This window comes from Ixodes scapularis, unplaced genomic scaffold (genome assembly GCF_016920785.2).
Source record: "Ixodes scapularis isolate PalLabHiFi unplaced genomic scaffold, ASM1692078v2 PGA_scaffold6__148_contigs__length_123643588, whole genome shotgun sequence".
Taxonomy (NCBI): Eukaryota; Metazoa; Arthropoda; class Arachnida; order Ixodida; family Ixodidae; genus Ixodes; species Ixodes scapularis.
Genome location: NW_024609881.1, coordinates 66,318,410 through 66,390,498, shown reverse-complemented (window position 1 = coordinate 66,390,498; position 72,089 = coordinate 66,318,410). Strand labels below are relative to the sequence as shown.

General features: G+C 44.7%; 2 protein-coding genes across 2 annotated transcripts; both read left to right on the top strand.

The window, feature by feature from the left end:
- Nucleotides 1-17,256: 17,256 nt before the first annotated feature.
- Nucleotides 17,257-56,389, top strand: LOC115316694 (zinc metalloproteinase-disintegrin-like EoVMP2). Its single transcript, XM_040212293.1, has 14 exons — nucleotides 17,257-17,305; nucleotides 19,688-19,845; nucleotides 20,847-20,939; nucleotides 21,327-21,444; nucleotides 22,462-22,503; nucleotides 22,921-23,048; nucleotides 23,188-23,259; nucleotides 32,432-32,565; nucleotides 44,896-44,951; nucleotides 46,097-46,208; nucleotides 46,447-46,614; nucleotides 53,271-53,403; nucleotides 54,418-54,537; nucleotides 56,342-56,389. The coding sequence occupies exons 1-14, from the start codon at nucleotides 17,257-17,259 to the stop codon at nucleotides 56,387-56,389; spliced, it is 1,431 nt and encodes a 476-aa protein (XP_040068227.1).
- LOC120841369 (ras-related protein Rab-10-like) lies at nucleotides 34,984-35,991 on the top strand. The gene has a single exon (XM_040212250.3). It carries the CDS (start codon nucleotides 35,174-35,176, stop codon nucleotides 35,774-35,776), a length of 603 nt encoding a protein of 200 aa, XP_040068184.1. The 5' UTR covers nucleotides 34,984-35,173; the 3' UTR covers nucleotides 35,777-35,991.
- Nucleotides 56,390-72,089: the final 15,700 nt, after the last annotated feature.

Sequence of the window (72,089 nt, the reverse complement as noted above, 5' to 3'; positions counted from 1 at the left end):
CAAATGTCCGACCTTATCATGGCGCATGATAAGGTCGGTCAACCTGATCTTAAGTTTTTCTTGTGTCCATATGTCCGACCTTATCACGGCGCAAACACATTAAAATGTCGTGCAGTGCGAGACGTACTACGATTCGAGTGCTTTGTCGTCCACTGCGGATCAGTTTTCGTACAAGGTTCCCGTTGTCAATTTCGAGCAGATTGTTTTTCATGTTTCTTAGTAGCTTAAGACGTTGGCATTCCGGATCAGACGTCTGGAAACTCCTGAAGTGGGTGTCCTGACTCAGCACAATGGCCAAGCACTTCAGTGTGCATAAAGCCGCCTCGTTGTTGGTGTGGCTTTCCAGGGCTGTGTCCGGCATGTCAAGTCGTGACGTCGCTTTTGCTGCTCCGTCGAGTTTTCCAGATCGGTGTACAAGATCGAATTCATATTCCGCTAAGTCGTGTGTCTACCTGGCGAATCTGCGGTTGGTTGTACCCTGTTTCACGAGGTACGTAAGGCTCATGTTGCCCCTGACAACCGTAAATAAAGGTTCTGCACAAACAAAAATGGCGAATTTTCCGGTGACGGCCCAGTGAAGAGCCACACATCCGAGAGTGTTTGAATTGAGCTCCGAGTCGTGTTCATTGAGACTGCGGTTTGCATACTCGATTACTTGTTCTCCCTCTTCTTGAAATTGAGCAAGAAGGGCTCCGAAACCAGTGTGACTGGCGTCGACATAAGTTATTTTTGGGCATCCGTACCTGAAGTTCCCGATTATTGCAAGACTTGTCAATCTTCTCTTCACGTCATTGACGATCTTGTTGTGAATTTCAGTCCAGATAAAATCAGTGTCACGACCCAGCAAGGTACGTTGAGGAAACGTGACGGCAGAGATGGCAGAGAAGCCGAAAAGATGTAGTAGAACGTTGATTTCCCTTTTGAGAAGCTCGTTATCAGCACGAGAGCATATATACGGGTAAGATGTGCCTGGTATATTTTCTCTTACATCAATCGAGTGTTCAGAATGGGGGCATAGCCCTATTTTGTTCTCGCCATCGACAAAGGCTGAGTGATATGTCAGTAGAATGTGACGAAGCTGGTTCTGTCGATCGACCGATACATCTTGAGTCATTTCTTTGACGGCCACTTCGATGTGCTTGAGAAGTTCGGTGTTTGGGGCACTGGGTCGCGTTTCTAGTTTCACAAATCTATCGCCGTGCTTTGTTGCACTCACAGGAATTGTGGCAATAAAAACTTCGCGTTGACAGAACAATGCAATGAGTGTTTCACCCGCTAGCTCACTTCATATGCTTTGACTACAACGTCCAAGCATGTTTTGTTGAGGCAGATGAAATACCGTAACGTCGTTGCTGGGGTGAAAGGTAATATACACGTTGGCAAGTCGTCTCCAATCTGATCCAAGAAGGATGTCGACAGGGGCAGGTAGTTCTATGACGAACACCTCAGGTAGCCAAACTTGAGTAGTGCCTACTGTGATTGTCATAGCTGTGACTTTTTCGGGTCTTACTCGTGTTCCAATAACGTTTATATCAGATCTATTAGGATGAACTATGATGTTTGAGTTGGGCGGAATAACTGTAGAGCGAATGATCGAGACGTTTGCGCCCGTGTCTATGCACACTTTCACATTTGTTTCTGAACTAATTATGCCACGAACAATGGGTAGGTCGTCCCCGCTTTAACGTAGGAAGCAATGAACGTTTTTTGAAATGGTGGTACGGCTTCAGCGTTCGTCATAGCTTTGCTCAAAACGTCTTGTAGAGGACGCCGTCGGACCGTGTGCGCTGCGTCTTTCTTCCGCCCCAAGAGTGGCGGGTGTCTTCGGAATGCGACATTCTTTTGAGAAGTGTCCCGGCTTGCCACAGTTGTCGCTTTTAATTGTGTTGCGCTGTGGATTATCTTCGAAGCTTGCAGCTGTCCTCCGGTACAGATCTTGGTGTTCCTCTAACGAGAAAAAAAAGTCAAAGTAGAGGCTAGCTGGTGGATGTCAACCATTTCGTCGTTTACCCTGAGACTGTTTTTTTTTTTTTTTTGAGGAGCTGAAGTAACAGAAAACCTGTCTGTTTTTTTCTGTTACTTCTGCTCTTCAAAAAAAACCAGTCTCAGGGTAAACGACGAAATGGTGTTCCTCGTTTGCGTAGTTGCTCTTTTTGAGTGGCCGTCGGCTATCCATGCACATTTCTCTGACAATAAGTTTCAGCACCGACCTCCGATTGTGGGACGACAGAGGGTTCGCCCATTTGTCATCGGCAATGCCAAGCAAGATCAATGAGATTCTGTCGTCAGGCACTGATTCATACGGGGACTTTTCTACCATGGCATTCGTGGCGTAAATGTATTGCACAAGAGTTTCGCTGGGCAGGAGCTTCCGTTAGGCCTGATACTCGATGAAGTCTTACATCTTCATCTTCCTCTTGAAGCGTTCGAGGACTGCTTGCTTCCACGTTTCCCAATCACGGATCGATTTACCATATACAGTCTGCCAGTCCTTAGCAGGTCCTTTGAGTCGAGTCAACGCATTCAGTATGGTGAGGGATGACGTCCAATGTGCAATAGTGGCGACGCGATCGACCTCTTCAAGCAAATGAGAAACGTTAGTCTCTATATCACCGTTGTAAATTTCTATGGCGGATGGCGTGTCAATCGCAGAGTGGACTTCGAGGAGACGTGGGTTTGTCAATAAGCACCCCAGGATCCGTTGTTTAGTCCCTGCGATGATGGCGAGAAGCTCGTTGATGGTAGGGATCGCAGGCTTTCGGCTGGTCGCCACCTGGACTCTCGTGACTGTTGCGTCTGTGACTGTTGCATGCTGAAGATGTTGCGGCACTGAACCCATGGTCGGGCGTTGTTTTTGACCTTGGCGTGACTACTCTTTGATCGTAGTCATATCAGTATAGAGCTTCTCGCAGCCGATTTGAAGCTGTTCATAGCGCTCCGCGAGATCGTTTGTAGAGTCGGCCATGTCTTGCGTCAATTTAGCAGGCGTTCAAAAAATGCGTGTTTGGGTCGTGTGCCTCAGCTAGCGTGTACCTGTGACTCTCGTCGGTGTCGACTGCGCCATGTTAGGATTATAAAAAAACTGATTTAATCAGAAAGCGTTACGAATCGTTCGGTATTGTCCGCGCTCGTGTATCCGAATCCCGCTCGTCCCTCTTCCCTTTTTTTTTATTACTCGCACTGCTAATAGTCAGTGTTTCAACATCATGATTAATACGCACCAGCTCGCATGCAAATACACAATTTTTTTTTAAACTTTCCACTGCCTAAACATCTAACCACAAATTACTTGTATTCGCAAAAAGGTTTTGTACACATAAAGCAGCAGACGTTATGGCGTTTCGGAGTCACGTGCGCCATGTTACGAATACTTGCTAATCCTCTAAGCCGCCCCGCCGAGAGCTGGTAATTCTCCTACCGTTCCGTCAAGAAAATAATATTGCGTCAAACGACAAGTTCGATCTTGTGTCTTGAAAGCATGGTAGAAGTTTGAAGGTGTCACCTTCTTGTACTAACAACGCCAAGGTTGACAGACTGATATTGGGAATAATTTTGTTTCAACGACGTCAATAGGAGCAACGCCGGACTGTCAAATTTGACGCTGTTGGTTTAAGGATGCAGCGATTTCAAGCATCCACCATGCTTTTCACGATCATCAAAAAACTAATCGAACTCATCGATCGACGCCATCTCTTTTTCACGCCGGAGCGATGGGACAGTCCGTAGGAATGGAACACTTTGTCCTTGGCTCCTTGTAGAGTACGGTAAACAGCAACCGTCAGTGACGAGACCCACACAACCCCAAGCCCGGTGACATGTGCACCTCTACCTGGAGAAAATCCTTGTCGTGTGAGTGCACCACAAGAGAAATATGGCACCGTCAACTTTGACGCTTTTGGTGTAAGGACGCGGCGAGTTCAAGCTTCCCACAAGGCTTTTGCACACGCCAAAGAACTTGTCGTTCTACGCCATCTTCCTTTATTGCCGGAACCTTGGGGCAATCCTCGCCTCTTGGCGGAGGATGAGCAAGCATGCGTGATAAGGCGCATCTGACCTCGAAGCACAATGACGTTTGCTTCTGTCTGTGAAGGAAATCTCGGTGGAATAAGGACACCATTAGAAGCTTCACAATTAGAGATACACATTGGCGTGGGAAATCCGGTCCTCGCATGCAGTGCTGCATAAAACGAACTTCCATCTTGCAAAGATGTAGCGTGACCTTCCCCCAAACCAACAGGATTTACACGCCGACATTGTTCAGAAACAAGTTGGCTTTCATTCGGGGACGTTAGGCAGATAACTCGACAGGCTGGGTGGTGATCGGGAATAGAGACTTCACCACACAATTCGACGGTAGCACAAGGAATATCACAAGAAGTATAAAAGTGATTAGCCAGGGAATAGCACAAAAAGTGTAAAAATTAACAGCTTCGTGTCGGCGTTAAATTAAGGAAGCACTGTGTTTCCGAGGGTGTATATAAGTTTTCATTGACAAAACCTTGAAAAAAAGTTAAGAAGTCTTAAAACGAGACATTAGGTTTTAGAGTGCTTGCAGAAGGGGCAGTTGGAACAGTCAGAAATTCTGAGCTAGACTTCTCTGCGCATCAATGATACCTTGTTTGCCTCAAGTGCCCTAGTATACCGTGTAAGGCTTTCAAAGGGTAATGTTTAAAGTCTTATTGTCATACGACAATTTTAGTCGAATTTTTTTTTACCTCAATGCAGGCAGAAAATTGTGGTAAAAATTTTAATTTATACAAAAAAAAAATTAAAGGCGTTTACAACTCTCTTTAATGCCGAATTACAGCGCAGATCTTGAGGAGTGGGATCAGAGCGTACGGAGGTTAGGGTATACCCCTCCTCCTCCTCCATACACTCTCCTCCCATTTAGCGTGAAAGTTTACGTAAATTTCCCGATAAATTTAGCGAAAGTTTCCCCGCTAGATTTAGCGAGGAAAGTGAATTGAAGTTGAGGTCTCATGACGTCAAGTTCTCCGCAAAATTTAGCGAAAAAAGTTTTCTGCTAAATTTCACGTGACATCATAATCATTTACTTGAAGTCACATGTGGCGTCACTTGTGACGTCACGAGTGTAAAATTTTACCGCTAAATTTGGCAGGAACCTTTACGGCTGAATTTAGCGAAAACATTTTTCCGGGTTGAGGCTTTACGTGTGACGTCACGTCACGATGGTAAAATATTTCCGGTAAATTTGCTGGAAAAGTTTTCCGCCAAATGTAGCGGGAAAATTTTTCTGATGAGTTTAGCGGAAAAATGTTCGTGCTAAATTTAGCGGGAAAATTTCCTTGTTAGATTCAGCGGAAAAATCTTCCCGTTAAATTTAGCGGAAAAACTTTATCCTCGTGACGCAACACGTGACGTCATTATAGGGAACGTCCCATAATTCAACGCGTGGTTACGCCGATGTTGACGGCGATTGCGACGCAGTTCAACCCGGAAACAAACGTCCAAAAACAGCGCCGGAAAAAAAAAAGACATGTTTGAGAGTAATTTTTGCAACCAACGACAGCGCATACAGGAAGCTTGGAGAATTCGTTTCGCTTTAAAGTTATTGTTTATTGCAGCTGCCAAGGCGGAAACTGACATTTTTTCTACATGTCGGAGGTTTGACCGCTCGCTGTGCATTCTCTTCTCGCACTGCTGCACGAGAATTCTTCTGTGACGCTTGAAAAATAGATTTTATGACGATTAATAATAATAGTAATACTAATATTAATAATAATAATATAACCTAACTTATTCACGAATGCATCGATCTCGAAGATGATCATCGAGTCAGGGGAAAGTCGGCAGGGGCTTGTGGGATGTGACTCAGCAAAGGATCAGCATTAAAAAAATTAAAAAAGCTAGTATTCTAGAATAATTTTGAAAGTCGAACTTACTCAATTTTATAAGTTTTGGTAAAGTTTCATAAGTTCTTACATGCGACTCACATAAGTGGGTCACACAGTTCGAGTATTCCTGGTTCCCACCAGTGCCAGGAAGCTGGTGTAAAGTAAGAAACATTCCTACCCAATGTCGTTGCACAGCTCCTTTAATCAATATAATTTTTTAGAACATAAATTTTGGAATTTACCCATGTACCTCCGAATCACCTACTGTCGCTATACTGGAAACAACGAAGGGGGCACTCATGACGTCTAATTTTCTATCCAAGGGCAGATGACGCTTCCTACTCCACGGCATTGCGCGTTGTGGTAAGTGCCTGTCGTTTTGCAAATTCCGTCTAGTTTAAGCTGTTTACGGCATGCGATGGAGGGTAGGGAGAACTGATGAAAGGCTCAAACGTGCAATACCAGCACACACACAAAAATCAGCAGAGTTACATCTTATTGGCTTTCGAAAAAAAAGTGTCTCGCACCCACAAAAAATACCCAAGATAAGAACAAAAGAAAGTTTGGAGGAGCCCAATCTACGTTTCTGAATCTCAATAGATCCAGCCGGCGCTTGCTTCCTTGTTCGAGGGAGTACCTGCGCTCGCTTGAGCACGTGTTCACCTATTTTCACTCATGGACCTTCCGAAGCGGCGATTTTCGAAAGTTTTCTACTCCGGTAAACTATTCCGTTGACAAGCTTCTCTCAAAGATTGAAAAATGTATTTGAGATAATGAGCACAAGGTGCTCAAAAATGTAATTAAGAAAACGTGGTAAATACTTTTAAGTATATTTTCAAGATATTGAATTCCTTACAAAAGTAATTAAAATACAGTGCCTTCAGTAGAGTATTAGAGATAGGCAGAAGTCTCTGCGAAACCTTCTCAATTTCAACGCCTAGACCTTAGAAATATTCTATCTGCAGAAGAAAATTAGCTACGACTTTCGGATATAGATGAATGCTCCTCTCAAGAATATGGCTTTAACATATATTTTTACATAACTATAAAACCTGTGACCCGGACCATCATTGTACGACCTGGCGTGGAAACACCCTCTGGCCGACGTAGTCCTCGAATGCGGTTTTGACCTTTCCTCCCGGCCACTTTAATGCTGCCCTAAAGTAAATGAATATGCGGTTAATTCCAGTTTAAAGTTTTTCGCTCTTTTTTGTGAGTGGAATCGCATTTTTTAAATTGAAACAAGGAGAAATTCCCGGAAGGCGTTCGGCGGAAACCGCTTTTGTACTTCCGCGCCTCCCAGTGGCTGGTCACGTGACATAATCATGTCTCGTTTACCATGGCGTTTACATGTGGCTTTTTTTGTTACGTCATCGTACATACCAGTGCTCATGCCTTGCCGCAGGAGGAATGTACACAACAAGCAAAGGCCTCCGCAACTGCCGCTCATGTGGCGTCAGTTCAAGCCATGTTTAGTAACCACCGCGATAAGCAAACCGCTGGTGTATTTTTTTACACGTTTGAATAGGCCCTTTTCAAAAGGTAGTCTACCCATCATGTGCCCAGCCAAATTCGGCGATCTTATGGCGGCACTACGCAGCTTCTCGTCACTAGAAAAAGCGAACGTCTTCAAAGGAATACTCTAGGAAAGGAAGGAATCGTTGCAAACAAGGTGGTCCCTCTAAGTCGCCTTTGAGTCACGAAGTTGGGGGTGGTTCAAGTTAGGCGACATTGTTCTCCTATCACGGTAATTTAGCGAAGAAATCGGAGCTATTCGTTCTGCTACCAGATGGCTCTTGCGTTTTAAAGGTGCCACCTATGAAATGAATGCCACTTCCCGAGTACGTCACTATTTTCTTCGTTTTTATATTCTAAATGTTGTAGATTGTGGTTGTAAAGGGCGCTGAAGCTTTTTTTTCTTTTTGAAACGGTTTTGGACAGACATTCTTAGAGTATCTACTCTTCATTTCTCAGCTGTACGTATGTTGCTTCACGGTAAAATGTATTCGACTGCACTGATTATTTTTAGCTTTGCTACAGCTTTTGCCGGTAATGTATAGATCCTATTTATCCAGAAGCATCTGTATGCCTTGACTAAGTTACGTATAATCGAACTTTTGATTTCAATAGGAGAATTCTCCAAGGTTCTGGACAAGGTCAACGGCTATCATGCAGTTACGGTGTGCGATGTTGTGGGCGAAAAAGAATTTCAATTACGCCTTGCAACACAGCCTAAAAAGGCGTAGGGTTTAAATGGGGTTGGGCAATTTTACTGCAGCGATTTTATTCATATGTTCTTTCACAATCGCTGAGCAATAAGAAGAGCAGGGTGTGGCTTAATATTATAATTTTGATTTTTGTTTTCTAATTGGTTGTTTAGCGCCCTTATCGGCAAATCTCGCAATCTCATTAGTTGGAAAGCGATAACGAGGTGCTCTTGAGTCAACAAGCCCTTAATTTCTGAAGTTGTAAGTGATTGAAGGAGCGGCCTCATAGAATTTAGTGGTGCAATATCTTCTTTAACAAAACGTGCTCATTCGGTCCGTTTATTATGCGGGTAGTTTACTACACTAAAAATTATTTCTTTAGAGACAAAGCAAAATAAAATTGCTACTAGGATAACACAAGCCAAGTGTCAATTTGTTTATATTTGTGACATGAAGGTTGCGACGGAAATTTCGGTATCGTTCTGTTGATGTGCTAATTTTAGCCCTCTAGAGATTTGTCAGTCACTTAAAATGAAGATCGGCGATCAGTTCACGATTTCCAATTTTCCTCAGCTTAATCCTCTCCTCCTTTCTATCCTGTCCATCGTTGCCCGTTTCCTCCTACCCCAGGGTGAGGAGGATGTTCTGCCTAGCAGAATATCGCTTCTGGTCGTCGGCCTTTAATCAGCATCCACATGCACAGTGCGGACTCCAAACTATGGTGCCGTGAACGCATCTCCGTCTGGTGCCGCGATCGCGTCCTAAAATGTAATCCCTCGATTCGCGTCTGATGACAACGTAGAATTGCCATGCTGCCACCGGCCGCAATCCTTGCGATGTCACAACACTGGTGGTACGGGCAAAAGTACGAGCGTTCGCTTGTACGCTTTGCTGGCACTTCTAGCGCCTACCACCGGGATCACGACATCAGACAGCATGACACTTCGGCTCCTGTGACGTCGTTGGTTGCCAAGTTTGGAACACTTTTGATCTATACGTTAAACTTGTATCAGCCAAGGGGCCTCAAAAACAAATAGAAAGCAAAACCAAGCTCAGCATAACGGAAACAGATGTTTTCTTATTCGCCAGGGTGTACGTCGACTCTACATAAAGGTCATGCGCTTTGTTGCTCCCGCTACACGAAGGAATTAACAGAGGGAGTAAATATAGCATACTGATGCAGAACTCAAGTTGCATTGTACGTGCACAAAATGCGCAGTTATGTAATGCTTGTGTTTCGCCGAGTTACGAACTGCCAGCATTCCGTTACGGTTTTTGGACAGTGAAGGAAATTCCTCTTCGCGTTGTTTCTAGCCTCTCGTTTGTTCCGTTCAGAAGGTATTCAGTCTTCGTTAATAGATGTGGGTGACGGCCTCTAAACGTTGTGTCATCCATCATCGTAAAGTCAAATTAGATAACCGAAAAGTGAAAGCAAGTTACGAGTATCTATAAGATTTTTATATGAACAGGTGCGAAAAACGTTAAGATAATAATGATTATTGATATAAAGGCTGGTAACAAGTTAGCCTAGACCCTTTAGTTCTTTCGAGTTTATTGTGTGGTATAGGGGCACCCTAAGGGCAAATTGAAGTAAAGCGATCTCGCTTCTTTCTTTCATGATGCGCGAATTGAGGATGTATTCATCCGCTTGGCGCACATGAAAGCATGAATTGCTTAAAGAAACCCGATCAGAATTTCTGGAAAATCCCAGGACACATCGCGGAGGGGGTGTTGTAGGCCTGTTCAGGTGCGCGTCCGTGACGACTCGAACGCTTTATATATCCTTTTAGTGGCACGATTAATTTTCTCTTATCATTACGAACACAAAGGGAGATGATCACATAGCCTGTTTTGCTTTCCTTTGACTTCTCTGGGTTTTGAAATCACAAAATGTTGATCCGACGTCAATTTTGTCCTCGATTCCTGGATAATTTCATGTGCCGAACATCGGAAAGTCATAATGCGTCCACGAGACGGTGGGAGTGCCAAAGTTTTCCGGAAGGATCTATTGGAAGATTTAGGGGGGGGGGGGGGGGGGGGCACATGAATCATTGGTTTATTGGCTGTCGTGTGCTTTTACTATTTTACATCACCGAAGTATTGACATTGTTCGGGGGTTATTTTATTCTAAATTTATAGGCTGTGTTAATTGATTTTTGCTTGTGAATTGAAACTTTACATGCGGGTCTAGGCGCGATTTATTTTCTAAGAATAACACCGTGACATGTGATCACAGATTTTTTTTCATTTTCTTTTTGTCACCAAGGATATGTTTGTTGCGGGTACGGCACGGTCAGATGACACTAGCGGTTACGTTCTAGGTGTCGTGTATCCTGCTCTGATAGAAATTAGAAGCGGAAATCAGAGAGGCGCTGTTCAGCTGGCTGAAGACTATGTCATAGAATTGGAGGAATCCAGTGTTTTAGGGGACAGTCTGTTTTTTACCTAGACTGGGAATGAAGAGGTGAATCACGAATTGGTGAGGAATGTTCATCTTTCTTAGAAAGGTATGAACCTTCCTCAGGTTTTCAAACTGAGCTATATATTAGAAAACAAGTATATGCCGTCTTTTCAGCCGGGCAGCATTAAAAACAAAAAAAAAAGAAATTTGGACTCTCAAAGCTGGGGTGGTTAAATGATGTGGATGTCGCTTAAAAGTTATTTTATACAAAAGTTATTTTATATTTAGTGGCATGTCCAACGATCGAAGGACTTTGGTTTCGTCCCGGTGTCTGATATTGCGCGGCGGTATTCGTTTTTGCGCGATTCGCTGTCTGGAATATTATGGACGAGAGCGAACTTTAAGAGGCGGCGTGTGCCTGAGTGCCCGTCCGTGTTTTAAGCTGTGGTGCACCGGAGCAGTTCGTAAACCGTGCTTCGTCGATCGCGAGCTTCCCAGTGAATCAACGTTCACCGCTGACCTGCCTGGTTTGGTGCCACCACCATCATCATCGAGCGTGCTCGTCATCATGGGCGACACTCAGCTGAGTGAGTTGCCTGCTGGGAGAGTTTCTCCCGGGAGCCCGTCCGCCCCCGCCGATTCAAGCCCCCCGGAGTTCGAGCCTTGAGGGAGGGGAGATGTTGATACCCTCTCCCCGGCCCCCTGTTCCTCCGTTACCTTCCCGTTTCCCACCGCCGTCCTGTCGTGGAATGTCCGATCCCTCCGGGAGGGACGGGTAAAGCGCTCCCTCGTTGACGTCAAAGGGTCGGCTCGCGGCAAGGTTTCCGATTGGACGGTTGGAGGGACAAAGCCAGGAAAGTGTAAAAAGGGGAAGTGAGACAAATGGTGGCTCTCTCTTGCTGCCGACTTGGAGGTAAACAAGTCACGGAGTGGAGCGGGGACTGCGAGGTACACAGGCGCGGGGAATGCGGGCACTACGCCGAGTGGCGCACTCGAAAAATGGACCGGACAGCGACCTTGGGCGACGACATCCCCATGACGCGGTGTGGACGACTACCCCTGGGACTAGGGGCAGCTGCCATGGCAGCAGACATCCCCAAGGCCTCAGTGTTGACCATTCCCCGATTCTTGACCGGGGCTCTCAGGTAGACTGTATTTTTCTAGATTTTTCTAAAGCCTTCGACAAGGTCCCTCACTCCCTCCTTATTCAAAAACTTATGAAACTTAATTTAGACCCTAACGTCATTGCATGGCTACGCCTTTTTCTTACTAATCGATCGCAGTTTGTAACTGTCAATGATGTGGATTCCCAGCCTTCACCAGTCACTTCAGGTGTTCCCCGGGGCTCTGCCCTGGGGCCCCTCTTATTTCTTATCTATATTAACGACCTACCTAAAAATGTATGTTCCTCTGCCAGTCTGTTTGCAGAAGATTGTGTTATTTATCGTGAAATTACTAAGGATTCTGACATGTCTCTCCTTCAGTCTGACGCTAACTCTATCTTTGAATGGTGTAGCTTGTGGTGCATGAAATTAAATACTGCTAAATGTAAATACATGCGTGTGTCTCGTCTTAACTCAACACGTCCTGTTTACTCCATTGATAACGTTCCTCTTGAGTATGTGCCATCCTTCAAGTATCTGGGAGTGCACATAACATCTAATTTATCCTGGAAAACTCATGTTGAACATATCGCTAACAATGCTAATCGCATGCTTGGATACCTTAAACGAAACTATTTCCTCGCGCCTATGTCATTGAAACTCATTCTTTACAAAACCCTTGTTCGGAGTAAGCTGGAATATGCTGCGTCTATCTGGGACCCCGGTCTTGCATCGCTCATTTCTGAAATAGAATCCGTCCAGAATCGTGCGTCCCGCTTTATTTTTTTAATTACCATCGTACCGCCAGCGTAACCGTAATGAAATCCAGCTTATCCTTGCCTAATCTTTCTATCCGCAGAAAAGTGTCCCGCTTGTGTTTGTTCCACAAACTATATCATCATAATTCATCTTTCAAGCAAAGAATTCTAACACAACCCCATTATCTTTCAGCACGGAACAATCATAGATTCAAGGTTGGCATTCCATCCTGCAGGACTAACGCATATCATAATTCCTTTATTCCCAGCACCTCTTTGTATTGGAATCACCTTCCCATGGATGTTGCCGAAATCCTGGACATTAAGAGTTTTAGAAATGCCTTAACTAACATGTATTGCCTCTCGGAACTATAGTCCTTCTGCCGTTTTGCAGTTGTGTGTTGTTTCTATGTGTTTTTTTAAACCCACTCCCCTCTGTAACGCCTTTGCCCTGAGGGTAAAATAAATAAATAAATAAATAAATAAATAAGTGAGTTAATAAACCCTTTTCCCGAGAGCGAAGTATTGCGGTGTCATGTTGATTCAGAGACAGGGTCTGTGGTAATCGGAGTTAGATGCCCGCAACACATATCGAATGTGTCTCTGCCCGTAATATTGCACGCCTCAAGGGTACGTCCTCGGTCGACGTGAAGGTGGCCCGCTACTCTGCTGATGCGGACGTGGCCTCTCTGTGCCGACACAGACTTCGTACACCTGCGACTCGTCTCGAGCGTGCTGTTTCTCCGAGAGCTAGCACCTGTGCCTGCAATCTCCGGTCGCAATCCACAAAGGTCTCTGTTGGCATGAGGCTAGGCAAAACTCGAGGACTGCCATCCATGCGCCATAGCGTTGGAATGGCTACAGGGAGGACCGTCACAACAACCATGCCACCGTATCGTTTTTTTTTTTTTCAACCGCAACAGAATATGTGTTCCAGAAGGATTCAGCTAGTTCACTGCTCTCGAAAATTCTAAAGGCAACTGCCTGCACGATCTTCAACGAAGTCACCTACAACAAATTTACGTATTGGTCTTTCATACAGTAGCCTGGGTAAAGTTTTACGTTCAAGGCCACACCTAGAGATACAAGAATACCAGCTCATTCCACCGTGACGTCATGTGATCACTGTTGACAGGGGCGCCCTTATTGAACAGGAGCATGATGACGTTTTGACGGAATATAGGATGACATGAAATTTATTTAGAGGTCGAAGTCTTTTCGCATCACTCATGAGAGAGACAGAATGTCAGGGAAGGGACAGCGGTCAATCCTTGACGGAAAGTTTTTGAGCCCATTGAAGACTTCTTGCCGCTTGGAACTGTACAGCGAGGCGACGTCGCTTGGCACTTTAAGGCGACGGGCCAAACCTGCGAGAAAGTAATTTCGTGATCAAAAACTTCTACTTCAAACTTCAAGCTTAATCTCAGTTGGCGTCTCAAACAAATTTGTAAAATGTGTTGCAGTATCAGTATTTCAATATTTTTATTTCTGCCCTCACTGAAATGTATTCCTGTATTTGTATTTCGAAAAACTTTTTGCTTGTTTCGAATATGTATTTCCGATACGTATCGCGATACATTTTTACAGCTATAATTGAGTATCAGTATTTTTCCTCCTCTTTTCATATATCCCATTATTTTTATTTCCAAATACATCTTCGAGTATGGACCTTATTTTTTATCGACATGATTTACTGACATTCGCGTTCCGAGCGGCGCTGTCATGTTACTGAGAACTATAATAGTTGCATGTCGCTCCTACGTATACCTGTGGGATAAAACGCCGTCACAGGATCAACGCGAACTTCAATCAGCTTTATTAAGCCAACACATGACGAAAGTATGGTCCTGCTTGAGGAGGCTCGGCGTGAAAGCGACGGAGTCTTGGACTCCGGCAGGGACATGTACCGATATATCAGTACACCACTGGAGCAAAAAGGTCCCTTTGGATGAAAAGCTGAATGGATGTACCGGAAAGATCGCGGCGTGCTAAGCGTGGTATGACAGAAGCTTTTTTTTTAAGTGGTCCCTGCCGAGTATTGAAAACTGCAGTGCGTCAGCCTAGAACAGTTTCAGCAACTCCAGTCGATAGTGGAACTAAGAGCCGCGCCACAAACCGAACTGAACACAGTGATTCGCCAATTTGGTTTTTCCCTCAAGAAAAGAAAAAAAAAAACACAACAAAAAAAGAGAAATTTGTTTACCTGTACCACACTAAATGCTTCTCAAGAGAGTGAAGCGGTTTTGTATTTAAGGAAAATCACCAAAATTGTCTTCATGTGGCCTCCAAGATCACGAATATCGAGATTATTTTCCTATTTGGTGCACGGAGGCTGCAGAGAGTATATTTGAAAGTTAACATCAAAGGGCACGGGTCGTGGCCCGATACTGGGAGTTTTCGGAATTCCTGCTCTGACGCATCTTCAGCACCTGTCAAAGCTATGCGCGTGCATTCTTGCTCTCTTCGAAAAGGTCAGAAATAGGCGTCACGACTGACGTCCGTGTCGACGTCACGACTGGCCGGAGGTTTTTGGGGTTCTCTAATGTTTAGTATACGTCTTCGTGGAAAGTGAACGTATTATTCAAATTGACGGGATAAAAATACTCTAGAATTCTCCTCTAACTCGTTTTTATTTTTTTCGAGCCTTGTTTTAGCTTCCATTCAAAGGCTCTCAGCTATTCAGTCTCTTCACTCCGCGTGGCCGCGAACTGAAATAATATTTTAATTAAGTAAATAAGTAAATAAGTAAAAAAAGGTACGAAATCTTTTTTGACAACTTACGATCTAAAACGAGTACAAGCGGACTCCGTTAATTTCGGCCAATCGCCCGACATGCCTCAATTGATGTCACGGTCCACGTCATTCATAAGCTGGATTTTTCCGCAGTCTATGGAGTGGCTCTCATCGATCCCGGTGTGATTGTTGCTGGTTCTATTCAATTAATTTGTGTGACCCGCAAGTTCGAGATCGGTCTAGAACGTCGTAAAAATAACCTGCAAGAGACTTGGCGTTCATATCAATCGTTAAACTGAACTTCAAAGTGGTCTTCATGGTCCCTTCAAGTTTTTTTTTTTTTTTTTAAGAGATGTGTGTTTGAGTAATGACGAATTCCACTCTTCGTTTGGGCGTGATCCGGGAAACGACCAGTGGTGTTCGCCACTGGTCGTTTCAGATCAACCCGTATGTCTATCGCACGTCCTTTTGGAGCAGCGCCGACTCGGATTTAGGGTTCGGAACGCCCAGATCTCGATCGGCTGATCTTCCCGGAGCCGAGTGGAACCAACCTCTGGGAGATGAAACTTCCTGCCTCGCCGAGCATGAGGGGAACGGCGATCGGCCGATGCGTGATGGCGCGTTCCAGAAATGAGGATAGCCCAGCGCGAAGGAGAATGCCTGGACAGCAGTTGGTCACTGCCGGAAGCCTATCGTCTTCCGCAGGTGGAATCGGAGGCGCGGTGGCGCCGCACGAATCGGATGCTCTGTAGTGGATTTAGGCTAGTGATCCAAAACGACCAGGGGAATGGTCGCTTTGACACGCCTGCGACCGCTTACAAAGAGTGAACACAGCGGTGTCATCTAATGGGCAGCCCTGGATACCTCGTGGTCTCCCTACAATTTTGGGTGTCATCCTTAGGCATTACTGTAATATCACGGATAAGAAAATAGGTTTATTTAAAAACTGTAAATAAATGTTCAGTAAGGTGAACTCGCGCCCCTAACTAAAGTAAAATAACAGCGTGCAGCCCGTGACTGTGACAAGGGACCAATGACCCAATGTTGCCGGATTCAGCTTCTTTTGTACATACTCTGCAGTCTAGAACATTTCAAGCGTGAACGAGGGATACGTTACAGGATGAGAACGTTATAGCAGAGACGAGAAAGGTAAAATTAGAAATTTGGCTGCGGGGGGCCCCAGCAGCGTGCCGTCCCGTGGGAGATGCGCGCGATGCCAACTCGGTCGTGAATATATCAATAGAAATCACTTGAGTAAACGTAGCCCTCGAGAGCTGTTCTGACCTTCCCTAGCAGCAGGTCAGATGCCGCTCATAAAGCACAAGATTATTTAATCTCAATTTTACGTGCAATGACTAATATTCAGTGTATGGAATCGTAATTTTTTTTCTATCGAAGCGGCGAGAGATTTGAGGAAGCCATTTGCCGAAAACCGGTGGTGTATTGTTAAGCGTCTCCGACGGGCCGGTTTCGTGACATTTGCATGTCTCGTTAACCGCGGCGTTCATATGTGGCCGGCATCTGACGTCACATTACATACTTATTTTCATGTAGTGATTCAGAAGCCACGTGCTCAGCAAGCAATGGCCACCAGAATGGCCGCTGATGTGACGTCAATGCAAGCCATGTTTAGTCTATATCGCGATAACCAAACCGCTGGTGTCTCTTTTTTGTCCCGCTTCAATAGACCCTTTTAAAAGTTAGTCTGCGTACCACGTGCAGAGCCGAACTCGACGCTGTAATGGCGGCGCTACGCAGCTTAAGCACCTTTGGAGAAGCGAGCGTCTTTGGAAGCATAACCCAGAGAAGCGTAGAATCCATTCTAACGAGTTGGCCCTTGAAAGTCGCCTTTGATTCACAAAATTAGGAGTGTTTGAAGGTAGACGATCTTGATATTCTATCACCGTCATTAGTGCGAAGAAATGGGAGCTCTTGAGACTGCCACGAGATGGCTCTGACGTTGGAAAACGGTCGATTGTCGGTGTTAATGCTCGTCTCGTGCAAAAGCTGTATTTAACAACATAATAAATGCAACTTCCTGTGTGCGTCATTTGACGTATTGTTTTCATTATCTCGCATTTTGTGTAATGTTTCAAAGGGCGCTGAACCTTTTCACCCTTTAAAAAATGTTCCAGGACAAAGGCATTCTTTCATTTCCGAATATAAATTTCTTCCTTACGGACGTCTTTATGACGGAAAATGTATTCGGCTACACTCATCATTTTCAGCGTTGTTACTGCTCACGCCGGTGATGTATTGATTCTATTTATGTAGACGCTTCCACATGGGGCTTTCTAAGTTATGTAAAATCGAATTTTACGTTTCTCCTATGCTTAAACCTCCGAGCTTTTGGGCACGATAAACAGCTATCATGGAAATTCCGCACACAATATTGCAGACGAGAAATACTTCGTATTACGGCATGCACCATGCCCCCGAAAGGCGTAGGGTTTAAATAGGCTTGGGTAGACATACTCCATTGATTGTATACATAGATTCCTTCATAGTCGCTGAAAAATAAGACGCGCAGGGTGTGGCTTAATATTATAATCTGGATTCTTGCTTCGCGATTGCTTCTTTCGTGTTCTTATCCTCTAATACTGCAATCCTACAGTATGAGAAGAAATAATGAGATGCTCGTCAGTCAGCACGTCCTTCACTTAGGTTGTCAATGATTGTAGAAGCGGCATCATATAAATATATCCCGCTATATCTGCCCGATAAAAGTACGGTTTGATTCGGGTACTTTAATACGTCGGTATTGTATTGGGTGTTTCAAATAGCGGCCAGGCTATTTAAATCGACCGCGAAATTCGGTTTCTGAACCCATCGCGCTACGATTTTGTGCTCCGTTTCCCACAGGCGGCGCATATGTTTCTATAAAATTTGCAAAGAGTGAACTTACCTGAGGAAAAAGTAAAGAAACCAATAGTCGTAATTCCTGTGGAAACCTAGCGAAACCACCGGTCTTCAATCATTTTGGCACCCTATTAACTGAAGACTGGTGACTTCGTTACGTTTCCATAGCAGTCAAGCCTATATTTACATTTTCCTCAGGTAAGTTCGCTGACATTTTACATTTTCCTCAGGTAAGAACAAATGCACTACCTGTGGGCAAAACTGCAGAACATCGAAGCGCGATAGTTGAAAAAATCGAATTTTGCGGTCGATTTAAAGAGTTTGGCCGCTACTTGATACACCCGGTACTACATCCAAATGTTTTTAAAAACACAAGCAAAATAAAATTGCGACTAGGTTAACGCAAACCTATTGATTATATGTTTGTTTATATATCTGTTACATAGAAGTTGCGAACGAAATTCTTGTACTCTTAAACAAATATGGTAATTTTTTTTATAGAGATTTGTCAAAGCAACTTAGCTTAAGCAGCGATTTTAAGTACTGCTGGCTCCAAAGAATGGTTTGAAGCCAGCATCACGTAAGCCGCGTTCCGCGTTCTAAAAAAGTTGTCCGTCTACTTCCGCACTTTGACGTTATAAAAGTTCCATGCCGTCGTTCAGGATCCTAGCGGTGTCCAAGCGGTGGTAGTACGAGCCAAAAGCTCGAGCTTTCCATCCTAATTTTGGCCGGAAATTCTAGGACCAAGCGCAAGGGTCGCGACATCTGAGAGCATGACACTTTGGCTCCTGTGAGGTCGTTTGTAGAAACTTCGGGATTACTTTTAAGGTATGGTGCGATAGGATCCTGAACGCACAAGTCACAGACGATTTCTAAAGGCATCGTACTCCACAGCTCAGCTTGCCGAAGGGCGTCACAAATAGGTACAAAGGGACACCAAGGTCATCTTACCGGAAGCATTCGTTCGCGTATTCAACGTCTGACGTACGTCAGGTCTGCGTAAAGACCATGCACTTGGTTCCTCTTATTACACCTACAAATAAAGAGAGTATGCAAATGTGGCTTTTTAATGCGGAACGCCAATTGCATTGTACGTGCACGGAATGCACAATAACGTAATGTTTTTGTTTTGCCCAGTTCCAAACTGTCAGAAATCCTTTCGCGTTGTTGGGGGTTTGAGAAAATTACTCTTCGCGCTTTTCTTAGCCTCTGTTTGTTCAGATGGCGTGTACAATGATAGTTACCAAATGTATGTGACCGTCCCAAAATGATGTTCCATTCGTCATGGTTCCGTAAAATTAGAGCGCTGAAAAGCGAAAAGTTTGACAGATATCCAAACGTTTTTCGCAAGAACAGGAACGTAGGCGTGGTACAAAAGATAAAGATTATAACCATTATTAATAAAACCTTGGCAACAAGGTAATGTAGATTCTTCAGTTCCTTTGTTTTATGTAGAATGGCACTCTAATAGCATTTTGAAGTGTAGAAATCTGATCCGTTCGAACTATTCGCGTGAGTATAGGCTTGCTTTCTGTGGTTTCTTTTATGCATTACGTTTCCAACGTCTTGCTATTGCAGAAGGGCTTTCTTATTTTTGTTGAGTTAATTGTCCTTTGTGAAAGGGAACATTGCAGGGAGATCTAGGTACGATTTTTTTTTTATATGAAAAACACAATGACTTATTTGTGACCGCCGTTTTGTTTCTTCCTCTTTACCGAGAAGTTTGTTGCGAGTATGGAACGGTCGGGTAACAGGAGTGGTTACGTTCCAGGTGTCGTGTATCCGGTTCGGATTGAAAGCAGAAGCGGCAACTCAAGAGGCGCCGTTCAACTTTCTGAAGACTACGTCATAAACTTGGAAGAATCCAGTGTTTTAGGGGACAGTCTGTATTTTTCAGAGACTAGGAATGGAGATGTGAATCACGAATTGGTAAGGAAAGATTACCTTTCACAAGAAAGCATGCTTCCGCCTCAATGTTTGAAATTCACTTAATTTAATTAGAAAATAAGCATTTAACCTGTTTATTCGCTCAGAAGTTATTTGGATCGTCCGCTAGCTCCTTTGGAGGTTTTCGTACATTTAAAAGTGCCGTTCAAGCAGAATTGTCTCCGCTATTAACCATGCAAATAACGCAGATTTGTTTAAATGACGTGCCGACTCCCACGATTTCTTTTTTGCATTCTTTGAGAAAGTTTTACTTCCTCGATGATTTATGCAACCATCCACCCCGATATTCGTTCTGCGTCTTGTTGAAACTCATTGAATGTAATCATTTACTCTGTTTTTATAAAATGCCAAAGCTTGCAAAAAAAAGCATGAGCAATTCCTCTCTGAGAAGGTGGATGACCAGCGAAGCTGTTTAGTACACGACACAGACATGTCACAGAATTTTGAAAAAAGGTACGACCAGATTTATTGTCTTGATTGGTGGTCATCGTGACGAGCCGGAGGAAAAAAGACACCCGCAACGGGACCGCCACCCGGCGGAAAGTAGACACGTGCGACGGGACCGCATTTCCGTGAGAGCGGAAGGAACGGAAACTAGGCTCGCAAGCGCTTGGGGCGACTACTAGGAGAGGGGGGAGCGAGAGTAGTCATATCCGACGCCGGTTGCATGAGAAACTTTTATTATGAACGTGAGAGTGTACTGATCTTGAAAATGGAGCCTATTGATGACTACTCTACTGAAAATGGAGCCCATTGATAACTATTCTACTGAAAATGCGTATCCAGGTGATGAGAAATAAGCTTTTTCATAAAATAAAGAGATTTTGCACCATATTCGTGAAATCAGTTTTTATTGACGCACACGAAAAACCCACAAAACCTTAGCCATAAATAGCTTGGCTATAAATATACCCATTTAGCATTTCTGCTGCCACTATTATGAATATCACTTCGCAGTTATTTTACTCATATGTTCTTTTTAGATGGATACTACAGATATACGTAATAGTGTTTATGAAAATTCAGAGCACAAAGCTTCCTTTACAATTACAGAAACAAATGCAGGAATTGAAATGGTATGTACAAATATTTTTTAAAGTATATGTTGGCATAGGAACCATAAATACGATTATAGAAATGTACAGGAGGTTATGTAGTCATTATTTCTAAGTATTGTATTTGTTAAGTACATAGATCTACGCGAACATTTTATAAACCTGAAGTGATTTTTTTAAGTTTCGTAAAAATGAAGGTGAATTAAGCATATTGGAAGTTCACATCGCCACAGCGTCTAAAGAACATTATTTATGAGAACTTAAAAATAAATATTTATAATACTTTTGTTCATAAATTGCGTCATAACCAATTGATTTTTTAACAAGAGTAAAGTGTTTTTTAGCGATTCCCGACCGGTCTGCACCGGGCAATGCTTCAATATTCAGAAATCTTTCACTTTTTAACAGGAAGGATACCTAAACTTTACACATGGAATTGAGCCATTGCGAATACATGACAAATCCGGCCGAATCCCTCACAGAATATTTCCGCTCCGGACGCCTGAGGAAGCGATCCTCTTGGAAAGTAAGTGACAAAATCAATCACTACACTAGACATTTGTTGAAAGTTCGACCTTTAAAAGATAAACTTCCCGAAGCAAAAATGCTTAGAAATTTTGAACGTACGACCTAATTCCTTCCTTCAGCGTTCGCTTCGCGTGCGGTGTCAATACCCTCTCACTTATTTGCCATTTATTCTCTCGATCAATGACTTCACCTTCTGTTTTTGTCTAACCACGCATTCAGTTTTATACATGGCGAAATGTGCGCATTTATTGATTATCATTGGAAAATGAAGAGTGGCAGTGCTTGCAAAGGCGACGGCCCGTCAGTATTTCTTTATTTTTTTTTACTTGCATCACTTCAACGGCCCCTGTATGAGTGATCTGAGTATGTAATCCGATGTTCAAAGTATTCAGTGTATTAGATTATGTATGATTTTAAATCTTACCAATATTTGGCACTTTCTGAGTCAACGGAAGAGATCTGTGGTTTGGCAAACAGAAAAGAAGTTCTTACATACATACAATGATGATAACACACTTTAAGAGCGTTCAATGTTGCCGTTCTGTTTTTTCTAAATAATTTAATTAGTAGACTTAGGAGTTCCAAGAAAATATGTTTCTACAAATGATATTTAGGACGCGTAATACACTGAAACTTGAAGATTCCTTATATCATTTTGCTTAATTATACTTTCTTTTTAGGTAACACGTGCAAAAATATCACTTCGTCGTCTTTTTTTTAAACAAGAAGAGTTATTTACTTTATTCCGGCATGGTTCAATTTCGAGACGATGGTATTTAAACACATATGCACTGACATCGGATATTGTAACAATTTGAGAAAATTATCTTGAAGATATCTTAACGACTACAAACCGCAAAAACGGGCCAGCAAAAAGGAAAATACAAACGAAAACTAATTGACTGCAAAACAGGAACTGTTCCTCTATAATTTTGCTGAAGAAGAATGCCTTTGAAAAGTTATAACCTTTGACTGTGATTACATATTACATTGAGTATCACTATGATGTTTACAGTTCCCATTGAAGAACGTTCCCATGAAAATCTACCGTCAAAAAGTAAGCCTATTTTGTTTGTAAAACATTTAACATTTCTCAGCAGTCCTCTCAACCAATTGTACAAACACCAAGGAGCAGGCTGCGATTCCAGTTACATGCGCGGCATACATAGTGGTCATTTGATAACGTTGATGCAATTTTCTGTACACAGTACAAACTCTAATTTTTCTTCTTTAGGTTTTTGCTTTGAAATAATTCGGTAGACGTCAGCTGGTGCTGCACGTGTAACTACAATTCGATACCGCACTTTGATGATATAATGAATTCCAAAACTTTCAATTGGAAAGTCAGTTTCACTATCTGGCACAAAAAACAAACTAAAATTTTTCTCGCATCTTGCATATTAAAAAAAAGATTACACAGTTAATTCTAAACTTGCGATGCACTGAGGACATGTCATGATTTGAAACCTTCTAGGTGACACTGCAGAGCCACCCACCGTGTGGCGACCTGAAATGTACGTCATGTTTGACAGTGTAATACACAAGTCCCTCAAGGAAAGCAAATATCGACAGGCTCGATACATCATAAGGCTAATGAACATCGTGCGTATGGTTTGCATTTGTTCTTGTTCAGAAATAATATAGTAATGCTAGTGTTCATTGACCAAACAAAATGTGCTTATTGAGGCTTTCATGCTCCGATTGCTGACACCCGTTCGTATCCCTTATTTCTTCCACGAAGGTGAATGCAATCTTCAAGACGGTTCGCAAGCCCCGAATAAACCTCCAGCTTGTTGGAATATTCCGGTTTCCGGTGCGTATTCATTGTTCAACCCCCACACATTGGTATCTTTAAATTTGTGTCTTGTTATTGCCATCAAGAGTGGAACACAATTGTAAACTCAAAAATTTTAGAAGAAAACAAAATTAGTTTTCATATAAAGTGGAGTTTGTTTATTTGAAACCGTTTGGATCAGATTGCGCTTTTCCAAGGGGACTCGAGTGAGCGAAAAACAATAACTATTTGATTACCTATAAATTATAGAATGCCTATGATTTAAATCAGATTCATTTACGTTATACCAGATTAATTTATTTTGCATTAGTATAGCTATAAATTACTGCATTTGATCACTAGATGTATTTTTGATCACGACTGATTGACTAATAAATCCATCCGACCACTGAAAATATTCCGGAAGTAATATTTGCTGTAAATTTAAAGTTCGGTTTAAGTAGCTTTTTTTTTTACTAAAATTTGACTTTGAAGAACAAAAAATAGCTTAATATGTGTGGCTGCGATTTGCTCTGACGACTGCTTTATGCTTGATTTGAGCGCGTTATGAGATTTCTTTTTGTTTAGCGATTCCTTGATGTAAAAAGAAAGCAATGAATATACAATGCATCGAGAGATAGAAAGTTGGTAAATTATAAAACTATTTTGGGATTGCTTTTGTGGAAATGTTTTTATTCAAATTATTGTAGTGAAACAGGTGTGATTTAATGCACTATTGAAATCATGATAGAAATCACGACTTAAATAGTCCTGACTTTTATTCTCCACCATGCTGATAACGCTCATGTTTTCTGGGTTGGAAGAATTTTTATTGGTCAGCTTGATACAATATTGTGTTTTTGGTATAATAGTGCTGCAGAGGAGGTTTAAACAGTTGTACCGGATGCAAAAATATGTTCAGTATAGTGATTTATTGAAAAGGTAAATATTGAAAATATTATGAGTTACTATAGAAACTAGCACACGTTTAGCAATTTGTGTAAAATGGCAACGGACATGGCAGTAAAATAGATAAAAATGTCCGCAAGTGATTTACCCTTTCCACTTAGACAACATTTTTCCTGAATTCGTGTGTTGGTCACGTGTCACAAAGTCACGGGACGTCATTTCTTCTTCTAAATTTAGCGGAGAAACTGAATAGGTGGTGAGGTCACGTGGCGTCGATTTTCCTGCTAAATCTAGCAGGCAATTTAATATTTCGTTTAGGTCGCGTGACCAAGTCAGATGACATCACTTTTTCCGCCATATTCAGCGGACAAACAACATTGTTCTATAGGTCACGTGACATAAAGTCATGTGACGTAATTTTCCCGCTAAATTCAGAGGGGAAATAGCGCGGTCGAGCAAAAGTCGAGATTCGGATATCAGTTGTTCTGTTTTCTGAGATGCATCGTGGGCACTGCAGCAGTATTGCAGGCGTTACCGAGAAAAACTAACGAAATACGTTACTCATTGCAGCAGATTATATCAAGGCCATACCGATCATAGCTGTCGCCCATTTTTTGTGTTCTCCTCTTTTGCATATATGTAACATTGAATTAGCAACTAATACTTTTCCTCATGGCATGAAAATTCCAAGAGTTGCTGTTTAGCACACAGCCCAGGTCTTTCGACAACATTACTAACTATAGGCCCATATCCGTACTTCCTTTGTTTTCAAAGGTATTAGAACATCTGCTAAAGAAACGCTTGTGCAAATTTTTGAATGATAGAGTTGTCTTTGTAATTAGCAATACGGTTTTCAAGAAAAAAGTCAACAGAAATGGCGCTACTTAATATCAAAGGAAAATTAATCAACAATTTTAAAATAAACTATTTACCACTGGAATATTTTTAGACTATACAAAAGCGTTTGATTTCATTGAACATGAGGCATTGTTTTATAAACTATAGTTTTATGGAATTCAAGGTGTTGCTTTAGATTTGGTACGTAGTTACTTATCTTGTCGGTCACAATATACGTGTTTTAATGGATACCACTCCATGCGAGAACAAATTTTGCATGGGGTTCCACGGGGGTCTGTTTTGCGTCTTGTTTTTTTTTATTATTTATATTAATGACATTGTAAATATCCTAAACACTCCTGAAATAGTTGTGTATGCCGACGATACAAGCTTATTTTTTCTGTTCCATTTTTAAGTCATCTAGAAGTTACTGCTAACTCGTGGCTCAACGATTTATCGGACTGGCTTAACAATAACCAACTTCAGTTAAATGTTACGAAAGCAAAATATGTAATCGTTAGGCCCCGAGGTAAACCTGACGATTGTGATCTTTTTTTTTAATTCCAAGACTCTGTGATTGAGCTCGTAAACGTTTATAAATTGTTAGGAGAAATTTAAGCTGGACACCTCATATAAATAAAATTCATGCAAGCATCTTGAGATCTATTGGTATTTTATACAAAATTAGATTGATGGTTCCATGTTCGTTAAAACGTCAAATGTACTGTACTTTAGTGTACTTTCACCTCAATTACTCTTAATTAGTTTGGGGTTCAACAACAAAACAAATATTGATAGGTTGTTTCTTTTGCGAATACAAAAGCAATACGTTGTACAGAAAACCTTCAGCATACTGACCACACAGCACTGTTCTTTTGGAGCGTAGATCTTATGGCACGTTTACACCTGATAAGTAATCCCCTGCCGCGGGAGCGGTTCCGCTCCCTGCGGCGGCGGCGACGAGTGGGTTGCGTCTACATCTATATCCTTCGAGCGGCGGTGGCGGCGCCGGCTGCGGCAGCTGACCGTAACATTCGCTCAAATATGACGAGAAGGCGCGAGAGTTCCCACCTCGACTGTCTCTCCCAGCCAATCCGGGGCGTTGCAGCACCCGGAAGAACGCCTACTCATGATGTAGACAGGGTCGCGCTGAGCAAGAGTGCCACTTCCGGTAAGTGAAACGCCTCGTTCGGCGGCACAAATAGACCCCGGACGTAAACGGCTCGCCGGCGCGCTTTCCGCCCAGCGTTTCGCCCCAGCGGCAAAAGCTGGGCGGTTTCGCTGGCGGATCCGCAAGTGTAAACGTACCATTAGGCAAAAATGTTCCAAAAGCCGGGTGAATTCATGATTGAAAAGGTTTACTCCGACTTAACATAACAAAATTAATAACAAAAGGTACAGACGTTTCGCCACCTATGCAGGTGGCATCTTCAGTATACACTGACACAAATGAGGTGAGGTCGACCAGTCTACTTATCACACACGTCCCCGTAAACGTCCGGCAGGGGGCCACGGTTGGTGTTGCACACCGATGAGTCACGGCGAATGCACCAGGACTCGACGAATTTTCTTTGCCCCCACCTTTGTTCTCGGGCCAGCGTCGTCGCATTGTCCAGGTCGAAAGTGTGTCCTGTCGTCCAGCAGTGTTCGACAAGTTCCGTCTTGGACCGCGTGGCATGGGTGGCCTTGGCAACGTCCCTTTTGTGTTCTTTCAATCTCGTTGCCCTCTTTCTGCCCGTTTCGCCGATGTAGGTCGCGTCACAATCCCCGCACTGCACTTTGTATACGACCCCCCTCTGACCGTCTGCAGAGGTGCGGTCCTTCGGTTTCGGGAACACATTCGCTAAGGTATAATGTGGTTTAAAAACAGTTTGTACGCCCAGCGGGCGCAAAGCTCTCCGAACAGCATCTGACACGCCCTGGACATAGGGAATAGATACAATAGACGTTGCCCGCACTCGTGACTCACTCCCCCTTCCCCTCTGCATTCGCCTCTGCGTATCGTTAATAAACGTCCTCGGATAATGGCGCCGTTCTAACGCGCCAACCACATTTTCTACCTCTTGCAACCGTAGCTGCTTGTTAGAGCACACTGCATCACAACGTGATAAAAAGGTTCTTACAACGGACCGTTTGTGTTCGGTCGGGTGATGCGAGTCAAAGGACAAAAAATTTCCGGTGTCACACTGCTTACGGTACACCGTCGTTTCCACACTGCCATTACTGGCCCGGCGTACCAACACATCCAAAAAAGGCAACACATTATCTGTCTCTGTTTCGTACGTGAACTGAATGGCGTGGTGTACGCTGTTCAGCGCCACGTGGAAAGCATCTAGGTTAATTCTTTTCAAAATTACAAAAGTGTCATCTACGTACCTACAGTACATTTTCACCGGAAAGGGTACTGAGCTTAGCACCCGTGTTTCGACGTGCTCCATCATTAAGTTTGCTACGGTAACAGAAATAGGACTTCCCATAGGGCACCCTTCGATTTGATGGTAAATCGTGTTGGCGAAACTGAAGTACGTTTGATTCAGGCAAAACCGCAACAAAATTATAATATCCTCCACAAGTAAGGACGTACGACTCTCCAAATTACAATCTTCTTTCAAACGCGCCTCTACATAATCGATAGCCAGGCCAATGGGGACATTTGTAAACAATGAGATAACATCAAAAGACACCATAACATCGTCATCATCAAGCTGCTGCGTACGGACTTCGGTTACAAAATCGCGAGAGTTTCTAACCGACCTAGAGTTGTCCTCAGTTAACGGCTTCAGCACTTCAACCAAGAACTTCGACAGGTTGTAAGTTGGTGAACCTACAAAAGACACGATAGGACGGAGAGGACAGCCCTCTTTATGCACCTTAGGTAGCCCGTAGATGGTTGGAGTGGCTCCGTCCGAAGAAAACAGTCGGCGGTACAACGTTTGATCTAAACGTCCCTTGTTACGCAGTACCCGTAAATGCTCAACGAGCTGGCGCTCTGACTTTGCTGTCGGGTCACGGTTCAGCTTCATAAAGTGCGAGGGATCGTTCAAGATGCTGTACATTTTCTCCTCATAATCCTTTCGATCTAGCAACACAGTAGCCTTTCCCTTATCTGCCGAAAGGATAACGATAGATTTATCTGATTTGAGATCATTTAGCGCCGTGCGTTCCCCAGCGGTAAGGTTCGTCCGAGTGCTTTTTGCATTCGCCAGGACACTTACAATTCGGCTACGAGCCAAGTTTACCCCAGTTGTATCCTGGATATGCCGCAACTTCTCCTCAACCTCCACGATGATATCACGTTAGAAACGGGCACCATTAGGCGCCCGTTTCTGGCTTGAGCGGCGTCGGCGTCGCAGTCGCCGTCGGCCTAATCGTGAGGTCACGTGACTCCCGTGATGTCACGTGACCCCCGTAACCTCCCGTGACATCCTTGAGGTCACGTGACCCCGGTGACATCACGTGACCTCACGGAGGTCGCGTGACACTGATGACGTCACGTGACGTTCGTGAGGTCAGGTGACCCCGTGAAGTCACGTGATCCCTGTGAGGTCATGTGACTCCAGTGAGGTCATGTGGCCCCGGTAGCGTCACGTCATCCTTGTGAGATAACATGACCCCCTTGAGCTCATGTCACGTGACCTCATGGTTACGCCAATGGCGTCGGCGTCGCCATGGCCATCGGCGTAGTCGTGAGGTCGCGTGACCCTCGGCGCCTCGGTGTCTCCGTCGTCATCGGCATTCGCTGAGCTGCCTCCGCAAGTTGCGGTGATTGGCTCTCCAAGTGTTGTGCGGGCAAGTAGAAGTACGAGATTTTCTTAGAGTGTAACCGGCTTTCATTTTCTAAACACAGTTTTCTTACCACTCGAAATAATTAATGACCCCACCAATTTTTTACGCACCTCTTCCTAGTAATACACAATACAATCTTTGACACGGCTCCTATAGCGTGCCTTGGTCTAGGAAGAATTATGGACATCACCAATTAGCATACTTGATACCTGATTTTTTAAATAAATATCCAGCCATTAGGAAAAGTAATCTCAGATTGTCGAACAAAACGCAGCTTTAAAATTAGCCTACAGCGGTACCTTCTCTCATGTCATGTTGAGTAAATACATTTAGCTTATATTTTCATTGTGTATGAATCGCATTAGCTGTCTCATTTATTTCCAAAGTATTAAGTGCACTAACGATTGTATAAGCTCTGTACAAAACATGTTGTGTTGATGGTTGCTGATGTGCTATTGTATTTTCTTGTAATCTCTAATGATTATTGTTTTTGTCCTCGCCTGCTGTGCATTGTAATCGGGTGATTGGCCCACGTCAGAAAGAGCTCATCTGCCTTTTGTCTTTTACCATAGGCCTAGTGTCTACATAAAGCTAATTCAATTCAATTACTTGCAAATGAAAGGAATGCGTTACCGTTACCCATATAAAGTAACGCACGTTATCTTGGCGTTACTTTTTTAGTTATGAATTGACATGATTTGATGTTTTCACGCTGCAGGTATACTTAATCGCCATATCTGTAGAAACATTATGTCCATGCAGACGCTGAATATAATTACTTTATCCTTTTTATGGGTTCACCCAAATACTCACAAAAATGCAACCCCCCCCCCCCCCAAAAAAAAATCACTTAACTTGGCGCCTAGAAGCACGAAAAACAATTTGTGTAATTTTGTTCTAAGCTTTAGAAAGTAAAAGTAACCAGTAACGTAAATCCGTCATCCGTTACTCGAACTGCGTAACGTAAGTACATTACCCGTTACTGTTTTGAAAAAAGTAACGAGTACGTTACCCGTTACCGAAAATAAATAATGCGTTACCGGTAACGTCGTTACTCGTAACGCGTTACCCCAACACTGGCGCTGAGTCATAAAATGCTGAACCGTCTTAGTGTCAAAACACGGAACTGTATGTCCCCCTGGCGCTCAAAAAAAATAACGTTGCACTCCGATATACAAAACGACCCAATCAACAGTGAGACATCAGACACGGGCGATGTCCGCGTTTGTATAGAGGAAACGCAGAGAAGAAAAGCGCCTTTACTTTGAAGGTTACATCTGTCACTAAGAGCGGCAGAAAGCAAACGGAACGGTTTCGTCTCGTTGCCGTTACAATTCATCAGGATGCGCGGCTTAGATTTTGACTGAAGAGGACAACTTGAAAAGCAGATCCCGTAAGTTGCTCTGTCCGATTTGTCTGTGACGGTCTGTTTATGCATGATAGAAACCCAAGCTATTTGTTTCGTTTCTTGCTTACTCTTACTGGCACCACCAGGTACATGTTTAAAGGCCGTTAACATTCCATTGCACATTTACGCTCCTTTTACACATAGGTGACCATAACCATGCACAGGCGAGCCGAGGCTTGTGAGGGACCAGCTGCACTTGGCGCTGAAAACGTCAGCAGCACCGAACCTGAATACGCCCATGCCAAAGTTGTTTAACGAGGAAATTCTCCAAACCTCCTCTGCAGTTTCCTTCCAAAATATTATATCTATCATGCATACGAAGTGTCATGCAAACTTTGCTAAACGAAATCACTCAATATATTTTAGGCGCAAGATGAAGACGCAGCAGATGTACCCACCTTTGCCAGCCTGAAGGATTCGATGTATCGAGAAAGGCGCTCAGCACAGCCACCGGTTCCTTCGTCAGCCGACACTCCGGAAGACAACGACGCCCACAAAAAGACAAAAATAGCAGCGCCCTTCTTCATCATCGACGACCGCAGAGACCCTCGTCTTGAATAGTTGCCTTTGCAACAGGAAATGGCATGCAACGGCTGTCGTCAGTTAAAAATATTTTTTTCCTCTCGGGACTTCTTTTGTTGCACCTTACATGTGTGACCAACATGTAACTCTGCATGTTGTAACTGACGGAGTGCCTAGCGCAGCCGTTTGCTTTTGTTGCCGGGTCGGTTCACTACAAATGTATGCCCGTGCGTTTGAAGGGCGATAATTATACATTCAAATCAGCTGGGATCCCTTCCTCGACCCCTGAAGGTTTCATGATGGATTTTGAGCAGGCGCTTTTTGGTGGTCTCCGCGTCGTGTTTCTCCAAGCTGCTCATTGCGGGTGCCATTTTCATTTCTGCACAAAAAGTTTGGGCTTCCGTTCAAGGGGCTTGGCTCCAAAGCGCATATTCAAAAAACGGCCAGCTAAGGGTGCTCAATCTTAAGCTCGCGGTGCTTTCCTTTGTTTCGCCTCCTGACATCCCTCGCCCCTGGGCGTTTCTGCGTCGGGGCGTATATTGCTTGGTATTCCGGAGCTTATTGGATTACTTGATTACTTTGACGCGACTTGGATGAGGGCATTTTCCAACTGGAACTGTGCAACCATCACGGAAACAGGGGATCCAGAACCAACAACTATATGAAGGCATGGCAGCGAAAAATTAAAGCCATGTCGGGAAGATCGCACCCAAACCCCTTCGGGTTCACTGATTTAATCGAGAGAGACGAGGCCCAAACAAGAGTCATCTCGCTTCAAGTTCGGAACGGGGGAGCCGTACGTGCGCGAGGCCGAAAGTGGGCTAAAAAAGTCAGAAAACTGGCAGAGAGTAAAGTACGTTCTCTCACTGACGTCATTTCGCTTTTCTTTTAATTTTTGGTCTATCCTAAAGCTTCTTTGGAAGTATAGGCATTCCTGAGAGCTTTAGCCGGAGAAATAAGTGTGTGAAAAAAGTTGCAGTCGATTCGTTGTACCAGTGTGTGACGCGTAAGAAATAAAACCAAGATACGTTTGTTGCAAGCAAATAGAATCTTTCTAATAGAATGCAGAAAAATGGTTTCGAACAAGCCTGCAAGGAAAGAGGGGAGGGTGGGTGGGTGCTAGTGCGTGCCTGCACACCTATCTTATATCTGATGGTATGTTGGTGCCCCGAACAAGGTAAGAAAGGAGCGTCGGTCTGTGTTGCGAAGAAGGGTTCCTATGGTTCGGTGAGGGTAAGAAAGAGACCACTTATTTCCGCCACGACCTTGCACTATTTTAATGTTGCGATTACATAACACCGTGTAAATGAATAAGAAAACGAAAACATATGTCTCAAAGTGATAGTGCCAATCACGAGCAATTGGGGATTTATCTGTCTAAATCAAAGTCACGAAATCACTTCTGTTCGCGCAGTCAAAGCCGTTGGTTTTATTTTGAAGTAACCATTCGTTTTCTATTCCCATTTTGTACAATTTTATTCTCGTCGCAAGATGGCGCTTTCACAACAAAACTAGCTCATTTCTAATTCGTTTTCGCAAAGTTTGGTATGCTTCATTTAGCTTATTTTGCTTAGGAGACTCAATGTCAAGTATTGCACAATTTTATAAGCAATAAGACCAGACACATTAATGCATCTAGAAAGTACTATTTTTCGATGATAACCAAGCACCCTTTTATACGGCAGTCAAATTTGTGATTGAAAAACTTATAAAATATAAACATTTTCGTTTCATTCTTTGTGTTTACAGACGAAAGAAGATGAGTATTTCGTTGTGGAGGAAGATAATGTAGTCACAGCTATTAAGTCACTATATGCCTTTGGTCAATTCACCAAAAACACCACGTTCGCAAGGCCTGCCGATTTCTACCTGATGCTCTTTGGGTAAGCAAGATCACGTAATTCAGCCTGAGGTTGAGTTGTGCCGTGAGGCAGAGATGTCACGAATGACAAGGTGACAAAACAACGAAGTAACTGAGAAAACTGAAACGTTTAATGGGGCGAACTTGTTCCCAGAAATAAAAGGCAAAAGAAAATAACAACAGAGCGTCGCGGGTGTCCAAAGCGGCGAAGCAGCAGGATCGAACGCTGAGGCGAAAACTGACTCCTGCTTGCCAGGCGGAGCCGCTTTTGTACACGCGTTGACTTCTGGAGCATTCGATGCAGAAGGTTCGACGCGTAGAACATTCCAACTTCGAATCAGCTAGACGGTTCTCGAATTCACCCGAATATCACAATACAGTGTAAACAAAAATGCGTAGCCGAGGCCAGGAATCGAACCCTGGCCATTCGCGCGGGAGGCAAGCGCGATAAGCGTTAGGCTACGGCCGCGCTGCCTACTTGGCGCGCGGCATTACTCCACCCTTAAAAAGTGCATCGTCCCGATGGAACACAAAACAAAACAAAGCACATAAAAAGAACGGCAAACTAAAGAGTCATCTGAAACACATAAGATCCACAGTCCTATCGAGCGTAGTACGGCTTCAGGCGCACGACGTGGACGACTTCAGGTCGTGGTGGGCGGCGTGATGATGTTCTTGTTCCGTCGGGCATCACCTCGTAGTTCAGCTCGCTGAGGCGACGAAGTACCTTGTACGGTCCAAGGTACCGTTTCAGCTGTTTCTCACTGAGGCCGCGGCGACGGATGGGCGTCCACACCCACACCCTGTCTCCGGGGTGGAAGTGAACGTCCCTGCGACGAAGGTTGTAGCGGCCCGCGTCGACGCGTTGCTGGTCTTGAATCATGAGTCGGGCGAGCCGGCGGGCTTCTTCGGCGCGTTGAGCAACCACCGGGGCGTCGTCGCTCTCATTATCAGATGGCTCATGGGGCAGCATTGCGTCCAGCATGGTCGTTACCTTCCGACCATGTACCAGCTGGAAAGGGGTGAATCCAGTGGTCTCTTGAACCGCCGTATTGTAGGCGAACGTGACGTAGGGCAAACTTCGTCCCACGTCTTGTGCTCAACTTCGACGTACATAGAGATCATGTCGGCGATTTTCTTGTTAAGTCGCTCCGTCAGCCCGTCGGTCTGCGGGTGGTATGCGGTGGTACGACGGTGGCTGGTGTGACTGAGCCGGAGAATTTCTTGGGTCAGCTGTGCCATGAACGACGATCCGCGATCTGTAATCAGAACTTCGGGAGCGCCGTGCCGGAGGACAATGGAATCGGAGAAAAACTTCGCGACTTCAACCGCAGTCCCCGAAGGAAGGGCTTTCGTTTCTGCGTACCGCGTGACATAATCTGTGGCGACGATTATCCAACGGCTTCCCAGGGTCGACGGCGGAAAAGGACCAAGCAGATTCATTCCGATCTTCTGGAACGGTGCAGTTGGTGGAGGAATTGGCTGCAGGAGACCTGCCGGCTTCGTCGGCGGTTTCTGGCGTCGCTGACACTCGTGAAAGGATCGGGTGTAGTGGTGGACGGTTTTGGGGAGCTTGGGCCAGTAATACTTTTCACGAATACGGGCCAATGTCCTGCTGTATCCAAGGTGTCCGGACGTCGGATCGTCGTGACATGCTTGAGAGATCTCCTCTCGAAGGTAGGTCGGGATTACCAGCAGCCACGGCGAGTTGTTGTACCCGAAGTTCTCTTTGTAGAGTACACCTTGTCGAATGGCAAAGGTTGGCAGGGCTCGTGAGAAAACACGGGGCACGGTACTCACGCTCCCTTCCAGGTGCTCCATTAAGGCGCGCAGCTCCGGATCGTCTCGTTGACGTCGTGCCATGTCATCGGTGTTCACTGCCCCTAGGAAGCACTCGTCGTCATCGTCATCGCTGCTGCCGGGAGGTGTTTCGAAAGGGGCCCTGGACAGGCAGTCAGCGTCGCTGTGCTTGCGTCCCGACTTGTAAACCAGAGTCATGTTGAACTCTTGTAGCCGGAGGCTCCATCGAGCGAGGCGTCCTGACGGGTCCTTGAGGTTCGCAAGCCAGCAGAGCGAGTGGTGGTCCGTGACTACGCGGAACGGGCTTCCGTACAAGCACGGACGAAACTTCGTAATTGCCCAGACGACCGCAAGCATTCTTTCTCAGTCTTGGAGTAGTTTCTCTCTGCCTTGGAGAGTGTCCGACTTGCGTAGGCGATGACTCGTTCGGTGCCTTCTTGTACTTGATACGCTTCTTTTGTTGAATAAATTGCACATCTTAAATAAGCGAATGGCGGGCAAGGATTTGGCGGAAACCAGGACAGGCTTAGGGTACTGCCCCCGGAGAAGAGGGTGATGAATTGTTGCTAGGGTATGTTCCAGTAATTGTCGTGTCACGAAAGTGAAGCATACAGATAACATATGAGTGTAAGAGAGAAGTGAGCGCCTATGCATCGATGGACTAGCTAGCGTCTACCGATCGCAAGCGCCGCACCCGTGAACCGCTTGCTATTGTCCTCGTGAGCCGAGACCCTCCCGACGGAAACGAAGCAAAAGAGAACCGCGCGAGAGGGGCAGCGTTTCCGCTCCTAAGTGATACCCAAGATTCCCCGAGAGCGGCCATTGTCGGAATGGCCAAGGAGACGTACGATTTGCTCTTCAAATTGCTGCTCATCGGGGACTCCGGAGTCGGCAAGACGTGCATATTGTTCAGGTTCTCCGACGACGCGTTCCACACTACCTTCATATCGACCATCGGTATTGACTTCAAGATAAATACCATAGAGTTGAAGGGCAAGAAAATAAAGCTGCAAATATGGGAAACAGCTGGCCAGGAGCGCTTCCACACAATCACGACATCCTACTACCGGGGAGCAATGGGCATCATGCTGATGTACGACATCACCAACAGCAAGAGCTTCGACAACATAGCCAAGTGGCTGCGCTACATCGACGAGCGCGCCAACGAAGACGTCGAGAAGATGATCCTGGGCAACAAGTGCGACATGGAGGACAAGCGCCTCGTCTCCCGGGTGCGGGGAAACGCCGTAGCGATAGACCATGGAATCCGGTTTATGGAGACGAGCGCCAAGACCAATGTCAACATCGAGATTGCCTTCACAGAGCTCGCGGAGGCCATCTTAAATAAGCAAATGACGGGAAAGGATTTGGCGGAAAACCAGGACAGGCTTAGGGTACTGCCTCCGGAGAAGAGGGTGATGAATTGTTGCTAGGGTATGTTCCAGTAATTGTCGTGTCAAGAAAGTGAAGCATACAGATAACATATGAGTGTAAGAGAGAGAGAGATAGCCTAAAAGAGACACCCACAACACATAGCAGGTGACTATGACCAGACAACACTATACAAAAGCAAAAACGTCGGCAGATACACGCAGCAAAACCTGGACCCCAAGTAGCTCCCCCCCTAGAGCGTCTTCATCCACGCCGATACAATGGCCGCAGCGATGCATCGCGGCCACGCAGATCCTCTCGACGCCCCTCGGGACCTTCGAGTTTGTGGAAAGTCGTGCAACGGAGCGGAAGAACAACAAACAACGGCGTCCCGGGTCTTTCGTTTGGACGGACGGCCGCCCGGCCAACGCTTGTTTCTTCTTTTTACTGCCTTAATGGGACTGAGAGTCGGCGGTCACACGGGACGACGGAAAACAAACGTGCGGCGAACCTCTCCTCCGCACACGTCGCCTGCCAGAGAGTCGCCGGCGGAGGACGTCGAGTGTTTGTAGTGGAGAGACGGACGGACGTGCGAACGACGACAACTTTCAGAACGAAACGTTCGTGGCGACCGGCGAAGAAAGGACAGTGGGATTGTCTCCTTCTCCCTATACCCCGCACCTCCACCAAAAATGTCACAAATGACAAGGTGACAAAACAACGAAATAACTGAGAAAACTGAAACGTTTAATGGGGCGAACTTGTGCCCAGGAATAAAAGGCAAAAGAAAATAACAACAGAGCGTCGCGGGCGTCAAAAGCGGTGAAGCAGCAGGATCGAACGCTGAGGCGAAAACTGACTCCTGCTTGCCAGGCGGAACCGCTTTTGTACACGCGTTGGCTTCTGGAGCATTCGATGTAGAAGGTTCGACGCGTAGAACATTCTAACTTTGAATCAGCTAGGCGGTTCTCGAATTCATCCGAACATCACATTACAGTGTAAACAAAAATGCGTAGCCGAGGCCAGGAATCGAACCCTGGCCATTCGCGCGGGAGGCAAGCGCGATAAGCGTTAGGCTACGGCCGCGCTTCCTACTTGGCGCGCGGCAATATCTTAGTTCCGTATGGCGATTCAATGCTTCCGAAGGATATGTGATAGATTAAGGCGGTCGTGCGACAATTTTCGGGCTTACAATGAATTGCGCACTGCTTAGATCAAATCTTTGACTTTCATAGCCCCCCAACACACGAACTACCTTTTATTTCAACTCAAAGACAACTCAACGAGCACAGTTAGCTTTTTCAACTCGTTGCCGGAACAAGTGGCCACGTGATCTTCTATTACGGATTCTAGGCAGGCAAGTGGCAACATGCCCTTCTCGAAGGACATGTTGCCACTCCTTGCTGGCAACATGCCCTACTCGAAGAACGTGTGCTCGGTGTGCTCCGAAGCGTTCATCGGCCGGATGCAATTCCTGCGATGTTCGGGGCCTCGCGGTACCCGCTTTCACTGCAAGTGCATCGCCGTTGTGGGAGATGACTACGATTACTTCATGCATAGTGGTGTCAGCACTTACAAGTGTAAAGCCTGCACGAGGCGCAATGACTCCGATAAAGTTAGTGTTATCAGGAAACAACGCCCTCTTGATGATTGTGATGTGGCATCGGTGAGCACCATTGTGGGAAACTGCAGCGCGTGTGGCTGTCTGAAAGACTTGTTGGTGGCACTGCATGACAAGTTCAATTCTCTCGTTAAGGAAGTTCTCTCGGTCAAGGCGGAAAACGCGTCTCTGCTTCTGCATCTGTCAAGGAACACGGAAATGCTACGTCGTTTTACTGCCCGAGCCTTTGAGCCACGGCCGACAACATCGCCGTCTGAGCAACCAAATCCTGCGTCCGCAAGCTTCGCGGAGGTTCTCGGAAAAGATTCACCAGGCCGGTACGTTGCATTAGCCACTCTAGAGGCGTCCGGAAGCAGTTTTACTTCCGCCCATCCACGTATTACATCTACATCTGTGGCGGCTGCTGTGTCCTCCGTACTGCCGCCCGCGGTGACCGTGCCGAAGGCGTCTACAGATGCCGATTGCTTTACGCTCATCCAACGGGAAAAAAAAAGTCAAGCCATGCTCAGGTTCCTGCGCAAGCAGTAAGCTATGGTCAGCGCCTGAATCACCAAGGCTCAAGGCGCTTTTTGTATCGCGTCTCAATCCTGACACTACGTGTATTCATGTTGGGGAGGTGCTGACAGCAGTTTTGGAAGGAACATCTTTTACATGCACCAAGTTAAAAACTAGACACGAAAGCTACTAGTCATTTCGCATTGTTGTGAACGAGGATAATTTTAACCGAATGAAAAATGCAGAGGTTTGCCCAATGGACTCCCTTTTTAGGACATTTTTCGATGTTGCAGGGCGCAATGATGTTCGTGACACAGCAACCCCCACTAGCTTGTCAAAGGAATTGTTCAGTGTTTTATCGAAACGTCCGCGGCCTACGTACAAAGGCTCCTATTTTTTTTTCAATAACGTTGTTCTAGGTGATTACGATATCATTTCTTTAAGGGAAATTTGGTTATATAGCTCATTTGCATCCTTGGACTATTTCCCTCCTGAATACACAATGTTTCGTCGGGATCGAGATTACAAAAAACTTTCCGTTAAATTCGGTGGTGGAGTACTAATAGCAGTTGAGAAACATTTACGGGCTATTCGCCGGTTTAATCTCGAATTCGAGTGCGAGTCCGCTTGGATTGAAATACGTCTTTGTGATACCAATAGCTTACTTATAGGCACTTTTTATTTTCCTCCTAATTTTGACGGATCTAAGTTCTGTGACCAATGAGATATGCTAGGGGATAAATTTAATGTGGATCAACACCGTATAGTCATACTTGGTGATTTCAATATTCATAAAATAAACTGGAATTTGGTACTTCCGGCACTGTCTGCTCATAGTGCATCATTTAATGCGAATGCCGTTTTTTTATTTGTTAACCTTTTCGGATTTACCCAAATGACCGGTCTTCATAACTCAGTAGGACATTTGCTTGATCCGGCTTTGGCCAACTTTCCTATCGACAGCCTGATGTCTGTTTCCAATCCGCTTGTTTTACCAGATGCTTGGCACGTTCCTTTTTCTGTTTCCTTTATGATTTCTGTGGGTAAAGTAAAGCACAAAAACCGTGAGTCGCTTGCTTTCTCAACGGCGATTACTTTGGCATTTATCAACATTTAGATAATGCAGATTCGGCTTCCATATATAGTATGACCGATGTAAATTGTGCCATTGAAGTGTTTGCGAATTCCGCTTTTTGGTACCTAAACTTTTCTGAGTCACGTGCGCTAGCTAAGACATTGTTGAAGCGCGATAAAATATTACACCATGAGTCAGTAGAACGCAGCTTAAATCGTGACCCAATGCTTTTCTGGCTATATGTAAAGGATCGCACAACTACAACTTCGTCATCAATAAGAATAGCTGACTCGTTAGGTGATATGCTGTCTGAGCCCAAAAATGTGTCAAATGCATTTGCGAGGTTTTTTTCTTCGGTTTATTCTTGCTGCCAAACTGGACTGCATGTGCATGGCGTCAGCGATAATGCCAGTGATCAACTGACACTTCTATCTTTTGAAATTAATTATATTGAACTTGCTATGAGGAAACCGAAGCCAAAGTTATAAGTTGCATTTGACGGCATTCCAAGCTTCATTGTTACAGGATGCTCCTCTATTTTTGCGCATATCTCAACGCATATTTTTAACATGCCGCTGCAGAGCCTTACATTTCCTCCCCTGTGGAAGTACTCTATTACTGTGCAAGAACGTAATAATGGCAGAACGGATGACGTAAAAAAATACAGACCTGGGTCGTTACTATCTCCCTTTGCTGAGGTCTATGAAATTGTTTTATTTGAGCGCATTTCAAACTTTTTTTAAGCATAAGATAAGCCCTTCACAACACGGTTTCATGCGTGGAAGGTCTGTTGAGACAAATCTGGTGTCTTTTATTAAGTTTCGTTTCGCCTGCTCTGTGTCAACGTAAACAGGTAGACGTTGTATATATAGATCTCCCTAAGTCTTTTGACCCAGTAGACCATTCGCTCCTTGCACACAAACTAGAATCCTACGGCGTGAGTACCTTCTTTGTTCCCTGTTTCTAGATTATTTGTATAATAGACACAATTTTGTTCGTGATCTTGGACATAACTCCCGGCGTTATGTTTCTTCTTCGGGTGTGCCGCAAGGTTCCATACTTGGGACGATATTTTTCAATGTTTTTATTCATGATTTGAGCTCGATTGTTAGCAGTTCAGTCGTCTTGCAATATGCAGATGATGTCAAGTTGTTTAGGCAGATCATACCCTTGGAAGACTGTGAAAAACTTATGGAGGATGTTAGGCGTGTGTGCAATTGGTGTCGTAAGAAATGCTAACGCTCAATTCTTCTAAAACCGTTGATATGTCTTTGTCTAGAAATGTAGAAAAAATTAAATTTTGTTACCAGATTGGCAATGATCCTCTGCGAAGAGTTGATATCACGCGTGATATTGGTGCATACATAGACTCTTCGTTATACTTTATTGTACATATTAACAACCTTATAAATGGCTCTTTTGAAGCTGGGAGTAATTTCTAGAATCACGCGTGAGTTCTCCACATCAACCTGTATTCTTCGGTTATATTTTTATTAATCCGGACAAAGTTGGAGTTTTCCTCTGTAGTCTGGAATTGTATTAGTTCTACGAGCCAAGAGATGATTGAAAATGTTCGAAAGCGTTTTTTTTTCGAATTTTTTGTTTTCCTGTATAAATGCATTCATTGATTAATTGATTGCCCAGATCTCACATCTGCTATTAATATTCACGTTCCGAGTCGAGTTTTGCGGGTTTATCCAACTTTCCATGTTTATCACATCATCCAAACCAGTCCCCATGACCCGTATTCAACACTTCAAAAACACCCTCGGGGGAGCAGATATTGATGTTTTTAATCCAAATTTCATAGCTTTCAAGACTTTTGTAACTAACCTGTGAACATATTGTTGTGCATCATTACCGAGGCGTCAAGCTGTTCATGAGCACAGAAAATAAACAAATAAATGAATGAAAATGAATGAATGGAAAACATTAGCGGAGACCGGAGGGGTATTACTACAGGGTGATTCAAGGAGAGGACAGACTCTTTAAATCGACCGCAACATTCTGTTTCTTAACCCATCGCGGTACGATTTTGTGCAGCGTTGCCCACAGATAGTGCATTATTTTGGTTGTAAAATTTGCAAAGAGCGAACTTACCTGAGGAAAAAGTAAAGAAAGAAAAAGGCTTAGATCCTATGGAAACGCAGCGAAGCCACCGGTCTTCAAACAACCCGGTGCCGTTTCGCTCGGGAGACAAGAAACGCCGCAAGTGGTCGCGACGCCAACTGCCGCCGACGAACGAGCATACGACGTCTTTAGCGGACAAGGAATTGCAGTTCCTAGTTGTTTCCGCGCCATTTTTTTGTTTCTGCGACTGTCGCCGCCTGCGGAACGCGCGGTGCTTTTGAGTCGAAAAGATCGTCTGCTAAAGACGCCGGCTCGCGGTGCCGTATGCTCGTTCCTTGGCGGCGTTCGTTGCGCCATCTCTTGTCTCCCGTGCGAAACGGCGCCGTGTTTTTTGAAGACCGGTGGCTTCGCTGCGTTTCCGTAGGAGCTAAGCCCTTTTCTTTCTTTACTTTTTCCTCGGGTAAGTTCGCTTTTTGCGAAGTTTGCAAAAAAAAAAAAAAAAAAAGGCACCATCTGTGGATAACGCTCCACAAAATCGTAGCGCGATAGGCTAAGAAACCGAATTTTGCGGTCAATTTAAAGAGCCTAACCTCTCCTTGAATCACCCTGTAGAGTTGGGCTGTTCACTTCACCTCACTGATTAGACGCAAACTACTACTCAAATGTTCGTCTAGCTGTTTATTCTCACGAATCTAACTCGAGCGATTACGGATTGCTCGTGTCAAATACACGAGCCGCCTTCGGCACTTTACCCCATATGGTGTGATCTCCGTAACAATGTCGCTAATTTTTACGAAGCAGAATAACATTTTACCATGACAGGGAGGCTCCTGTGCTAGTAGTCTTTCCCGGAAGTACAGTAGGATATATCGAAACGTTTCCGCAATGAATATGAAATGAAAACAAAACCATTCCAAGTTATGGTATTTGAAAACAGAATCCCCTCGAAGATGAACGCATTTGATACAAGGTCTTTCCAGCTTTTCTATTCACTCTTGGAACGGAATTGCTTCGAGATCCTCCATGGGCAATTGAATATCTCTGTTGCCTTTTCATTCGACCGAAATCTCTTTCTAGCCAAGACATAATGAGTTTCGGGAAAAATATTAAGTGTGAGAGAATACAAACTTCCATTCTGTTATGTTTTTTTTTTTTTCTAATCGGAGCAAAGATTGAATGCAGATCATTTGGTACGCTTTAAGAAAATACGACACCCATCTTACGGAAAGCTTTCTGTTTTCAATTTAATTCATTACGTAAAGTCTTATCTACTGGGTGACGAGAGATGCCCACGGCTTCCTCTATTTTACGCACTTTTATTCGGCGACATGCAAAACGTTTCCTCTACAGTGTCTGATGTGCTGACCGTTTCACTGTGTAGCGAACCTGATTAGTCGCTTAATATGTGCCACAATGCTGGAGCTTCGAAAAACCCAAACCTCACTGTTGAAAACGAAGGCGATAAATCTGAAGGGATCAAGGCTGAGTTTATTTTCGTTTTTTTTTATTCTCTTTCTCTCTCTCTCTTTTTCTCTCTCTCTCTCTCTCTCTCTCTCTCTATATATATATATATATATATATATGCGTGTGTGTGTGTGTGTGTGTAACGTTGCTAGCCGCCACAACACCTGAGTGTGTATATGTTATAGAGGGTCGTTTCAAATTAGGAGACCTTGTGAATATGAACAAGTTTTACTTTGAGAATTAGAATAAAATTAAGAAATCGTGAAGAAAATTTAGGAAAAATTAAAAATTAAACTGGAATAAATGAAGAAGGAAAACTATCGGCACGAAGCAAGAGTTAGGTCCGTAGATATACAGAGATCAACATGGGAGATTCAGTCAGTGTTCGTCTGCCTCACTCACAGTCAGCCATCTTTCTTCTGTCTGTTTGCTCGTCGTGGGGAAGAATGGAGATCGACGTCGATCGGGACCCCTTTGCCAAGTCCCAGGGTCGATGACAGCGTCTGTTCCGACTTTCAAATGTCGCATTCCACCGCACGCCCAACTGCCCTCTTTTCGCTCTTCCTCGTCTTTTTTTTCTTCTTCTTCTTCTTTCTTTTCTGACCCCACCGCTGCACCCTTTTCGCGCACCACACAGACACCCCCCCACACACACACACCTATATATATACATATATATATATATATTATGACCACTGCGTCCTTGATTTGATTTTTTATTAAAAATGCACAAGATTGTTCCACTTGAACGCTTGTCAAACCTAGACTATTGGATAACTCGATTTGATATTTGCATTCAATTCATTTGAAATAGTTGGATTGCGAAATGTTTTCACTCTATCCTCGCACAAGAAAACGTAAAGACAGCGCATAGACGAATGACATAAAGAACCCAAGAGCAGATAGAACAACGAACATTAAGAAAACACCGAGAAAACAAAAACAAACGAAAGCCGACTCGATGACAAGCCACATTCTCTTGATGAGAAACACCCGAGGAGTTGTTTTAACCTTCAAACCGTGACCTGCAAAGCTTTGATATGTTTTTCTCAGGTCATCAGTATCATTCGTATTACTGGCAGACAAGTGTTCCAATCACATTATGCAAACACCATCTAGATTACCGGTTCAAAGCAATAATACATTTTCATGTTTTATTTAAAAAAATACATATTTATTTTTATTTCGGCATAGTTCAGTGATTAGAGGGTGGTATCTAGTTACACCCATATGTGCTTATATGTGTCTATCCGATATGGGCTCAAGAGAGGACACATATGCGCTGATCTCTGTCTCCTGGATGAAGAAAGAATAAAACAATTAAATAAAACAATCTGTCTCCTCTTTGTCTTCGTCTTTCTCTGCGCTGTATTTGCCTTACCTAGTGATGAACAAACTCGCGTGCATCGCCACTTTTGACACCCTCGTACTTCGGTCCGACTCGTGCCAACAAGCCTTTGTAAAGAGCATTTCAATCCAAAATTGTAACATGCCCTCTTTTTTATGTGCCACTTAAATTGACTTTACGGCAAGGCGACAGGAGATGTGTAAAAAAGTTTTGTTGCCCCTGAAAACGAGAGGTAGAGGTGCATAATTTCGACTAATACGCGCTGCATGCTACAAGTTATTCATGTATAATTTCCGATAATATAAAGCCCTTTATTTATGCGAATCCTAGTGATCTCAGATTGTCAGTATTAGGCTGTCGCAAGCGTCGCAGTTTTGGTTTTAAAATTTCATGTCCGCAGACATTAAGACACAATTTCCTGGAAACAATATTTCTCTTGCAAAGGTTAAGTGAAGTCTTCGATTTTGCCGATTGTATATGTATAGTAAATGAGTTTAGCGGATATTGAATATTTCTTGCGGCATCTTAATGTTCTAAACACAAAAGAGCTTATGCGTTTCTTGATGCACAATCTTGTTGTCTTTTTCTACGTTTGGTTCAAAGCGATGGCCTAGAGAAAGGCGTGGTAAGGGCCGCGGGTAAATATTACGTTCAATTCTTGTTGTTTTAAATTGGCAGGGCTGGTGACGGGTAAACGCAGACGATTATAATCTCATCCGAGAACCTTGCATCGATGTTACGGGTGGTAACGTCAGCGCGCCATAACCCTTCCTAAATGTTCCAAAATTTTCTAAAATCGACTAAGTTAGTGCTTTTTGATGACGCTCAACTACGTTCTAATTAAAATGACGTTTTTTCTTACCAACTAGAACGTTCATTCACAAGTTATAGTTAATAATCTTACTTATCGTGACAGCTCCTCTGTTAGGTCCCCATCGCCGCGTAACTCACCTGACGAGACTGCAAAAGTGTAGCTTTCACGGCCTTTCTAAAAGAAGACATGTAAAGCCTAAAAAGCACAAACTATATGTACATACACCGTTTCATGTGATTAATGTTCATAGCAGCAGTCATGCGCATAATTAGTATTTTCATATTTGCATTTCAGGCGCCGCTTAGGGATGCGCAACGAGAAGACTAACGAATTATCTTCTTATATTGACGGTAAGCGAGCGGGGTCAGAAGATGCTGCGGACCACACATTTAGGCTGAATCTTGAGAAAATCGGAGTTTAACCAGTTATTTCCGAGAGATGTCTAACAAATAACGAATGATATACGCCTTTTCTGCTAGTTAGTAACACGAATTACTGAGTGGGATTTGGAAGTTAGTAGCCGTTTTCACAGAAGATGGCCTTTGCTGTATAAAATTAACATCGCGTGATTTGAAGCAGTTGGAGAAACTCGAGTTCAAAATATTGTTAAAGCACGTTTTGGCCACTTAATTCACAAATAAAATTTGACGAGACGGGTTTTCGTCAGATGATGAACATAAAAATCACATTCATCGAACATCTCTTGGAAATTTCACTGATATTCTTGGTGAGATTTCTAAAACACCAAACGCAAAAATCAACAACAAATTATGACTGTACATTTTTATTCTACGTAAAACTTTAAGGCCGCATGTGTACGTGTGTTCGCAAAAAAATTGTGATTTTCGTGACAAGACAACCTACGCGTTGCCCAACGCTAGTGCCTTCCAAAAGGAGCTCTAACGGTGCAACCTGATGTCAAAGTTTTAAAACTCAGTGTTTGCAGATTCAAAAGCTAGAAGCATTTTTTTTTTATTTTCAACTGGCAAAATGAGTGCCGTCTTCGGTAGCCGACGTCACTCATTTTCGTGCGTTGCTGGACTTCGTCGACTGCCCTCGTCTTATTGCGAATTTCCTAAAACAGTTCGTAACATTTGAGTCAGCAAGTTCTAAAACTTTGCATCAGGTTCAAGCACCGAGCGCTACATTTGGCCACAGACTGAGCGTTTAGTTATTCGTAATTTAGCTTTGCGCTGAAAAAAGTAAATGCAGATGTTTCTTTGTGTGTTTGCTTTGCTTGTATCTTTCTGAAAACAAATTTTCCCTGTAAGCACCCCGCCGAGCTCCTAGATACGGCTTGTATCCTTGGCATTCGAGAATTTGCACAAGCGGTCACGCCTCGGCTAATTTTTAATTTTAGGTGGCTGAACGTCTCATAATTCTAAATAGCTGCTTTTTCAAAGAGGGGGATTTTCACATCACAGCGTATATTTACAGCTTGAAAAAAACGTTATTGAATGTTTTTAGTAAGCAACAGATGGATTATTATTTCCAGGTCTAGCCCTTCCAGGAATGGTGTGCGTGAAAGGCTTCAATGTGGCAATTTCCAAGGAAGAACCTGCTCCCTATTATAGTTTCGCCACTATAGCCCACGAAATCGGGCATTTGTAAGTATCCAGTCGCTACCTTTGTAAAGACATGTGCTCAGCGTATCCCCTGTGAAACGCTTTTTTAGTCACCGTTAGTGAATCCCACGCCTTTTATCATCGCTACGGATAATGCGATATGGGCTGATAAAAAGCGTGACCATAATAAGCCTTGCTTTGCGTTTCTTAATCTGTCCCTGACTATGGTGTCGAGCATTAGATGTTTTTTGTTTTTTTACCATGAACAATATTTTTGCAGACTCGGGTGCACGCACGATGGAAGTGGTCCATTGAAAAATCTCCGAAATCATCCTAGTTCTCTTGACTGCAAGTACCCAGAGAAATACATAATGAAACCTGCATGGCCTATTGGACCACCTTTCGCGTTTTCGAATTGTAGTGAGGTGCAGATGCAATTTGTTTTGAAGTAAGTATTTGCTTGAACTTTCTTTGGCACTGGTATCATCGAACCTTTATTCTTCTTTTGACCCGTGACATATCCTAAGCTATTATTTCACCCTAATTTTGAATGTATCGTTTGCCAGTATACGGGGATGTTACTTCCAATCGTAGTTACTTAAATCATAGTTCACTTAAAAGGTAGCTGAATCCGCCAAACAAAGGACGTCGCTAAAAGAGTTACCATAATACGCGCAAGATATTCCTTAAGCTGTCAGCGATAGTTGAAAGGAACTTGCAGCTCACCTGTCATTGGAGAGGCTACGAGGCTGCAAGTTCACAGCGAAAATAAACAGTATTGTGGTTGTGCTGTTATTTTCCATATAAACAACTTATGGCCATTATATCGACCTTAAGAAACATCAAACTGTCTACCAAAAGGTAGCTGAATCCATTAAACGTGACAAATAATCTTTCTTTTTAGAGTCCTAGTTTGTCCGTCGGTTCTTTAATGTAAACAAACTCATTATCATAGCGGTCGTTTTAATGATTCTATATTTTAACCTTTGTTTTATTCCGTTATTTTAATAATACCGTATCAGCAGGCGAGTATAGACATGCCATTTTAATTCACTAGCAGTGATGTGAGGTGGTTCTCTCGGTAGTTCCAATTTCAACACCAGTCTGAACGTTCACGGCCGCCGCTGTGGCCATTTCGACAAGCAGTTGCCATAATTATGAAGTAAAAACATTCATAAAAATATTTTATCTGCATGACAACCTTAATTATTTTGAAGAACGTTTTATAAGCCTTTATTTCAGTAAGCTCGTAAGGAGAGGACGTCGATAGGAAACTAGCTCTGCCCTTAAAGCTATCTGTATTGTCCTGTTGTCGGCCCGAAATTCGCACAGCCAGTCATCAGAGCAGCACACGTTGTCCAACACAAGTTGCTTCTGTTTTTGTTTAGGAAAGCTGTCGTACCAAGGTAACTTTTTCGTTGTCATCCATGTTGTGCTAGTGTTGCCGCGATGTGACAGGGTTGTCGGACAACATGGGAAGGGAGCAACAAGTTGCACGATTGTTGGACAACATGTTCTGTTGCCGTTGCCGTCTTGTTGCCTCAGTGTGACAGGACCCTTAGAATTTTCTTAGCCACGCATTTTGGATAATCACTCCAATTAAAGAGGCATTAGTATATCGGCTGCCTTATGCTACTGGAAGGATAATTTTTTTCCTTTCTTCGTGTGTCTTCATTAAACATTTAAATGTTGTATTATCATTCTAATCTCATGAATCAGGAACATCCGTTATGAAAATATTCCCTGGAGAAGAAGAACAAGGGGGAACAAAGGACAAACACATATCTCCAAACAGAGTTAATTTCTCCTAGCTGTGTTGAGATTTGTTTTTGCCCTTTGTCCTCTCTCAGGTAGCACACCAGGGGAATACCCAACTTAGGCAAAGGTCTGGCGAACATAAGGGCCCAACTTTGGCGCAGTTAGGTTTTTGCACCATGGCACTCATCAGTGCCAAAGTACGGTGCCTAGTTATAGCCTTAGTTGGGCAATCCTTGGGCATGCCAAAGCTTGGCTCGTCTCTGGTACGCCAGAGGAGCGCCAAAGTTGGTGCTATACTTAAGCCATACCTGCCATAGTAAATCCTAATCTGGGAATTCGGGGCGTGCCAAGGTTTTGCGTTTCTCTGGTCCGCCAGAGGAGCGCCAAAGTTGGTGCCATACTTGGGCCATAACTGTTATAGTAAATCCTAATCTGGAAATTCGGATCATGCCAAAGTTTGGCGTTTCTCTGGTCTGCTAGAGGAGCGCCAAAGTTGGTGCCATACTTCAGCGATAACTGCCAGAGCAAAGCGTAATTTCGGTATTTGGGACGTGCCAAAGTTTGCCTTTTCTCTGCTCCGCCACATGAGTGCCAAAGTAGTGCCATACTTGAGCCATAACTGCCAGAGTAACGCCCAATTTGGGTATTTCGGACATGCCAAAGCTTGGCGTTGCTCTGGTCCGCCAGAGGAGCGCCAAAGTTAGTGCCATACTTGAGCCCTAGCTGCCGTAGTAAATCCTAATATGGGAATTTGGGGCTTGCCAAGGTTTGGCGTTTCTCTGGTTCGCCAGAGGAGCGCCATAATCGCCAGAGGAGCGCCATAAAGTTGGTGCCATAATTCAGCCATAACTGCCAGGGCAACGCATAATTTGGGTATTTCAGACAGGCCAAAGTTTCGCTTTTCTCTGGTACTCCACAGGAGTACCGAAGCGTGACATACTTGAGCTATAACTACCAAAGCAACGCCTAATATCGGTATTTCGGCCACGCCGAGTTTGGCTTTTTTTTCTGGTCCGATGCACTTGTGCCAAAGTAAGCGCGAGACTTGAGCCTTAACTGCCAAAGCAACGCCTAATTTGGGTATTCCGGACATGCCGAGTTTGGCTTTTCTTTGGTGCGCCACAGTTCTGCCAAAGTAAGTGCCAGACTTGAGCCATAACTGCCGCAGTCAATATTAATTTGGCGATTCGGGGCATGCGAAAGTTTGGCTCTTCTCTGGCTACCTACTGAAGTGCCAAATAAGTGCCGCAAAGAAAGCCGAGAGGCCTGCCCAAGTTTCGAATATCTCTGGTGTGTCACAGAAGTGCTCTTTCACGCGTCCCAGAAGATAATTAAATTAAATAAGCGTGGGAAACAGGATGGTAAGATGTCATCAGCTCCGTTCCCAAGCAGCACGGCAATACTTTGCAGTATCGTGCCACTGCCGGCCGAAAATCGGTTCCAATATCGCTCAAATGTCCACTTTTGCACCACCGTTTGATATCCGGCAGGTATTGTTGTACAGCTGTTTTGCCCCGGCCTAGCGTTCGCGCAATATTGTGGGAACACCCTACGATGCGTCTGCTCCGTATTGGCCAAATGTCGTGCAAGTATGTGTACGCTGCATATCATTTGTTGTATATCCAATCACATATACGGATAAACGAAATTTCTGCGATCGCTCCCAGATGTTTATTAGACCACTATCATCACACACGGTGTATTCTCGACATATTTACAAAGGTCACACTTCTCTGTAGAGCGAAAAGCAAATTATAAAATAGAATTAACACTGTCCTCATGCCAAGCAAACTCATCACACAAAAAAAAACCCGCGGAGATTGATGCGAACGCAAGACTACTATCAGAAGAATGCTTGCAGTGTACTTACTAATAAAAGAGCGATATCGTGTCACCTTGATAGAGGCATAGTCCAACTCAGGCACCCCCCCAAACACATTCGAGAAAGAAGGTTGCGCACATTCAACTGACGTCTCGTCGTCGGCGATGAGCAGTTTTTGTCGAAGCGTGTCCAACAAACACATCACAGGAATTCCACGAACTCCGGTGAAAAAAAAATGGCTGTTACCGAAAAATTGGCATGGACGTATTCCGACCGTCTATGACGAAAAAACACGGCCACGTCTGCAACGCACGAAAGCAACAGAACACCGAAGAGCGCAGTTCGAAAACCGGACCTACGTGGCCGGCCTATTTCTATAACTAGCCAAACGGCGAACACAACAGCCCCAGAGATCCCATCAGCGTGACAGAGAAAGTCACGTGACAAATTTTCGTCCAAACGTTTTTGTCCTACGCGTCCTACGTAAAGAGCTCATGCCTGGTCACGCGTTTCGCTCCACCCTTTTGGTTTGCTTAAAGCGGCTGTCGCGCTCGCTGACAGCCACAAGAAGACACAAAAGCAGTCGGGGAGGATTTGCAAAAGGCGAGGTCGAAGGGGCATCAACAACGCATAAAAGGAAAGGCCGCTTCTGCCGGTGACCTTGTCGCCTTGCCTAGTCTGTCAGCGCTCGGCTTCCATTGTGGGCCTCAGAAAGATAATCTCCTTTCTTGAGAGCGAAATGGAAGGGGTGGTTATGTTTTGCGAGCTTGTCGCCATCCGATAGGCCTCCATTATTCCTCTTCTGTCTCGGTCGCAGTGGATTCCCATAGCAGTCGTGCCGGCGAAATTAGGAGCGCAGCCGGGACGTTTTCTCCCGTGAATGACGATCGGGTGCTCAGAATCCGAAGCAGCTCTTTCGGCGTCCATTTTATGTTCTCAGAGTCGGTCGTTGAGGCATCGCCCCGTTTGCCCGATGTGCCTGGCCCCGCAGGACAGGGAAATCGGGTAAACTTCCTCCGCTTCCTCTCCTTCCCCCAAGATTTCCCTTTCCGGCACTCCCACAGAGCGGGCGGGCTTTGAGCTTGAAGCCGAATATAAATCCTGTCAGTATCGTCCCTTTTGTGTCTAGGGGAGGAAGTGGCCGAGTGGGCTAACGCGTCTCAGCTCGGAGCGTGGAGCGAAAGCTTGTGCTGGGAACCTCCTGGGTTCGATCCCCGCCGCCCCCGCCCGTTTCGATCTGGATGAGTTTCGTACCGGCACGCGTTCGTGTGATCACTACTGCGTGATGCACGTTAAAAGCCCCAGGTTAGTGGTTGTACCGCACTGGCCAAATTTCTCATCTACAGCTAAGAGACCGATTACCCGTTGAGGCGCATCTCTATCAAGGCTGTATAAACATAAAGAGCAAGCCAAGTTTTGTTTTTTGTGTCTCCACTTTCTAAATATTTAAAAAGTGTCGACACGCTAAAATAGCATAAGTTCCGGAATTTCATTCTCACTCCCTAAGTGTGATGCTGGAACCGCGCCACGGAGCCACGGTCATTTTCGCTCTTTGTTTTCGCTAGGATTTGACAGTGCTCAATCACAATGCACGACACGCACAGAGCCACGCTCGCTTTTGCAATGCGCCGCCTAATAATGATATCTCTTGTGGAGACGTGCGCACATCAGTCTCGAGCAGTGCTAGCTCAATGGCACCACTTTCCGTAAAGGCGGATTCAATCCGGGGATCTAAGCAGTCGCGCGATGCGACTAAATCGCATCGCAAAAAAAAAAAGTAATTAGATGGTCACTCTGGCGCGCGCGGTGAGCGAGTCCAACGCCTTCGTTGACGAGTCACTTCTCAAAAGCTCTCGTTCCGAACGCCGTTGATTGGCTCGGCCTGCCCGCGACAAGAGCGCATCGCGAAAAGTCGGGTCAGCTACCGACTGCTCACATCCCGACGCTTTTTGCCCGCCATGGGTCGCTTTTGCGATGAACGTTATCGCGCGACTAGATCGCATCGCCGGTGTGAACGCGCCTTAATGTCGAACCAGTCTCACGGCACGTCCTGATATTGGCGTGTGCCTACGCGCGAGTACAACATCTGGCACAATTTGCGTTTGCAAAGCCTGGTCCAGCCGCGTCAAAACATTCAGCCAACATTTGGACTGGAGAAATCAGGAGACACCCAAAATAAGATAAAGTTGCCAGCCGAATAAAACTTTATTTCTATTTAATTAAGATGAAGACCACACGCGTACATCAAATACCTCATCAGCCGAACTCTAAGGCAGTAAGCCAAGTTCTGGCACTTGTTTGGCAACTCTGGCCCGTAGCTGCCAGATGACAGCCAAACTATCGCATCGGGAAACGAAGCCTAACTTTGGCACTTGTTTGGCGACTTTGGCCCGTAGCTGCCAGATGACAGCCGAACTATCGGGAAGCGAAGCCTAACTTTGGCACATGTATGGCGACTTGGGCCCAAAGATGCCAGATGTCAACCGAACTACAAGGTAGTAAGCCTGGCACATCTATGGCAATTTTGGCCCGAATGAACCAGATGACAGCCGAACTATCAAAAAGTGAAGCCTAACTTCGGCATTAGTTTGGCGATTTTGGCCCAAAAATGCCAAAGATCTGCCGAACTACAGGGGAGTAAGCCTAAATCAGCCATTTGTTAGGCGAGTTAGGCCCAAAGATGCCAGATGACAGCCGAACTAGCAGGCAGTGAAGCCTAAGTTTGGCAAATGTTTAGCAAATTAGGGCCAAAATACCCAGACTGTTGCCAAGGGAGGTCAGGTTTGGCTCTACTTTGGCTTCTTCGGGCTTTTCAATGCCCTAACTCACAGACGGAAGCCAAGTTTTGACCCAGAACTCGGTGCTGCCTGAGCTTGCTCTTTTTCTACAGCGATTATTTTCATAATTCTTTTCCAGCTCGCTTGCACCTTCGCATAAATATCATTATTATAATCACCTTAATATGCAGGCCATTTGTCCTTCCGTATTAAAAATCTCAGTTGTATGAGAATTGTTTCTGCTTCCAATAAACACATATGAATCATACAAGATTCATAAGAACTACATAAAAAATGTAAGAAACTTGTGAAAAGTTTCCTATATGTTCTTATATATCCTATATAATTATTTTCACGGTTCTTATATGTTCTTTTTCACTAGGGTTGTTGGTGTTCGACCAGCGGCAGTTGATAAAATCCGTTAGCTCTACTGACGCCTAACTCCAAGTAAGCTCAGTTGGCAGAGAGCTCCACTGGAAATAGAGAGGTCCCTGATTCGATACCAGGACCAGGCGAACCTTTTCTGTCCTACACCAGTCACCTAGCTGTGTTTGGAGAGTGGTGTTGCTCCTTTGTCCCCGTTGTTCCTCTTCTCCAGGGAATATTTTAAACATTCTAGTGCAGCTCCCTTGCACCTTTGGATTAATTGCATAGTTATCAAAACATCCGTATTTCTCCCATTGCACACACCCAGATTTTGATATATTATTTTAAAACATATAATGATCGATTCTTGTTTATTCGCAGGCTACATGGAGAGGAATGCTGGAAAACACAATCCGACTATGACTTTTTTACCGTCACTAAGGAGGTTGCGGGCCGTAGGTTCACACCGGAGATGTTCTGTCGACGCATTAACCCGCAGCAACACTCTTCGGCCGTGAGCATCATTCCCTTCCCCTTTGTATACCTTTCCTCAAATGAAATTCGCTCCCGTACCTCTCGTCGATGCGCTCAGCATGCTGAAGGTCTGTCCAAACGGGACACTTTTTGTGCAGCCACAGCATTTGCTGTCGCTGGAAATAAATGGTTTCCTTCAGTTCCGGCCCGCTTGCGAACGTTGCTTTTTTTTTTTTTTTTTTTTTTGCTGGGGGAAATGCTATTTACGACATCACATGGATCCGAAGTCACACGCTCTGCTGGCTATTGTCAAGACCCCACTGTTGTTGTCAATCGCAAATCTTCCGAAATCAAGGAAGAAGAGGGTAGGATAGTGGGGAGGCGAGGAGGAAAGGCGTGCTGTTTGTATGGTTGATGCCCTCACTGAAAACGCAGGCGCGCGCAGCAAACTTCACGTTTTTTAGAAGCGTGCACACTTCTTTTTTTTTTTTTGCCGTGCAGAGCATTTTTTTTGGGCAACCCTTGAGCCTTGCGCTAATAAACGTTTTTTTTTTCAATAACAAAAGCCACCTTTCATGTAATGCCGATTATGTCTGTGCTGTGCCATGAACATACGTCACAGCTCAGGCTCCCATAGAGCGACGTTCTTTATGGTTGGAGAAGTACAGTCTCGATGTTTTGTCTTCGTAAGAAAAAACAAACTTCATTTAAATTTGTATATTCACAATACCTCACACGCCTTTTAGGTATTGCATATATAAGTACTAGACCGTTGGATCTGAAACCTAGACATAAACGGACGTGAAATCGCTAAACATGTACCGGAAACAGAACCTACTGCACAACACGTTACCTTCCATAAAAATATATTACATGTACGACTAATGTTTAATGTCTTTCGGAGACCATTAGACATTTGCTGTAGCATCTGTGGTTATGTGCGCATATGTTCTACAGAATTTGAGATCTAAATTAATATTGAAAATGTAATCAAACATTTGTTCAGCAGCAAATATTTGAAGTTAACCACCTTTCTTGCTTCAAATATTTTCAGAGTATGGAGAACTGCGTCATAACGTGCCGTAATAATGTGCCCACCAAAAACGGTTACTTCCAAATAAAGGAAAAAACCCACTTTGCTCCATTTGGCTACCCATGCGGAAATAATGGAGAGGTAGGACATCCCAAAATACTTTTCTTCTCTTAGTTTCTAAGCAGCTTGGGGAGCATGGGTGTTTCTGATGAGTGCAAAGAAGGTAACATGTCAGTTAGGGGAGCTAGAGCACCAACAATTTAAGAAACGCATTAAGTGCCGGGTACTGAACACCTTACCATTGCTCGGTAGCCAATAAGATCTCGGCATCAGTGAATAAGCACGTCGAAGAGCTGATCACGCTCTCAGAATAGAGTCCATAATGGTCCACACCCTGCGATCTTTCAACCGACGGCGACTCTATGTGTGCTTCAAGAACGGCTCACCGCTATATCCTCGACTACCGAACACTATGTAGACAATTAATGTTATATATATATATATTTTAGTTAGCTCGACTTCTTTAGAGGTGCAAGTAATATCCGGCTACAATGAATCACAAGTGATAATTAGCCTGTCCTTTTAGGCTTTCTAGATTTGTTTACAAAAATGTCGGGATCGCTATACTAATGTAGTCTGCCATCTTTAACGGTTCGAAAATATAATGTCGCCCCCAGCGACCCTTATTGGGACTAGATGCCAACTTCCATGCTTGACAACAGACATTTTTCTTAAATAAACCCGGTTTTGTTTCTCAAATTGTCCTACCAGGTACACCTGAGTCACCCAGGGTGGATAGATTGGAGAAAAAAAGCTGTACTTCTCTTTGTTGCACCATCAGAGGAAGATAAGCTCCTACTCTCGATGAAAAGAGGTTTCCTTTTCCCGACTCTCCTCTTCACTGGAGTTCCCTCTGGCATTGTGGAAAGAGTGAACGAGTTCGTGAGAAGAGCTTATTGTGCAATGTTTTAAAATCTACCTTTCTCCGAACCATTTTTAAGATATAATTTAGGCCTTTCTTTGTAAAGGATTATGGGGCTGGTTCACCAAAAAGATGGTTTTGAATTTATGGTAAAGATGGACGGTTAAAATTCCGCGTCGAATGTAACGAGATAACTAAGACTTTCACAGTTTTGCAATACAAGCGGTACATCGATAGTTCTTTTTTTTGTAAAACTGAGATAAAAATTTCTATTTCACATGTAGCTTGAAAGAAACATACAGATACTCAAAACGTTCCTCTAAGATATTATCGGAATACATGTGTACCGCGACACTGGCCAGTTCTGTCTATCTCCGATTTCACATTGAACAGAGAGGATCGCCAGCAAGAGCAGTCTTTCGAACTGCGAAAAAGAGACAGCAGATTGACCAAGCGCCGCTTACCCATTTCATGCATTCTTAGTCTGATGTTAATTACCAGTCACTCTTTGACGTGAAGCTCAAATTAATTGGAACTGTGGTATCTGATGGCTCGTTCAAAGCAGCCAAACCCATTCGGCATGCCACATGATGCTCGCACACACAATATAACCGGACGGAAAACAAAAAGAGAGTCCGCCACGAATTGCAAACAGCTCAAACCTACCTAAAAGTGATATTGACACAGGAGGAGCTTTTTCTATGTCAGAAGATAGCTTGTATACGTCTATGTTTTGTCTTAAGTTGTTCACACATGTATACACAAATGTACTACAACCAAATGTATTCAGACATATATTCTTGCTAAACTTGTCAAATATTTGTTGAACGCTTATTTTTAACGTATATTTATCTCCAAAACCCGAAACCAGACCAGTACGCATAATAAAGAGATCCTACGTTAAAACTTCTGTATGGTGCTTAGAATAGCGTACCAAGCATAAATTGACGGCTGGCTAACATTTCTCGGTGTCTCTCCACGACAAAGTTTAGAAATCTGAGATGAAAATTGCTTCCTTTTCAGCGTTGCTGGTTCGGAAACTGCACAAATATTGACCGTGATGTCTCTTAAACAGTTAAAAAGTGGAAAATGGCGGTCTCAAGTATCCATGCATCTGAAAAAGTATAAATAAAAGCGTTTCTTTTTGTCTTTCGCATTGAGTGTTGTATGAAAAAATAATCACAATAAATATATGTATTTACAAATCGTTTTACGATATAATGCCTATTAGAACGTATTATGAACTTCATTTAGCTTTAGCTGTGAAAATAACACGAAAAACGAAATAGAGGCTTGACCTAACGGGTCGTTTTGCCTTAATTTGTCTAGAATTTAAAATATTCTTTGCGGCAGTTTTTAGTCCAGGTTCTGATATCTGCCGTGCTACAAATGAATGAAGAGCGAGAGCACTGTAGCAACTTGTATCAGATCAATCGATACAAATCCATTTTATTTACTAATTGCCACACAATACACAACAGCATGCACATATAAAGACTCAGTAGCGCAGGATAGCTTTCTGGTTATCGCGTATCTTCTCGCACGTGTCAGCATTATCCGTCGCCATTGCAACCCAACGTCTTCATCATGTGACAAAAAAATAAAGTGAGCGATATTAAATCAAACGAAATGCTATCGCATATGAAGGAGTCATTGCTATATTTAAAATTCAAAGTTAGTTCTGAAAAATAAAACCGGTTTTACTTTTTGCACAATAAATCTACGTATATCAGAACTCTAAAACTTCGTGAATAAAGCGAATTCAAACGCATTCAAACGCCGCTGTGTGTAGGAACCTTCTTTTTTGTCGACACCGTTTATTGTCAATCGCGTTCTGAGCGGCGCTATCGAATTTCGAAGATCACTAATCGTTGCGCGTCATTGTGGCGCACCAAGTGAGACAAAACACTGTGAAAGGTTGAACGCAGAGTTCAATTAGCTTTGCTAACCCAAGACATGACACAAGTGTGGTCCTGCTCGAGGAGGCTCGGCGCGAAAGCAACGCAGTCTTGGGCTCGCGCAGGGACGTGTACCGATGTTTCAGTACACCACCGGCGCAAAAGGGTCTCAAATGAAAAGCTAGATGGATGTGCAGGTAAGATCGCGGCGTGCTAGACGAGGTCAGACAAAAGCTTTTTGACATGAACGTGGAGGAGTACCGGAAAATGAGACGTCAGCCTAGAACCGTTTCTGCAGCTCCGTTCACGCCTGGAACCAAGAATTCCAGAACAAACCGGACAAAACACAATGATTCCCCAGTTTTGTTTGTTCTCAACTGAAAACAAAAACAACAAACACGATCTTATGGTGATACAAAACTAAACGCTTTTCAAGTTACACGACTCTCGGCTCTTCAGTCTTTTCCCTCTGCGCTTCCATGGACTGAAATGATATTTTATTTTTATAGCAGTAACTCGTTCTGTCAAAAAAACATACAATTTTTGTTGCTACTAAATAAAAAAAACGAATTTTGTTTAAATAACTTACAATCGAAAACGAGGAGGTGGGGACTACGCTCATTTCGGCCAATCACCGGACGAGCCTTAATTGATGACATGGTCTACCCAGAAGCTGGATTTTTTAGCAGCCCAGGGTGTCAGTCTTATAGGTCCTGGTGTGATTGTTGCTGGTTCTGTTAAATTAATTTGTGCGACGCGCAAGAGAGACATCGGGCTACAACTTCGTTAAAATTACCTGCAAGACACCTGACACCTATATCAATGAAGACACCCTTTTGGAAAATCTTGATGATGTAAAGATTATGAAACATCCTCATACAAGCGTGTCGTATTATGGGACGTTCTATACCAGCAAAAAAGCCGGCTCCAGCCTAGTGGATTATGGCGGGACCATGCAGGCGCACGGAACCATGTAGGCGCACGTAACCATGGAGGTGCACGGAACCATGAGAGGGGAAACTGAACCATACAAGCATGACGTAATCAAATAACCATTTCTCGAGGACATCCGGTCAATGCAATCCCTGGAGGCAGATATTTACATTTTCAACCATTCCTCTCATCATCCTCTCAGCTCTCTGTTTTCATATTCACGAAGCACCTTATCCCACCTTTTTATCCCTCAATCTTTTCCCCTGTGCAGTGTAGCGAGCTAGGACCAAAGTCCAGACTTACCTCTCTGCCTTTTTTTTATTACTTTAATAATAATAATAAAAAGAAACATAACATGGAACATCCTATACCAGGGGAAAGGCGATGCCAGCATGATGAAGCAATGTGGATGAATTCACACTCATGGCCCCACCATGCTGGTATCGCGTTTTTCAATGCGAACGCATTAACTGTCTCATGGAGCGACCCAACGTCATCAGCTTTGAAACCATGCAAAACGGCACCTTAATGAAACCACGCGCAAAGCTAGCCAATTTCACCTTTTAACTTCGGTCCCATTGGCTGGCGCGCGTTGACGAGGCTCCCATTGGCCGCTGCGCTTCAGTTTGTGTGATGTCATCCTGACTGTGTCATCACACTGCTGCGTTATCACTGATCACCGCGTACGCTCGCCTCTTATCGGTTGTGCGGCGCGTGGCAAAATATACTGCGCATGGAATAAACCAAGGGGTTCGTTCTGCTGGAAACTACGCTACTGTCAGTTCCATCCTCGCGCCGCAAGGCACACGACAGTTTGAACGATCGCTCAACCGATGGCGCTGCGTGTCCGCGAGGCAGCGGTTTCACCGTTCCACGCCCAAGGTCAGCGCGTTGTGCGCCGCAGATTAGAAAAGGGAGCGAAGAGCGGCGTGCGTGCTTTCGCATTCACAACGCATAAGAAGTGCTTAGGTGTACCTCAACCATTTCTCAATGATATACAAGACGATTTTTTAAAGCTTTACATAATTGTTTAAAAAGGTCGTGAAAGCTACACTTATGTGGTTTGTGCAGGTGAGTTATAGGACAAGGGCGACGTAGTTCAGGGGCCTAATCGTAACGATCAATCGGATTATTACATACAACACATGGGTGGATATAAGGCAGCGGTGGCATTTTACGCGTTCTGTGAACATCGCTTCATTTGGACGAGTTTCCAGGTTTCGGTTTCTAATGGGAGGAATCTTTGCGCCCACAATCCTGTTCCCCAGGGCCGGTTTGCTCATCTCGCGGCTGAGGCCGCGATTGCGGCCAGGAGCATTTTCTTCTTCCCGTGACCAGTTCCATGGGGACAATAAGCACCTAGCGTTCCTGCCTTATGGCTGACAAATACGTGTCGCTTCGAGTACAAAAGTTTAAATTCGCCAGTACAAACTGACCGGAGAGGCTTTTAATTTGAGTCCTATAAACCGCCCCTTTATACTTTAGGAGCGTCAGGTAACGTCACGGCCAGGGAAGGCAAATATGATCCAAAATAAAGAAAAATTCACGCAAGGAAAAAGCGGTGGCAGCATTTTGACATACCTACGCCAGCGTCGAACGCCTTAGTCTTCTGCTGTATGCGCCTTGCAGGTGGGCGCATTTCGGTCTCTGCGCGTGGGAAAGGAGGTGTGAAGGTGGGGGAGGAGGTTATACTAAGTTCCGCCTCCTGGAGGCGGGGAGGTCGCGGATGTAAACATTTCGGCGTCGGCAAAGGCGGACGTGCTGTAGCATCTGTGGCTATAGCCGTGAGTGCTTCACCTGGTTGCTCGTTAAAAAAAGTGAAAAAAAAAACAACGTCCCGCTTCGTTTTGTGGGGTTTAGAGGTCGTTTACGATCAGCCGCAGTCCACGGTGCAGCGTTACCAGGAGTAATGAAAACCTGCTGCGTCTTAGGATAAGGTGGGCGCATTCACGACGGTGTGTCGCATTTTAAATTTCTGGGAGGATTAATAGATTGAGAGCACTTTGTTGATTCGGTGGACGGTGGTGCATGTCCGTTCTTAGTTGGTGGAGCGATTTGTCGTGTAAAAAGCGATAACAAACAAGACTCTATCCTATTAAATAGGTACGTGCTTCTCTGCACCTTGCACCCTTAGAGGGACAAGCAGCTCCTAGCCGCACGAAAAAGACCGAAAACAGGTCTGTGATGTCCTTACATGTTCGGGGCCGCACGCACTCTCCACTGAAGGAAGCACGTGTTTTACCCCTGTCTGTTGGAACAGTAAGCTGAGAAAAGTGACTTGAGCAAATACAGAGTGCTAATTGAAGTCCATCGGGTTGCCCCCGAGGAAATCTTCGTCTCTTTAAACAATAGGGCATAAAAAAATATGTTTCTATGAAATTTTGCCAAAAATTAAAACAATAATTACTTCTTGCTGTCATCAAGTCTACGATATAACATCCGCAATACGCTCGACGCCGCACACGAAAAAAGGGAACTTGCGGACGCTAACCACCCTCGTTCTCGGTCGTCAGCAAACAAACCTCGGTGCGTCGGCTACCTCGCTCCTGAGTCCTTTGGCTTCGCTCCTTGATACTTGTCTGCTAGATGTTAGACAAACATTGTACCGCTCGAGTTATTTCGTCTGTCCTATCCGAAAGGCGGAGCCGAGCTCGCTCGTAGAGTAAGACAGCTGTTGAATAGCAAACGACTTTGCAAAGGAGCAGACGACACGCAGATGGTGGGTCTCGGCGACACACAATTTTTCCACTCCAGCCAATCAGAGTTTGGCGTTCTGACGTCACCTCAACCCCTGCGCAAGAAGCAGACGAACTTGCCCTCCGCATAAGGTAGGAACGCCGGGACTTGTCGTCGCGGCGTAAAACTTCGAAGTTCAGATCGCGCCAGGAGCTCAACTTTTTTATATATATATTTTGCGCGTGTGTCTTATTTTTTAACTGTGATCCTTTTTACAAATCGTCCAAATCATCCACTTGCACTACTGCGCCTTACACGGTTTTTACCACAGATCTCGATGACAATCGCTGGATCGCGCGTCCCCGCATGTTCGCTGCAGCGCGAGTGCGGCCACCGGACGGCCACCTTGCACGAAAAATTGTTTCGTTTCGCTAGCGTTTTGCTGCGGTTTTTTAGCGTGCTATACACACGTTTTCTACTCGTTTGCCGTCATTCGCCGAAGACATTCTTTAACATCCTGAGTGAGCCGTGATACTTGCCGTTGAGAACACGTGGAAATTTTTACGAAAGCGCTGTGCCGGAGGAAAAAGACAAAACTCGTCGAAAGCAAATTTCGCTGGTCGGGCGGCGCGTTCAAAGATTTTTCGGCATTCCGAAGTGCTGCGTTTCGGTGCTTTCGCACGCTTTAAATCATTCAAGGATCGACGCCGAGTGAATGTGTTTTTGCGAGTGCAATGTATGTGAAGCCGTATGTGCCTCTGGATGAGCGTCTCACTTTACTCTGACGACTGTACACTTGCAGCACTTGTGGTCCAGAAACGAGCTTAATCCAGCGTCTAGTGGCGACGGAAGAGGGGTAAAGGTAAGTCTTTTATGGTCCTTAGGCTATGTACAGAATACTGCGCAAAACTGCTTCTCATCACTGATCAATGCTGACTCAATAACATGCTATTTAATTGCACTTGACGTTTGAGCGAGGCTAGCCTAATTGTGATTCGCCAACAGATTGCACATGACAATAGTGGCCGCGCTTCAAAGATTTTAAGTCTCGCCGTCTTGCACTTTTGCCTTCGAAAACCCTCCTTGCTCAACAGCTTCGCTCTATGTGCTCCCACGTGATCAATTAGAGTAGATTTCGAACATAGCCATGGTTAGTAGTACATAAGAACACGTACAAATCCCCCCCTCTCCACCTTTATTGATAGCAACTCACCGGAACAGCTGGACGGTCCAGAACTCCGTGGCCTATATGTATATATAAATGCTATAAAGGCATCTACGCCCGACACACGTTCAGAACTTTTGTGCGGCGACGATACTCGATCGGTATCTAAGCGTGCGAAGGTACGAAGATGCAGCACTCGGCGTGCCAAGGAAGCTTTGATTACGCCGCGAGACTGGCGACACTTGCTTTCGACGACTTGTGTCTTTATCCTGTGGCACTGCGCTCTTGTAGAACTTTCCACGTGTTCTCATCGGCCTGTATAGCGCCTCACACAGGATCCTAAAGAACGTCTTTGGCAAATGACGATGAACGAGTAGAAAGCGTGTCTATAGCACGCAGGAAACCCGCGGCAAAACCCTAGCAAAATTAAAAACTTTACCGTGCAAGATGGCCGTCCGGTGGCCGCACTCGCGGAGCGGGGATGCGCGATCCCGCAATTGTCATTGAGGTCAGTAGTTTTTACTGTTTTTTCCACCCTGTTGAATCGACTCACCGGAAAAAAAAGAAAGATCAAGCCAAATTAACGCACTAATGTAATCGCTTCATGATATTCATTAACAGGAAACCAAGATTACAGCATCGATATGGCCTCACACAAACGGGGCCGAAACAAGCATCTTTTCCCCAACAGCTACACTTTTATGTGTTTTTAAATATACAACGCTCTTGCCACGACTCTTTTCAATAACAGGAGACGCCATTTAGCACAAATACACACTGCAGTCGTGTCAATCATAAAAAAAAAGCTAAACAGTGAGTGCGCAGGCGAGCTGGTAGAAGTTGATCATGATATAGAATACCCGAGACTGTGGTAAAAGCTGGGAAACTTGGTTGAAGAAAAAAGACAGAGGAAAAGTAAGAAATAAAACAATAAAAAAGTTTCTGGCGCGGTGTGAACCAGGAACTTTCACGTCGAGACGAGAATTCCTGGCGCTCTTACATCTCGACTATACAGAAAAACTGACTCCAGCGCTGGCGCAGGTATACAAATATACTGCACCGCTTTTATCTCCCATGATTTTTATTTGCTAATATTTACCTCCTCTGGTCGTAACTTTACCTGTCGCTTCGAAAGAATAAAGTTGCGGTTAATTGAACACCAGCTGAAAGCCCCTGCAGTCAGTTTCTGCGAGCGAAATTAGGCTTTTGTACTCGAAGCGACCCGGATTTCGCTGCCATTAGGCAGGAACGCTAGGTACTTCCTTGTCCCAATGGAGCTGGTCACGAAAAAAATTAGGGGGGGGGGGCGAATATTCGAAATTTGGAATACGAATCGAATGTCATATACTTAATATTCGTATTTGATTCGTAAAATAAGACTTGGGTATTTTTCGAATAATCGTCGTAGCAGGAATATTCGAAATTAATCGAATATTCGCGAACGTTTTCGCAAGCGTAAGTTTTGCTTTCGGCTTCGGTTTCGGTAAGTAAGGCCGATTGACAGCGACATGTGGCTTCGGTATCAGTAGCGGTAGTCTGCGAGTTCCTGTTCTTTTGTGACTCCTGACTTTTTAAACTGCTCACTTTGGCGTTTCCCACCCTTGTTATGGCGGACGGAGGTGTGTGCGGCGAACCCCCTGCGAAGCGGAAAACAGAACGGGACACGGTACCAAAACGAAGAGAGAGGAGCGCGATTTTGAAATATTTTCCGAGGTGACGCCATCGATGGCGCAATGTACGGCATGCGAGTCAACGCTTAAAGGGGTTATGACACGGAAATTAAATAGATAAATTAGTCTTGAAATGGAATGCTTATAGGCTACTTAGCACATACACTAAGTTACGCGATTTTCAGACCTCTGGTAATTGCAATTTTCAATTTACAAATATTTTTCATCTTCATCCGGCGACCAGGCAAAACTGCCAAAGTTAGCCACATCATGGAATCCATAAACCACGCGACCATGAGTGCTCTCTCATTATAGGCGACCCATGTTCGCCCAAGCTCTCCTCGCCGCGGTACGATCAAAGCCGCTCACGCAACTCGGTAACCCGAAAGCTATACTCGCTCTCGCCCCCGGCCCGTTGACCTTCCACCCTGCATGCACCCGCAAGATATTCCCGGACGACGGCAACCACGGCGAGTTCGTCCGTAACTCGTCGTCGCTGGAGCTGGTTGCCTGCGGGTCGAGTCAAAAGGAACAGCTTCCAACATCTCTTGATAACAATCACTCTCATCGCTCCTGCGATCAATGTCGAACACTTTGACAAGGAGAGCGATGCTGTAGGCGTGGTCGTCACGGACGGCATGCTCGAAACGTGGAAGGTAGGCGGGGAAGCTGAAGCTCGAGACGCCAATAGAGCCAAGTCTGTGAGTGCGTGCAAGAAGACACAGTGCTGGAGGCTGGCTACGTAGCCAGCCTCCAGCTCCGCCTGGATCTGCCCCTCCGAGGGACCCGCATATAAATCGAATAATCCACGAAACTATCGCGCCATTTCCAAAACAAATTTAGCAGGATTATAGGAACATACAATGGGTCCTAGCAGTATAGTTATCTCAAATTTATTTTTGCCGTGTCATAACCCCTTGAAAGCGCGCACAGGTGCAACAACGACCCTCGTGAATCATCTCAAAGTACATCCTGTGTTTTTGAAAGAGTATCCTGAGATTACCGCTGGTACGCCAAGAAAAGATCACTGTACCAGGATACCTTGCTGGGCTGGTTTGTTGAACGACATAATGAGAAACAGCGCAAAAAGGACAGGATACAAAGTGGAAGAAGGAAGCAGGACATACGCTGACTTACAACTAAAGGTTTACTATGACTTCCACGCGCGCACAGTGGCCCGCGCAAGCATAATGTCTTCTTTCTATTTCAAAAGAAATAAATGCTAATAAAGAAAGAAACAACGACACTGGAAGGACGTTGAAAAACGCGTGGCCAGATTAAATATTTAAAAAATGTATTAAAATTGAGACAGCTTCACGAGAAAAAAAACATGAAAAACATGCGCTGCGTACACTCCACATTCGTACCACGTGCACGTCGCGTTAAGGACACAAATTATACCTTTACAGATCGCGTGTACAGTGTACTAAGGGCGGTTACAATTGAGAAATTGCAATTCCCAGTTGGTCAGATGCACTGACGCGACACTAATCCAGTGATCTGGTCCACAGGCAAGTACAGTATACGCGCCGCTTCCATGATCTCTCTCTCCAACTTGCCCCTCATGCGTCTCTCCACCTTTGTGTTGTCCAGCGCTGGAGAACACCCCCAATCCCTGCAGTGTATAGGTAGATGGGAACCGTGACCACTGCCGAGCGAGGACGCGTGTTCACGCAGCCTATCGTTCAAACCGCGACCGGTCTGTCCCAAGTAGACTTTACCACAGCTGAGAGGGATCTCGTAGACTACTTCCTTAACAAAAGGCACAAACTGCTTGGCATACCTCGTGTCACAGGGGCCAGTCCTAGGTTTGGTCCCGCTTAACATTGAGCAGAGCTTAGATAGTTTGAAGGGGGCCATGAAGACAACGTCAACGTTGAATTTTGCTCCTACACGTTTCAGATTCTGAGAAATCCTGTGAACATAGGGTAGTACTTCGAACTTCTTTGGCCTTTTCTTAGTTTCCGTGTCAGGACTTTTCATCTTCTCAAGCAGGGGCTCCTGGCATGGGCTCCGTCCACCGCACGGAGCCCCTTCCAGAAAAGGGTGCAAGCACTAAATAACAAGGTGGCCGCTATGATGGCGCTTGATTTACATCTTTACAGCATTGTGGAAGACCGCGGCATCCAAGCACATTTGACACAAGCCGTACCCGACTATCGCCTATCATCCTGCTCTACACTCTCACGCGTGATTGTGCACGTATGTATGATGACGCTGGAAAGAAGTGAAAGCAGACCTCAACAGTTTCTTTGAGGGCGGCACTACCGCTGTTGCTTTCACAAGCGACATGTGGACGTCGCGCGCTAACGAAAGTTACGTGACCTTCACCTGCCATCCTGTAACTCCAAAATTCATGATCAACCGGTTCACATTGAACACTCGACACATGGCTGCCAGTGACAGTGCTGTGAACATTGCAACCATGCTGGACGAAAGGTGGCGTGACTGGGAGATACCCGATAATTGTGCGAAGTTCATTGTTACGGATAAACGGGCGCAATATCCGTGGTGCAGTAAGGAGACTTCCGTGGACTGAAAAAACGTGCTTCGCGCATACACTGTTAGCAAAAATAACACGCCCAGACGTGTAAACCCTTGTCCCATAGCGGACACGTCGAAACGTGTTCGTTTTACACGAGGTGCCGTGTAAACTCAACAGGCTACACCGGGTCTGCCTTCCGGAAAACACGTTTCGAGCGTGTTCCTTAAGAAACATGGCGGCCAGCAGCCGAGAACAAGCGAGACAAGCCCAGCGAGCCGCGCGCCTTTCAGCCAAATTGAAAGCACACACGACGCGTTAGTTCTCGTTCGATGTCTTATACAGAGTAAAGTCTCCAAGCGGTGGACGTAGCTACGTGCAAAGGTACGTACGTGCATCGTCGGCGGTCGGCGGCGTCAGTAGCTTCAACGGAGCCGCTAGACAAAAAAAAAAAAACGAATGTCGAACTCACAAGGATAAATAACTCGAGCAAACTATTTAGAATCGGGCGGTAACTTGCGCCACCTAGCGAGATTTCTAGCAGCCTATATTTTAAAAAAAAAGACTGGTCTGTTAATACACGGCGAACGTCCACACTGTACAGCAACCCTACATACATCGCAGGCAACACCAGCACCACGTACTACACAGCACAGACGTGTACACAAACACAACAACGACAGTACGCCCGACACTTCCTACCCGATATTCATTTCTACCCGTGGCGCATATAAGCTTGACATGTGCGGGTGAGCTCTTTGGTCGCTGACCATTACAGATTTATAGAAAAAGACACAAACACGGCGCAATGGACAACCGAGTGTTAGAACTGTTTGCATTTAAAAAGTATCGAGGTTAGTCCGTTGGGACAAATAACGATATATTAACTATAAATCTTCAACCGGTCATGAAAAAGTTAAGATGTTTTTTTATTTTCTTGCTTCATCAGTGTTATGAGCAGTCCGACTAGCTTGAATCGGATAGGAAAACAAAATATTGGGAGTTTTTTATTACGTATACTATAATAAATGAAAATGATCCTTGCGCAAAGCATTTTTTATATATTTTTGTGAAGGACATCCGCCCAACACTTCACTTCTGCTAGTTGCAGTGCGGGAGCTGACACCTTCACTTTTGGGGCGTCTTGATGCAGTTTGTTGTCGTATGTCGTGTCGGTGTCGAGTGGAGCGGTGGGGCTTGGGAGTTTGTGACCGGTATTTTTCGTGAACACTGATGTGGGGCGCTGATTCGTCTTTTTTTTATACTGCCACCACCCTGAACTTTGAAGATAGACGGGCCCGTAGCACTGCATTATGCTGAATCGCGAGCTTCTTCTCTTTTGACGTCGCTTTCCTGGTACAACTCTTGGATACTGCAAGCGTCTAAACAGTGTGCACCGTCTCGCCTACATCTGCGGTGACGTACTTGACCTGTTGAAACGTATTGCTTCCGTCATTTTGGAGTACGCAAGGCAGTTATCTCGTTACTCTGGTTTCGGTTATAAAAGCAAGGCAAAACGCGCGTAGTTCCCGCCCTCAGTACATGTTGGACATCTTCCAAACTTTGACACCGGATAACTGAATGAACGAGGATTTACATTCACTTCAGAGGTCACTCTCGCCGCTTCCTCACACTGTTGAGCAGCAGGATCAGCTGGCGACGAGCCGCGGATGAAAGGCTTGAGCATCAACAGCCCAAGCGCACTCGGTGCCGATGTGGGCGATGCGGGTTTCTGTCAACCTGGAGGCCAGCACAAACCGTGACCGTTCCAGCTCTTCGTCATGACACGGTGTAGCAGAATTCAGGGTAAAATACAGCTACACGGATCACCGGAGCAAACGCACAGCTATCGTAAATCTTGGCTTGTGATTGCGCCTTTGTACATCATCTTATTTGTTTTGCTGGAGAGACACAAACGACGGGCATAATAAAATCCTCTTGCATATTCCGCATACCTCTCAAAAGCATTTACCCCGCCACCTTGGGAAAAGCGCGAAACCTGGAGTCCGCACCGTCCTAAGCGTCCCCTGTTTTTTACCTGATTTAGAACAGTTTGTACCTGCTAGTAGGTATGCCTGCTAAAACTGAAACAGGGCAGTGCCAGAGAGAAAGAGACAAAGTTGGAAAAGTTTGCTCGCTCTCCAATTTCTTATCTCTCAAGGGATTGTACCATGCATAATAAATGCACCAACGCCTCTTCCCCAAATAAAGAAAAAGCACTACGTTCACTACGTAAAAAACGATCTCAGTACGTGCATCTGTGGGCAGGTATGAAATGTTGTCCTAATTTATTCACGCCACACGATGAGCGCAACAAATTCTTTGCAGGACTATATCATCATATCTTCGAGCGGTGTGCGTCGCTGTGCAAACGCAGTCCAACACGAAGCATAAAAACGGCAGACTTAGGACAACAATCCGGAGTTCATTATTCAATTAGAACGACGTAATCTTGTTGAACACTCCCGCTGCTTTTTACTCACGGTATGCGTCGGGATACTTCCACAGTTTGAAACGGAACGAAAGATTTACTTTTCAAAAAGTTCGCTGCGTCGTCCCGGACCAGCTGGAGCGGATCAGCTGACGACGATGGGACTGAATCTGTTGACCGTTGAACCTCCACCCCACAACAACCAATTTGCGTTTCGTGTTAGTGTGGGTTTCTCCCTCCAAGGGCACCGCACCACACACCAGGAACGTTTCAGCTCTTTTTCGCATCGCCGTGTTGCACCAAACAAAACGAGATCGCCGAAGTCAACGCAGCGCTGTCGTGAACCTTGGCTTGTGGCTGCGCTCTCGTGGACCCTGTGGCTCCCTTCGCTTTCAAAGCACACATGACGATTACAATTGATACTTTCCGTCTTCTGGGAACATCACAAGGCACTTCTCCGGTCACGTCTTCGCAACATGTGCTTGCAAACCTAGCAGCTTCTAGCGTCCCGACAAACCAGAACAATACCGGCGCCATGCTAAACGTGCGTTTAGCGTTGTTGCCAGATTGTTCCGACCTAACAAAAGCAACGAAAGCAAACCGGCTCTAGCTTCCAGAGTACATCGGCGTTACGCCGTGGTCAGATTTTCTCAGTGATCTCTAACTTAAAGATGACCTACAGCTGAAGCAACTGGTATACATCTTTAATATGGCGGCCACCCCGGGGTGCCGTAAATTCTGAGGAGGGTGCATAAGACGTGGCGGCACATTCGCTTCCAGTTGAAGGGTTGCAGTCAAAACGAAACCAACGGCAATATTAAGTGTTCAGATCGAGAGCATGCTTTTGATGTCCATTTTAACTGTTTAGAACGAGTAATTAGACCTATAACTTTATTTGTGGTGTGTAAGAAACTATTATCAAGACCCCTAAAATAAATACAAACATGGGCGACAAGAGAGAAGCCGCATTGCCATCGACCAGAATCAATCGCCGGAATGGCAGCGAGCGCGGTAAGCGCGGGGTTCGCTCTGTCCCGCGACATGGCGTAATTGCTTTTGGTGCATATCTGTCTCCGAGACATGTTTCTTTTCGCGGCATTTGTCTCGAGGGTCCTTTCTAGGTGTGTCCTCAAGCATTCCGGTGCTTGCGTGTTTTCAAGGTCGGCTACACGGCTAAGCGTGTATGACCGAACCAAAACACGTTTTTTACAACCTCTCATGATTTTTGAACGAATTATCTGTTACTTAACGTGTAAATGTATGGTAATTTGTTTAAATAGCGTGTTTTTCACCCCAAATATTCGCTAAATACATGGGACTTGCTAACAGTGTGCGCTTGAACTGGCGATTAATGACGTGAGATCCCGTACGCCGGCCTTTCATCGCCTGTGCAAGTAAGTGAGGCATATTGTGGGACATTACAAGCACAATTAATTAGCTCAGAAAAGGTTGGAGGGGTGCCAAAAGAAGATGGGAAAGGACAAACTACGTCTGGTGCAAGACGTGGAGACGGGATGGAATAGCCAGCATCTAAAGTTGTCTCGCCAGCTGGAACTCAACAAACCAGTCACTGTGGAGCTTGCTACCTCGGACTGTTACATCGACGGACTTGGTTCATCAGAGTGAAAATATCCTTCTAAATATGTTCAAGCATTGAATCCATTGTTTGATGCCACTCTTATTGAAAGTGCTGAGAAGTATCCCTCTTCGTCCTCCCAAGCTCTAATTATTTTTGTTATACCCCATTGTCTAGGTAACTGTGCTGGAACATCAGGATTTCCCACAGAACTGATGAGATCCATCAAGGCACGGTTCACTCTGTATAAAGAGGACAAGGAAGCATGCCTTGCTATGTTCTTTGACCCACGCTTCGAGCCCACTATTTGTAAAGCTGAAAAGAAAACAAAATATTCTGGCTAAAAACTATGGTGCTACAAGAGCTAGCCTCATGTGATGCTAGTGAAAAATCCCTGCCAGAAGCTGCAACACAGTAAAAAAAACACAAGGCCTAACGCCGTCAGCATTTTTTTTCAAGCATTTGACCACTTAGCCAAAGGTACAATAGAAAGAAAAGTGGTTTCACGGTGGCTTGAGCGAGTTGGTTATCAATGTCTCAAATTAACAGCGCAGATATGGGGTTACAATAAAAAATACGGCACCACCGGCCACAAAAATAATCACACTTAGTAACACAATCGCAGCAGACAAAGTGGCGCTGTTTGAGTGTTTTATCTTCCGTGAGTGTGCTACCAAGTGTGATTTATTGTGTGGCCGGTGGTGTCGCGTATCTGTCTTTAGCCCCATATTGCCGCTGTTGTTTTGAGAAAGTGGTTTCAGCTTCGGAATGGGAAGTTGCAGTGTATTCGGAGGAGGCACTGCTAAAGAGAGAGAGAGATCCGTGTGAGTAGTCGCGAGTTGTCGGGAGCTTAAGGTATCCGAGTCTGCAAAAGCTTTGCATCAAATACCTGGCAATACCTGCTACTTCAGCGCCTAGTGAGAGAGTTTTTTTTTTTTTTTCTGTGGCTGGAAGTGTAGTTTGCACTCGAAGGGAGCGGCTCCTTCCTGACCATCTGCAGCAGTGGATTTTTCTGCGTGACAACTTTTGATCTCCCCTACAAAACCAAAAATTATAGTTGGAGGAAAGATTAAAAATTGTCATGCAGAAAAGTCAACTGCAATTCTGCAACTCAAAAATAAATAAAAAAAATAAATAAAAGAAAAATCAACCGCAGTTGCGACATCTGAAAATAAAAATCCTGTGAATAAATGCACCTGCCTTCGAATATTCAACATTGGATTCGATATTCGAAGCTTACTATTCGTATCCGATTCGTATTCGAAAATATTAATATTGGCAAATCCCTCAAAAAAATAACCCGTGGCCGCAGCCGCAGCCGCGGCCGCGAGATGAGCAAACCACCCCATGGGCTTAGACGAGCGACTATACATACGCCCCGCTTCCCTCCATCCTACGAGGGAGGCGAGGGTGTCCTCGCAGTGCGGCCACTGGGCAGCAGGAACGCGGGCGCAAAGACGCGCTCTGATATATAAAACCAAACTCAAGAAGGGCGTCAAAATTGAGCATTTTTATCACTCTAGAAGAAAAGGGTGTAGCCTTTCCACCCCGTGTCACATATACGACACCCCAAATCTTCAGTTCGCCATACAGCGCACTGAAATCGAGCTGACGGCCTCAACTTTTACGAGAGGTTTCATGACGGTGCGATACAATGTATTAAACAGCTAAAATACGCATCAAAGAGTACAAAAAGAAAACACCGAGGTTTTTGCAGTAAGGCCAAGAAAACCACGATAACTTTTTTACAGCTGGTTACACTTCTGTAAACATTTGTAATCAATTGTGCAAATCGGCTATCAAGCCGCTCGTGAAGGTTGGTCGTTCAACGTCAGTGCGCTGTACACCAAATTGAAGTTTAGGGTGCAATATATGTGACAAGGGGTGCAATGGCTACACCCCCTTTTTTAGAGTGTAAAACGCCGTAAAATGCTGCTCCT

Excerpts from the sequence above, each read along its gene's own strand:
- LOC120841369 (XM_040212250.3), top strand. The coding sequence starts at position 35,174 with ATGGCCAAGGAGACGTACGATTTGCTCTTCAAATTGCTGCTCATCGGG.
- LOC115316694 (XM_040212293.1), top strand. The coding sequence starts at position 17,257 with ATGTATTCGGCTACACTCATCATTTTCAGCGTTGTTACTGCTCACGCC. Across the intron at positions 22,504-22,920 it reads TGAAAATCTACCGTCAAAAA|GTGACACTGCAGAGCCACCC; the intron begins GTAAGCCTATTT and ends GAAACCTTCTAG. Across the intron at positions 53,404-54,417 it reads CGCAGCAACACTCTTCGGCC|AGTATGGAGAACTGCGTCAT; the intron begins GTGAGCATCATT and ends AAATATTTTCAG.